Source organism: Ictidomys tridecemlineatus, chromosome 4 (genome assembly GCF_052094955.1).
Source record: "Ictidomys tridecemlineatus isolate mIctTri1 chromosome 4, mIctTri1.hap1, whole genome shotgun sequence".
Classification (NCBI taxonomy): domain Eukaryota; kingdom Metazoa; phylum Chordata; class Mammalia; order Rodentia; family Sciuridae; genus Ictidomys; species Ictidomys tridecemlineatus.
This window is the reverse complement of record NC_135480.1, coordinates 162,656,926-162,709,452: the sequence shown is the minus strand read 5'-3', so window position 1 is coordinate 162,709,452 and position 52,527 is coordinate 162,656,926. Positions and strand designations below refer to the sequence as shown.

General features: G+C 37.2%; 5 protein-coding genes across 5 annotated transcripts; all 5 read right to left on the bottom strand.

The window, feature by feature from the left end:
* Positions 1 to 11,194: 11,194 nt before the first annotated feature.
* LOC144376899 (interferon alpha-2-like) lies at positions 11,195 to 11,767 on the bottom strand. Its single transcript, XM_078045155.1, has one exon. The coding sequence runs from the start codon at positions 11,765 to 11,767 to the stop codon at positions 11,195 to 11,197; it is 573 nt and encodes a 190-aa protein (XP_077901281.1).
* Positions 11,768 to 18,271: 6,504 nt separating this feature from the next.
* On the bottom strand, positions 18,272 to 18,844 carry LOC144376898 (interferon alpha-2-like). Its single transcript, XM_078045154.1, has one exon. The coding sequence runs from the start codon at positions 18,842 to 18,844 to the stop codon at positions 18,272 to 18,274; it is 573 nt and encodes a 190-aa protein (XP_077901280.1).
* An 11,031-nt stretch (positions 18,845 to 29,875) lies between these two features.
* On the bottom strand, positions 29,876 to 30,475 carry LOC144376897 (interferon alpha-5-like). The gene has a single exon (XM_078045153.1). It carries the CDS (start codon positions 30,473 to 30,475, stop codon positions 29,876 to 29,878), a length of 600 nt encoding a protein of 199 aa, XP_077901279.1.
* Positions 30,476 to 35,480: 5,005 nt separating this feature from the next.
* LOC144376896 (interferon alpha-5-like) lies at positions 35,481 to 36,053 on the bottom strand. Its single transcript, XM_078045152.1, has one exon. It carries the CDS (start codon positions 36,051 to 36,053, stop codon positions 35,481 to 35,483), a length of 573 nt encoding a protein of 190 aa, XP_077901278.1.
* A 6,053-nt stretch (positions 36,054 to 42,106) lies between these two features.
* LOC101975434 (interferon beta) lies at positions 42,107 to 42,478 on the bottom strand. Its single transcript, XM_021733695.2, has one exon. It carries the CDS (start codon positions 42,476 to 42,478, stop codon positions 42,107 to 42,109), a length of 372 nt encoding a protein of 123 aa, XP_021589370.2.
* Positions 42,479 to 52,527: the final 10,049 nt, after the last annotated feature.

The window sequence follows — 52,527 nt, the reverse complement described above, 5'->3', positions numbered from 1 at the left end:
CCTTTAGCCAGACTGCTTCTTCAGTTTCAGTCCTACTCACCACCAGATCCAGATGTCAATAGGCCACTGTGCTGGGGGTTGTGCCCAACTCTTGCTAAAGTTAGGATTTGGAATATGATACCCCCATAAGTGACTCCTTGGAAACTAAGAAAACTACAGAAGTAAGAAAGTCATTCTCTTTTTTGTGTTTGCTCTGGCCATAAAGTATTCTCTGAAATTCCTCCCCTAAAGTGGGCCATAGGATATGCAATGAGCATCCTGCCCTATGCCCAGAGAACAGGCATGAAACCCAAGACTCCCAGAAGAAACTGAGAAAATAGACCTTGCAGAGTCCCCAGTTTGCATCAGAATCCCTTTTGTACTATCATCTAGCCACAAGGCTGTGCTCTCTTCATCTTTCCTAAGCATGAAAGACAGTTTCCCTGGGTCTTTTCATCCTCATTTATGAAGTCTAAATAAATTTGTCTTGCTTTTTTCTTGTTGCTCTGTCTTTTATTACAGGGATCTTAGCCCTGAACACCACAACTGCTGAAGAAAAGACTTATTTTTCTTCTCCCTTTCTATATACAGAGATTATCAGAAGACCCTCCAGTGTGCACCCCTGCTACATTGGAAGATTTCCATCAATGGTCAATAGCCCCAGGACAGACAAGATCTGCCCACCCAACATCTCCAACATGTGCCATCAGGGCCCTGCTTCTGGAAACTCCCAAGGAGCCCTCTCAGAATCAGATATTGTTTGCCCTGAGCATGGATTTACTTTTCCTTTGAGATTCTAGGCAGTTCTCTGTGCCATATTTAATTCTCATAATTTATCTTAGGCCTTATGTTGGTTGAATTTATGTGTTGCTTTGACTAGACAACTGGTAAAGCATTATTTGTGTGTCTATCTGTGAAATTGTGAATGGGAAAATTAGCACATTAACTCTGTGAAGTGAGTGGGAACATCAATGGAGTCAAGTGCCTTCTAAACAGCTGGAAGCCCAAAAAGACCAGAAGGAAAAGAAAGGGAAATTACATCCCTCCTCTCTCTCTTTCCCAATCCTAAAACTAGGACACTCATCTAGTCCTGCTTTTGGACATCATAACTCCATGCTTCTGGACCTAGGAACTACAGTATTTACACCAGCAGCCTCTCTGGCTTCTTGGGTCTTTGGCCTCAGAGAGAATTACATCATCAGCTTCCCTGAGGCTGCCAGAATTGGGCAGAATCACGCTACTGGCATCCCAGTGTCTCCAGTTGCAGATCGCCTGTCCTGTGATTTCTTAGCTACCATAATCATGTGAGCTAATTCCTTTAATAAATTCCATTGTTATTTGTCTATCTGTCTGACTGTCTATCTACCTAACTACCTACCTACCTACCTGTCTATTCCAAATGTCTTCATTATGTTCAGATACTTCCTGGGGCTGACAGCATCCAGTGATTGCTTGACAAGGTAGGGGAGATGCCAGGCCCCCTATTTCCACCACTGCAAGTTCACACCCATCCATGCCTGTGGAGGCAAACTCACCAACTGTGGTCTGACTGTGGATCCTGAAATAGCCCTATGACTTGGATCTACCATCTCTCAGCTATAGTACAGAAGAAGTTTTATCTACCCAGAGAACTGGTGGGAGACAGGCTCTTACATGCCTCTGAAATCAAGTCCACCAACTTCATTCAAGGTGCAGATCCTGAAATACACTGCTGTCTATATTCTGGGGCCAGTGCTGCCCATGCAAGAACCTGCCTAGGAACTAGGAAAAGTCTTTCCAAAGAACTGTTGGGAAGCATATCCACCTATTTAACTGATAACAGGCCTACCTTTTGCACACCTAACTGTGGATCCTAAAGCAAGGCTTGTCTCAATGCCAGCTCTACTGACCAATATCCTGGTCTTATCCATCAAGTGACCAGGCAAGGTCACTGCCTATCCCCTACAAACCAGCCTCCCAACTTCCTTCTGTACTACAGATTCAGCAGCTGCCACATGATCTGACTTCAGTTCCACCCGACTGTGGTCCCAGTAGCAATTCCATCATCCTGGAGAGGATAATGGAGATATTTACCTGCTGAAGCCAGTCTGTAAAGATGAAGCAGCTGCTTGCTCCTTCAAATGCACAGATATCAATACAATGTACATGAATCATGACATAATAGTCAAACACATCAATAAAAGAATAAAATAGATTATGAGTAACTGCTCCTATGGAAATAGAGATATAAGAATAACTGGATGGGCTGGGGATGTGGCTCAAGTGGTAGTGCTACTTTAGATTGAAAAGCACTGGATTTTGAGTCCTTAGTTCAAGGTTTTTCCTGCCAAGATTCTCATTCTTCTTTTTGTATGACTATATTCTCTCTTCTTGCTACCAGGGATGGAGCCTTTAATGACTTTGCATCTTGCTCTTCAGGGGATTAATCTCCAGAATATATAATGAAGTAAAAAGATGAATACCAAAAATACAGATAACCCAATTAATAAATGGGCAAAATAACTAAAGAGAAACTACTCAAAAGAAGAAACACAATGGGCTGGGGATGTGACTCAGGTGGTAGCTCGATGGCCTGACATGCGCGAGGCCCGGGTTCGATCCTCAGCACCACATACAAAACAAAAGATGTTGTGTCTGCCGAAAACTAAAAAATAAACATTAAAAATTCTCTCTCTCTCTCTCTCTCTCTCTCTAAAAAAAAAAAAGAATAACTGGGCAACACATTTAAAATTAAATACCTTAAAGAAGCTTAATGAAGTGAAGGAGAAGACAGCTAAATGAAATCAAGAGAACAATTTATGAACCATACAAGACATTTCTTAAAGAAATAGATGACGTGTAAAAGAATCAAATAGATTCTGGAACAGAAAAATGTACTGACAAAACTAAAAACCTTAATAGAGAGTTTCAACAGTAGACTCAATAATGCTGAAAACAGGATCAGTAAACTCAAAGTCACACTGTTTGAAATCAGTCAATTAGAGAAACAAAGAGAGAATTAAAACAAAGGGCAAAAGCAAAAGGAAACTATGGTACATACAGCATCAAACATATGAATGTATTACTTAAAGGAATGTGAGAGGAACAACAGAGAGAACTAGAAAGCTTATTCAAGTAAAAGTTGTCTGACACCTTCTCAAATCTTGAGGAAAACATTGAGATTCACTAACTGAAAAAACTTCTGGCAAAAAATCAGTTCAAGAACACAATTTGTACCATACAATAATATTTTGGTTAACAATAAACCACATAAAATGATGGTGGTCCCACAAGATTATAATGGAGCTGAGAAATTCCTATTATCTCTGAAGAAGAAAATGAAGAATTTCCAGGGAAATTCAGAGTGAAGTTTTAGCAGAAGATTCTCTGGTTTCAATATGGCTTGAAAATTATACTCAGGTCCTTGAATCACTGTTGGGAGAGGGCCAGCCAAGGAGGGGTCATCTGACAATAATTCCTACACAGAGCTCTTATGAAAGAAAGATAAATGTGTGTTAAGATACAGTTACTTACGTTTTTTGTTATCTGTTCAGAAACAGGCATCAATTTAACTGGAAATTGTCATTCAAAAAAACACCTTTGATGAATATTTTCTATGAGAAAATTAAATTTCAAACTTCTGGAAACTGCAAATTACCTCCAAGAATTTTATTGGAAAAAAATTAAAATCATAAATAATAACATTATCTCTTTAAAAAATAAACCATGGTGTGTATATATATATATATATACATATATATATATATATTTTTTTTTCAATTTAAAATGCATGACTTATGACATCTATTTAATATACTCTTATGATTTAGGTTTGAGATATTTTTATGTTGGTGCAACTCTTAGGTGAGTTTATGTTTGGAGGTTCAGGAAATAAATCATGTAATGATTTTCCTTTTTTTGCTGAATAATCTTTGATGATTGCTAATGTTGAAAAAGGACAATTGAAATTCCCCTCTGGCAACCTCCCAGGCACAGGAGTTATACTGCTTTTCCTTCAAATAGCAGATGATTGTCCGATAATACTTCCAAGAAGCAAATCCAAATATAGACAGAGTTTTTCTATGTGTGTTGGCTTCAGTTGATCCAGACTGAGATGAAGCCTAGAAAGTAGTTGATCAAGGAGGAACTCATTGCCGTAAGCATGGTTGTCCACCATGCTGAAGAAATTGAACATCTGGCTGGATCATCAGATGGTAGAGATAGTGGCTTCTGTCCTCTGGATTTGGTTTGTCTTCCCTATTTTCCAAAGAAAATGTAAGTCAGCTCTGTTGTTCAAGCATTCCTGAGACCATCTGAAGATAGTCAAAGAAGATGACATCAACCTATTTTATTGATTTTACACTAAAAGCTAGTTTTGCAAATAAATTCCAGAGGTGCCCATCCAATTGGATACTTATCAAATAGGAAGTGTCATTGATTTAAAGAAAGTACTATATATGTACAACCAGAAGCTGATAGCAAATATTTTTTCTCTCTGTGTAGCTAGAGGCTCATAACAGTCATTTTAACTTCATGCAACATAATTTTAAGTTTAGCAAATACTCTCTTATTTTCAACTAATCTGCTTAAACATCTGAATTTTTTCTGTTAAATTTATGAGCTGGGCACAGGGAATTCACCAATGACATTGTTCTCCAATAGAACCCAATTTTACAAAAACTAGTTACTTCCAGTTGCCCTACAGAACTATAATTCCAATACCTCTCTCTCTCTCTCTCTCTCTCTCTCTTTCTCTCTCTCTCTCTCTCTCTCTCACACACACACACACACACACACACACTCATATACACACTTTATTTTCATCTATAAATATTACTTTTCTCTGTTCTAGAAACAAACTTTGAGCCCTAATCCTAACATTCATTTTCCTTTCATTTTTTAACATAGAAAATCTGCTCCTCAACCTATGAATCTCTGTATTTGTTCCATGATTTACCAGATCATCTCTGGCAATAAAGTTCTTCCTGAATAGAATTGTTCTTTGATTTATTCAAAGCAGAAGCTGCTGATTACTGGTGAAAGAGCTTCTTTCTCGCTTTTCCTCTCCTTTTAGAATATATTCCAGCAGTTCTGTGTGGTTATGTTTCACTGAGCCACAGGATCCTAGTTAATGTAGCCATTGTCTTTTCCGTCCACCATTTTCTTACTGAGGTCTACACTGCTCCTCCGTCTGCCAATAATAATGGGAGAAATCCAGGTACTTTTCAGTTGCTTATGAGTATGAAGATTCTAATTTCAGGAAAACAATATTTCTCTACCACAAACTGCCTCTCAAGGTGTTTATCACAACTAGTAACACTCTCTGCTCACAAATGACAAAGTGTCCTCAGTCCACACTCGTCAGACTCATCCAGAGAGCAGGTGCACCACCTCTTCTTGATGTGAGGACTCTGTTACTGACACTTGTTTCTTTGTTGACAAAATAATAAACCCTCCATGATTCTTGTCCCTGTCCCTAGAGTTCTTGTCACAAAGTTGCTAGTGCTCAGTAATGACTTCTCTCCTGATACATGTATCCAGGTATCAAAAGTATCAATAGTCAGGGCTGGGGATGTGGCTCAAGCGGTATCCTACTTGCCTGGCATGCGTGCAGCCCAGGTTCGATCCTCAGCACCACATACAAAAAAAGATGTTGTGTCCACCGAAAACTAAAAAGTAAATATTAAAAAATTCTCTTTCTCTCTTTAAAAAAAGTATCAATAGTCTTCTGATCCTGAGATTAAAGGTTTGTACTGAGTAGGTAGCTAGAGGACTTATCTAATAAGAATCATTTTACCTTCAATCAAGTAAGATTTATTTTTCTAATTACACTTTATTGTTCAGTTCTTCCCCTTTTTAGAATTCTTGCCTTTCTCAGATTTTCTTAGTTGGGCACAGGGCACTCACCTGATAACTCTGTCCCTCCTGTGAAGTTAATCTTACAGAAACACATGATCTTCAGTTGGTCACAGTCAGTGTGATTCTATTGGAGATAATTGCTCCTTAGTTTCTGTCTTGCTCTGAGAGTGCAGGGTGGTAAGACCTAGGCAGTTATGTCACGGAGAAAAGCCTTTTCTCATCTCCTACTCTTTGTGATTTTGTCACTTTAATTTTTGTACATTCTTTTAAATAGCAGTTTATCAGGAAATCTTTGTGTTGCTGCTCATGCATTAGGCTTTTATCATGAAGTCAGACAAATAATGGAAATTAGAAGAAAGGTGAAAGGCTGCACTGCTTTTCTCTATCAGATTTTGTTTCTCATTTCAGCTTTCCTAGAAAGCAAAATTAGACAGTTTGTGGGTAAAATGGGGGGAGGGGTAATGTCATAATTTCATGAATGTGAAAGAAGGAAATGACTTCACCTTGACTATTAGCAGAGTGTAAATTAGCCACATGCAATGCAGCCAAATTGAGCCCCAGGGCCATGGCAGGGGGGAAGACTGAGGGCCAATGCTCATGTGCCCAAGGCAGGGAAATGCCTGCTTCTGATAGAGGCTCAAAGACCACTCAATGGACTGCCTGACTGTTCTCTCATTTAATCCAGATGTGATCAGCCCTTAGGAGAAGAGAGGAGAGTCACCCAATCAACAGCAGCTTGGCCACAGGCTCCAGTACTAACACACTCACCGAGTCTGGTAGGACTGTGGATGTTGACCTTGGCTGTGCATTCCAACTTGGTCATAATCTACTAAGACAATGAAAAGTCTGCCCTAAGAAACCTAGAATTGAAAAAAGGAAGCTCTCAGGTCTCAAAACTTTTAGTTCTAGTCTTCAATCTTACCATCAAAATTTATTGTAGCCTGACTATAGACTAAGATCTCTGAAAGTATTGACTCATACTTCCCATTAACACTATTTGTGTTAGGTCATCTAGAGAGCTCCTTGGAGACAAAAATAAATCTGGAGAGATGAACTATTCCAAACTCACCAATGATCCAAGGTTAGCACCTCAGGGGTAGTTGAGGTAATGGCTTGTCTGGAAGGTCCTATTAAGGACTGAAAGAATAGAAATGGACTTGATTTCTGAACCAAGTCAAGTGTGACATCAACTCCATACAGCAGAGACATTGAGATGCCAAAGGATCTGGCATCTGGTTTTTGCTGTGGACTATTTTTCTGGGCTCAGAAGGCCCACTTTGCCCTGTGCAGTGTGAGGCTTGGCAGGCAGGGAGGGTTGGGGTACAGCCATCTTCTCCCTCTTACTTCTTATACACACAAACTTTCTCCAGCTCATGCTTTACCATGACCTGCCACTGCTCAAGGCACCCAGGGTAGGACCAAGCAGTCTCCCTGTGTCCTTCTCTAGTCTTGTTTCCCAGGCTGAGATAGAGCCCCTGGCTGCCAGCTTCATCACTTTCTTATCTGGTTTCCAACACTTTCCAGTATGTAATAAATTGACATCTGGATATGTCAGAAAGACGGTTCTGGAGATTTTTCAGTGTAAGTTGAGAATACAGAGACGAATTGTGCAATTTTCTGCATGGGAGCATGACATGTGAAAGTATTAGAAGTAAAATGACATTAAAGAAGTAAACAACATTAAAAATTAATCAAAGGATGGACAGGGAAATAATGTTGAAAGTTGTTGAGCAATGAGAGACAGAGAAGAGGGGGGAGAAAGAGAGAAAGAGAGAGAGAGAGAGAGAGAGAGAGAGAGAGAGAGAGAGAGAGAGATTTTGTCACAAGCCCTCTGTGGGCTGTGTATGGACTGTTGAGCATAGTAGCCTCCTGAGGCTAAGTCTGGCACTGGGAACTCCCTGGGGCACTCCCCACAGGGATTGACTGCCTGAAGCAGGTGAACTTCCCCCTCAAACTCGCCTAAGATCCCACACAGCACCTGAGAAGGGTGTGATCTGCCAAGATGTCAATCAACCTGCTGGATGCAAGACATCACAAAGCAAGACTCTGCCCTTGAAACCTTACCCCTACCTTTGATGTACCCCCATAAATAAACTATGGGAGTCATTTTGTCTTTGTCTAGTTCAAGAACCCACGTGGACGAGATCTATCAGAGGCTTCACTTTTGTAAATATATTTCTGAGTGTGTTTTATTTTTTGTTAATTATTTGAGATATTAAGATTAAGGGTGGCTTAATTATTTGAGATGGTGAGACTTAGGGTGGCTATTTAGGGTGGCTTGGATTCCTCTGGGCAGAAAAACCCTCCAATGAAACGCTGGCAGTCTTCTCCATGGCAGGGAAGGGGTGCTGGGGAGGGAGGGGACGGGCAGGGAGAAAGGAAGCCCACAAGATGAATATAACTTTGAGTATCCCAGCCTCCCTCCTCTCATCTGGAAAGAAGAACTCTAAAGTTTGGGTCTGTGATCTGAGCTAAGGTTTGAGTGATCCCTCCCTCCCGCCAAGCCCTTTTCTGCTAGCTCAGCAATTTACAGGAAATTTCTGATCATCCTCTTAAGCAACAACATTATTCAGACTTCTTCAAACTTCCCAGAGTCTTTCCCAATGGATTCTTCCACAGGCTGTCACCTGGCTATTTCTGCATTCCCTAAAAACTCTTTAATTTGCCCTCGCTGTGTCTTAGTCCTGAATCAAGGTGGAGTAAGACTTCCAAGTCATTATTCAAAGGGACAGAATTTTATCTGGCATTAATGCACACTGAAATACCCCTAGTTCAGGAAATTAAGGAAGGAGGAAATGGCAAGTTCAAGGCCAGCTTCTGCAACTTAATGAAGCCCTAAGCAACTTGGCAAGTTTTACATTGTTTCAAAATAAAAAGGGATGTGTTTGTGGCTCAATGGTAAAGTGTCCTGATTTCAATCCCTCCTTCCAAAAAAAAAAAAAAAAAGAATTTTCTCTGTACTATAAAGTCATACTGGGTAATATACTAGGAGTAAAATTGTAAAACTAGACACTTAGATTTTTCCTGATTTCCCTTCAGGTGTGCTGTCCTGCCTCCTATATACAATAGGCATGCACTCCTGGCTCCTAGCGTCACATAGGATACAGAGGAACTGAAGGGCCAGGAGACTCTGGAAGGCTGATCAGGCTGGACAGAAGTGAAACATTCTGACCCTTTCTCCCACACACCTGTCCTTTGCCCAAAGAGGACACTACCTGCCTAGGGCTAGGAGTCTTTTCCTTCTTTGAGATGAAAAGTTAAGGAAATGGACTCTTCCAATATTGGGTCACTTCCTCCCAGGAGAACAGCCTATTTTAGCTCTATGTAAAAAGGCTCTTGCCAGTACGCAGAATTATGCATACAACAGAAACTTAATTGCCAGACTTGGACTCTTTCTCTGCCCATCTTGGCCTGTAGGCTTCTGTCTTCTTCTGTCAATATTTTAATTGCTTCCAGAGTAAAACAAATCATGCTTTCTCTTTGTTTATTTTGGAAACAGGCTTTTGTTTCCAAAAATATTAACTAGGAGGAACTAAAACTTCTCTTGGAGGTTTCTGGAAAACCTAGAACTTTCATTCAACCATTGCTTTCAGTTGGTGGCTGCATACAATTTCAGAGAAAGTTTATAGCTGGAAACCCTAATAGAAAGATGTCTACACAGGCAGGTTAATGAGAAATGAAAGAGGACATCACAGTCGTTTTTTTTTTTTTGTTTGTTTGTTTGTATGTTTCATTCTGGTTTGTTTGTTTGTTTGTTTGTTTTGGTACCCGAGATTGAACCCAGGGCTACTTAAACACTGAGTCACATTCAGGATCTTTTTATTTTTTATTTTGAGGCAATGTTTCCCTATGTTGGTTAAGGCCTAGCTAGGTCGCTGACGCCAGCTTTTAACTTGCCAACCTCCTGTCTAGCCTGGAGAGCCTCTGGGACTACAGGCACACACCACCACTCAAGGCACAAAGGAGATTTCTGAACCAGAGAGGGAGGAAACTATTGTGGTTTGGGAGTGACATGACAGGATCCATGGAAGTATGGAGCAAGGAGGAGTGCCATAGCAATCACAAATGAAGTGTTTCAAACACATGTATATATATATACATGTATATTATGCTAATATTTTAAATTATATATTACATAGTATATAATATATTATTCATAGACACATATGTGCATGTGCATGCACACACACACACACGCACACACAAGAATGAAAACCTGTGATCTGCAGCATGCATGGAACTGGAAATCATCATGTAAAGTGAAATGAGCTGGACAGGAAGACAAGTGACACAGAATCTCACTCATGTGTAAAATAGAGAGAAGCTTATCTTATAGCAGCTGAGAGTGGAATGGCGCTTACCAGAGGCCACAGAGAGCAGAAGGTGGAAAGATGGGAAAGGCTGATCAATGATTCCTCAATACAGGTGGAAAGAGGCAAGAAGCTGGTGGGCAATTGCAGGCTGTGGTGAATGTTCAGAGCACGAACCCTCCTGTGCATTTGAAAAAGCTGGAGGGAGGGATCTTGAGATGTTCATAACAGAGATATGATAAATATTCAAGGAGATGAGCGTGTTTAACTTGATATAAACTTTGCACCAAACATAATACAGTACCCCACTAATATGCACCACCTTCCAGCTCCATATATGTCAGCTGTTTTGTGTATTGAAAGCATCACTGCAGAGGAAAATAGATGGAATTGGCATAATTAGTGAGGGATGAAGAATATTTAAGTGGGAAGCCCCTGGGAGTTGGAGGAGAGATGAGTAAGAGAAATCCCATTATCTTTCCCTTCATATGGGATGGGGTAAGATTTTATAATATCCAGATTTTCTTGATTTTTTAAAAATCTCAACTTGTCGGAAAGTATCACAACTAAGTTGATGGGAAAATGCAAATATAATGATGTGCATGAAAGGAGCACAACATAGAAATCAGCATTTAGAACTAAAATTTCTATTTTGCTACTTAACACAAAAATGGGAGGGAATGAAAAGAAATATTTACCTAACCTCCCATTCTCCTGCAAGATTGAAAGAATTTAAAAAATTGAAGAAGGAATTAATGAAGAACAAAAAAATCAATTGATTAAATATAAAGAAATGATTGGTTTTATTAATCATATTGTAAAGGTATACATAGCATTATATAGATTAAATAAATAAAATTTCATAAATAGTTAAATAAATGATATTTAAATATATAAATAGATAACATCTACAAGTATGTAAGGGTCTAGTGCCTCTAGATTTGACAAATTGGTTGAATTCTTCTCTGAATTACTGCAACAAATAACAGTCTTTGAAATGGCAGAACTTGTGGAAGTGTGGTAAGGTGTGTTCATCAGTGAGAAGCATTTCCCTGCTGGACTAGGTCTCATTCCATGCTCCTTAGTCTTGCATACAAGTTGGCTGATGAAGAGAAGGATTTCATGATTTCTGCTCTGACCACCTCCCAGGCACAAGGCAGGTATTTCTTCTCCTTCAGGTAGACAGTGATCCTGTGGAAGTATTTCCTCACAGCCCTCAGGGGAGCCTCTTCCACCCCCACCTGCTGGGTCCCACAGTCTTTCAGGTCATTCAGATGCTGATGGAGGCCACTGAGGAAGGTGTCCAGGAGGGTCTTGTTCCAAGCAGCAAAGGCCTCCTGGGTGCTGAAGAGGTTGAAGACCTGCTGGGTCATCTCATGGAGGACAGCAACATCTTGAGCCTTCTGCACCTGCTCACCCTCCAACTGCTGCTGGGGGAAGGAAAAGTCTTTCCTGTAGTTCAGGCAGGAGAAAATGGGAATTCTCCTCATATTTTTCAGGAGTGTCAGGGCTCCCTCCTCATCTTCTTCAGAAGTTTCAAGAGCCAGATTGTGTGTCTGAGGCAGGTCACAGCGCAGAGAGCAAGTGTTCTTGCAGCTGAGCACCACCAGGGCCAGCAGGAAAGCCAAGGGCAAGGCCATTGGGGATCTTGCAGATGCTGCTGTGCTGCTTGAGATGGGTGGTCTTGCACCTTGCCTCTAGGTTCTCTGAAGCCCTTGACTTGTTCCTATGTCTTAAATAGGAACCAATAAGATTTCCGTTTTCTGAATGTCATCCCCAGAACTTTCTACTTCTGTTTTTGCTTTCCTTTATGCTTTTGCAACACGTGTTTAGAGGAGTGTTTCCAATCCTTTTTTCATTATTGGTTACCCATCCACTGCTCTCAGACCACATTTTAGTATTATATTCTGACTTGAATTTTCTATTAATTTTTTAATTTTGGTGTGGAGAGTTACTGGGGATATAACCCAAAGGAGCTTTACCAGTTAGCCATACCCCTAGCTCTTTTATTTAATTTTGATAGAAGGTCTCATTAGGTTACTTAGAGCCTCCCTTATTTCCTGAGGCTGAACTGGAACTTGTGATCCTTCTATCTCAGCATTCAGAGTCACTGGAATTAAAGGTGTGCACATCCACACTCAGCCTTTCCTGTAGTTCAGGCAGGAGAAAATGGGAATTCTAATAAATTTTAATTTTAATAACAGATATACTACTTACGTATTTATATACCCACTGGATATAACTAGTTTTTAAGTTAAGTTTAAATGTTGAATTTAAACTTTATATTCAATACAGAGTTTCAAATGTCTTTTCAAAATTCAGCTAAAAGTTAAGCTGAAAAGCTATTGTCATTGAACTTAATTTTCCAAATAAATTTACTCATTGACTTTAATAAAACTAACTTACTTACAGAAATTGTATGTATCAAGTTCATGTGCAAATAAACATTTTATAAAAATATAATAATACCAACATAATAAAATACTTAAAAATCAGTTAAGTGCTACAAGCTATAAAAATTGTTTTCTAAACATTTATTTCTGATGTACTTTGCTTTACCTTCAATGAGAAAATTATTGAATTTGCACTTTGCAAGATATAATTGAGACAATTTTTATTGCCTATTCTTCAGTTCACTACATAATTATTTATTTGTTGATTAACACTAATTGAATTAAATGATAAGTTATAAAAATTTTGTATTTAATTCTCAAAGCCCACAACACATTGGTAAGAATTGAGTTTCAAACATAAAAAGCATATATCTGGAAGACAATGACAGCCCATCCCTACAGGAAGGCCACCTCTCAGGATGTAACTTGGAGATCAAGCTGCCCAGAATATCCTCCAATCCCAGTCATCTATTTGCCACAGGACTGGAGCACTAATCTTGCACACACTTTTCCTATCTCCATGATCTCAGCATGCATGCTTTCCATATCATATAAAGGAAAGCCTAGTGACTTCTTTTCCCTTTGCTGGGGATCAAATCCAGAGCCCTACTGAGGCTAGGAAAGTACTCTACCAGGTAGCAACATCTTCAGTCTAGAAAACCCAATGAGAAAGATACTAAGATATAAGCTTTGTCAAATAGGGCAGAGCTTTGTGCACCACAAACCTTTATAATAACTAAGATTTATTCATACCTTAAAGGAGTAATTTTAACATTTTGGGGACCTATATCATGACAATGAGAAAACAAATTTGAGAAAAAGTCATCAATTTTATTTATTTTTTCATTTAATTAACAAATTTTTCAAGAATTTGCAGAAGTCCAATCCTAATAGAGTCTTATAAAACTGAAGGAAATCAATTTTTTCTAAATGCCAATACTGGAATCTAAAGATATACTGGTCAATGGCCTTTGTAATTGTTCTATATAGCACACAAGGTACAAGGTATTTTTCTTTCATGCAAGGCACAAGGTATTTTTCTTTGTCATTTTTTTTTTAACAGAAAACCAAAGTTCTCACGTTTTGTGTCCCATTGATTGGGAACAGAAAATAAATATAAATGTGTGTCTGAATGTGATAAAAATATAAGGAATGCTATAACTCCCTGGGGTAAAAAATACCAAAAATAACCACTACATTCATCTTATCAGAGATTGAAATTATGGGATGGGATAGAGGAGAGGTGAGATAGATAAAAGATTATAAACTATCAAGCAGGTGTGGGCCAAAAGAAGAGTAACTAATCCCTGATCCAGGGCTTGTTTTAAGCTTTGATGAATCCAGGCTTCAAAGAGTCAGGATGCACAAAACAACTAAATCATAAGTTCATATGCAATAAACTTGTGAAATCTGTTTTCCTCTGGATAATGGATAAGTGTTAGATGCACCATGTTCTCCCCTAGGGAAGAAAAGACTCAAAGATAATATTCTACCTGTCATTTTTTTGACAAAATGCAAAAATTGATGCTTTCAAAATTTATTTCCCCCAAGATAATGGAGTTAAATAATATAGATTATGTTAATGAAAAGAAATATCTAAGTTGTGTAAAGTGTTTGTTGTCAGTCAGACACTAAGAATTTGCAAAATTGATCCTTATCTTATTAATAGCAATAATTTTGCTTTTCATACGTGTCAAACATGTACCATATGCTCAGCCCAAGGAATTACTAGAGACAGCAGTGACCAAAGCAGTGAGAGCTTCTACTGTTGTTACCATTTACAAAAGAAAACTGAAAGCACAGGTGGTTCATGAATAGGTGGAGCCCATGTTGGAACCCAGTGTACCCTTTTCTGAGAGGGGGTGCTTTTCACCTGTCTTTAAAAAAAAATTACTCCTTGATGTATCAGATAAAGCATGGACTTAGTATTACTAGGCCTGAGAACAATAAAAATCTGTTGTATATCTCCATCAGAACACTTAGGGGCCCAGGTTTGTCAATGAGTAGTAATATTTAGAATGAAATCTTTTCTGAGCAGCAAATATTAACAGTAAATTAAAACATTTGGCAAACTATCATATATATGAATAGAATCTCTTTGATGCTTTTTCTGTTTGTTTTATAGAATAAAGGCTGAATAAATTAGGAATTACTCATTTTTAAGGACCCTAGGATTTTCAGAATGGCAAATGACAATGGCTTCATCTTAAATCACTAACTGTTATTCAGTAATGCAGAGAAAGTCAGTCTGTCATTTGCAGCTTTGAAGCCAGCCATTAACTTCTCTTGAGTCCTAGGTGGCATCTTCCTCCAATTTAAGAGTGTTTTGTCCATATTGAAAGTCTGTTGTTTGGGATAGCCAACTTCATCAAGTGTGTTGGGATTTCTGGGTAACTTGCTGAGGCTTCTACCTCAGCCCCTGCTCCTACACCTGGCACTTTTATGTCATGGACATTGCTGCTTTCCTTAAAACTCATGAACCAACCTCTGCTGGCTTCATACCTTTCCTCTGCATCTTCCTCATCTCTCAGCCTTCACAGAACTGAAGAGAGTTAGGTGCTTTCTCTGGAAAAGACTTTGGTTGAAGGCAACATTATAACTAGTTTGTTCTTCTATGGAGACCAGTAAAACTTGCCCCATATTAGCAATAAAGCTATTTTCCATACTTATCCTCCAAGCATTAACTGGAATAGCCTTTTGAATTTCTTTGGGAAACTTTCCCTTTGCATTTACACAGGTTGACTATTTGTTTATATTTCCATTTTTGATAGAACTTGCTCACAAATTAAATTAAGTCTCAAGTCTACCTTTTGATTTAAAGTAAGAGAGCTACAACTTCTCCTTTAACTTGAACTCCTAAAGTTCATTGTAGGCTTATTCCTTGGTCTAATTTCAAATTTGTTTGGTCTCAGGGAATAGTAGAAGTACAAACAAAGGGATAGAAATGGGGGAACTGGAGATAAGTGGAACAATCATAATGACACAACATTTACCAAAGAAGCTGGCTGTTATATATGGATGTGGATACATCGAGTATACAACAGTATTAAGAAAATAATTAATACTAATACTCCTCAAATTAAAAATAGTGCACCATGATCAGGTGGGGTTCTAGAGATACAAGTTTTGTTCAACATAAGAATCATATGATTCAGTTTTTAGAGGGAATGCTCTTCCAATTTGTCTCCCTTTAGAATAATGTTGACCTTGGTTTTAGCATAGATAGCTTTTACAATGTTGAGGTATGTTCTTACTATTCCTAGTTTTTATATTGTTTTGAACATGATACATTTTGTCAAATGCTTTCTTTTCATCAATTGATACAATCATATGATTCTTATCTGTAAGTCAATTGATATGATGAATTATATTTATTAATTTCCATATGTTGAACCAAACTTGCATCCCGGAACCCCATCTGACTATGGTGAACTATTTTTTAATGTTTTTATATGTGATTAGCCAGAATTTTATCAAGAATTTTTGCATCGTATTCATCAGGGACATTGGTTTAAAATTTTATTTCTTTGATGTGTCTCTGCATGGTTTTGATATAAGGATGATACTAGCTTCATAGAATGAGTTTGGAAGGGTTCCCTCCTTTCCTATTTCATGGAATAATGTGAGGAGTAGTGGTATTATTTCTTCCTTGTAGGTCTTGTAGAACTCAGCTGTGAATCCATCTGGTCCCAGGCTTTTCTTGGTTGGTAGGCTCTTGATGGGCTCTTCTATTCTCTTGCTTGGAATTGATCTGTTTAAATTGTGTATCTTTTTTTGACTCAGTTTGGGTTAATATAGACCTCCAGAAATTTGTCGGTGTCTTTGAGGTTTTCTATTTTACTGGAGTATAAATTTTAAAAATAATTTCTAATTTTCTTCTGTATTTCAATAGTGTCTATCATGATATTTCCTTTTTCATCATGAATTTTAGTAATTTGAGTTTTCTCTCTCCTTATTTTCATTCAGGTGGCTAAGGATTTGTCAATTGTATTTATTTTTTGAAAGAACTCGATTTTGTTTCATCAATTTTTTGAATCCTTTGTCTCAATTTTATTGATTTCTGCCCTGATTTTAATTATTTCCTGTCTTCTACTACTTCTAGTGTTGGTTTGTTCTTCTTTTTCTAGGACTTTGAGATATCAGGTGGTTTTTTTGGTTGGCTTTTTCTTCTTTTAATGAATAAACTTAATACATGAACTTTCCTATTAGCACTGCCTTCATGGTGTTCCATACATATTGATAAGTTATATCAGAGTTCTCATTTACCTCTAAGAATTTTTTTTATCTCCTCCTGACGTCTTCTGTTATCCATGTGTCATTCAATTACCTATTGCTTAGTCTCCATATGTGGAGTAACTTCTATTATGTATCTCTTCATTGATTTCTAATTTCAATCCATTATGGTCAGATAGAATTAAGGGTAGTATCTCTATTTTTTGAATTTGCTAAGACTTGCTTTGTGGCATAACATATGGTCTATTTTGGAGAAGGATCCAGTGCTGCTGAGAAGAAAGTTTTTTTGCTTCATTATTTGATGTTCTGTCTTCCAAGTGATCTAGTCTGTTGGTGATGCTTTCTATTGAGTTTTTTATTTCATTTATTATTTCCTTCATTTGAAGGATTTCTCATTTTTTCGTTCAATTTTTTGTCTCCTGAAGTAATCTTTTGCTTCCTGTATTTGCTCCCTTATCTCTTTGTTGCTGTGATTGATGGTTGCTCTTATTTCTTTTTATCTCTTTGTTGGAGTATTCATTTTTTTTGCCTGTATTTTCTCACTTAGGTCATCCTTTAATTCAGAGATCATTTTAATTGCCTACATTCTGAACACTTTCGCTGACATTTTATCAACTGTGCTGTCCATGGATTCTATTATTATAATTTGTTGGTTTGTTTGGGACACTTTCTTCCCCTCCCACCTTTTTTTCATGTTGTCTATGCATCCTCCTTTCTTGCAGTGAAGATATAAGTTATTACAGTTTCTAACCTACAATATTATAATGTTGCTGCAGATTACCTATACCTCACCTTGAGGTTGGGCTTCTAGACCCAGAGTTAGTTTCCTACGATAAATGCTACTGCAACTAAATAGTGACAATAGCCAAGTAATGCAACATAGCAACCATGGGAGTTGGAGGAGAGATGAGTAAGAGAAATTCCATTATCTTTCCCTTCATATGGGGTGAGATTTTATAATATCCAGATTTTGTTGATTTTTTAAAATCTCAACTTGTTGGAAAGTATCACAAATAAGTTGATAGGAAAAATGCAAATATAATGATGTGCATGAAAGGAGTGAGCATAACATAGATATCAGCATTTAGAACTAAAATTTCAATTTTACTGCTTAATATAAAAATGGGAGAGAATGAAAAGAAATATTTACCTAACATCTCATTCTCCTGCAAGATTAAAAGAATTTTAAAAATTGAAGAAGGAATTAATGAAGAACAAAAAATCTATTGATTAAATATAAAGAAATGATTGGTTTTATTAATCATATTGTAAAGGTATACATAGTATTATATAGATTAAATAAATAAAATTTCATAAATAGTTAAATAAATGATATTTAAATATATAAATAGATAACATCTGCAAGTATGTAAGGGTCTAGTGCCTCTAGATTTGACAAATTGGTTGAATTCTTCTCTGAATTACTGCAACAAATAACAGTCTTTGAAATGGCAGAACTTGTGAGAGTGTGGTAAGGTGAGTTCATCAGTGAGAGGCATTTCCCTGCTGGACCAGGTCTCATTCCATGCTCCTTAGTCTTGCATACAAGTTGGCTGATGAAGAGAAGGATTTCATAACTTCTGCTCTGACCACCTCCCAGGCACAAGGCAGGTATTTCTTCTCCTTCAGGTAGACAGTGATCCTGTGGAAGTATTTCCTCACAGCCCTCAGGGGAGCCTCTTCCACTCGCACCTGCTGGGTCCCACAGGCTTTCAGGTCATCCAGATGCTGATAGAGGCCACTGAGGAAGGTGTCCAGGAGGGTCTTGTTCCAAGCAGCAAAGGCCTCCTGGGTGCTAAAGATGTTGAAGACTTGCTGAGTCATCTCATGGAGGACAGCAACATCTTGAGCCTTCTGCACCTGCTCATCCTCCAACTGCTTCTTGGGGAAGGCAAAGTCCTTTCTGTAGTTCAGGCAGGAGAAAGTGGGAATTCTCCTCATATTTTTCAGGAGTGTCAAGGCTCCCCCTTCATTTTCCTCAGAAGTTTCAAGATCCAGGTTGTGAATCTGAGGCAGGTCACAGCCCAGAGAGCAGGTGGACTTACAGCTGAGCACCACCAGGGCCAGCAGGAAAGCCAAGGGCAAGGCCATTGGAAATCTTGCAGATGCTGCTGGGCTGCTTGAGATGGGTGGTCTTGCACCTTGCCTCTAGGTTCTCTGAAGCCCTTGACTTGTTCCTATGTCTTAAATAGGAACCAATATGATTTCCGTTTTCTGAATGTCATCCCCAGAACTTTCTACTTCTGTTTTTGCTTTCCTTTATGCTTTTGCAACATGTGTTTAGAGGAGTGTTTCCAATCCTTTTTTTCATTATTGGTTACCCGTCCACTGCTCTCACACTACATTTTAGTATTATATTCTGAACTGAAATTTCTATTAATTTCTTAATTTTGGGGTGGGGAGTTACTGGGGATATAACCCAAAGGAGCTTTACCACTTAGCCACACCCCTAGCTCTTTTATTTAATTTTTATAGAAGGTCTCATTAGGTTACTTAGAGCTTCACTTATTTCCTGAGGCTGACCTGGAACTTGTGACCCTCCTATCTCAGCATCCAGAGTCACTGGAATTAAAGGTGTGCACAACCACACTCAGCTCATTCAATTTTAATAACAGATATACTACTTATGTATTATTTATATACCCACTAGATATGACTAATTTTAAGTTGAGTTTAAATGTTGAATTTAAACTTTATATTCAATACAGAGTTTCAAATGTCTTTTAAAATTTCAGCTAAAAGTTAAGCTGAAAAGCTATTGGCATTGAACTTAATTTTCCAGATAAATTTACTCAGTGACTTTAATAAAACTAACTTACAGAAATTGAATGTATCAAGTTCATGTGCAAATAAACATTTTATAAAAATATAATAATAGAAACATAATGAAATACTTAAAAATCAGTTAAGTGCTACAAGCTATAAAAATTGTTTTCTTAACATTTATTTCTGATGTACTTTGTTTTATCTTCAATGAGAAAATTATTGAATTTGCTCTTTGCTAGATATAATTTAGACAATTTTTATTGCCCACTCTTCAGTTCACTACATAATTATTTATTTGTTGATTAACACTAATTGAATTAAATAATACGTTATAAAACTTTGTATTTAATTCTCAAAGTCCACAACATGTTAGTAAGAATTGAGTTTCAAACATAAAAAGCATATATCTGGAAGACAATGACAGCCCATCCCTACAGGGAGGCCACCTCTCAGGATGTAACTTGGAGATCAAGCCACCCAGAATGTCCTCCAGTCCCAGTCATCTATTTGCCACAGGACTGGAGCACTAATCTTGCACACACTTTTCCTATCTCCATGATCTCAGCATGCATGCTTTCCATATCATATAAAGGAAAGCCTAGTGACTTCTTTTCCCAGTGCTGGGGATCATATCCAGAGCCCTACTGAGGCTAGGAAAGTACTCTATGAGGTATCGACATCTCCAGTCTAGAAAACCCAATGAGAAAGATACTAAGATATATAAGCTTTGTCAAATAGGGTAGAGCTTTGTGCACCATAAACCTGTATAATAACTAAGATTTATTCATACCTTGAATGAGTAATTTTAAGAACTTTGGGGACCATTATCATGACAATGAGAAAACAAATTTGAGAAAAAGTTATCAATTTTATTTATTTTTTCATTTAATTAACAAAGTTTTCAAGCAGAGGTCCAATCCTAATAGAGTCTTATAAAACTGAAGGAAATCAATTTTTCCTAAATGCCAATAAAGGAATCTAAAGATATACAGGTCAATGGCCTGGGTAATTGTTCTATACAGGACACAAGGCACAAGGTATTTTTCTTTCATGCAAGGCACAAGGTATTTTTTCTTTCTCATTTTCTTTTAACAGAAAACCAAAGTTCTCACTTTTTGTGTCCCATTGATTGGGGACAGAAAATGAATACAAATGTGTGTCTGAATGTGGTAAAAATATAAGGAATGCTATACCCTACTGTGGCGAAAAATACCAAAAATAACCACTACATTCATCTTATCAGAGATTGAAATTATGGGATGGGATAGAGGAGAAGTGAGATAGATAAAAGACTACAAAGTATCAAGCAGGTGTGGGCCAAAAGAAGAGTCACTAATCCCTGATCCAGGGCTTGTTTAAAGCTTTGATGAATCCAGGCTTCAAAGGGTCAGGATGCACAAAACAACTAAATCACAAGTTCATATGCAATAAACTTGTGAAATCTGTTTTCCTCTGGATAATGGATAAGTGTTAGATGCACCATGTTCTCCCCTAGGGAAGAAAAAATTCGAAGATATTATTCTACCTGTCATTTTTTTGACAAAAAGCAAAAATTGATGCTTTCAAAATTTATTTCCCCCAAGATAATGGAGTTAAATAATATAGATTATGTTAATGAAAAGAAATATCTAAGTTGTGTAAAGTGTTTGTTGTCAGTCAGACACTAAGAATTTGCAAAATTGATCCTTATCTTATTAATAGCAATAATTTTGCTTTTCATACATGTCAAACATGTACCATATGCTCAGCCCAAGGAATTACTAGAGACAGCAGTGACCAAAGCAGTGAGAGCTTCTACTGTTGTTACCATTTACAAAAGAAAAATGAAAGCACAGGTGGTTCATGAATAGGTGGAGCCCATGTTGGAACCCAGTGTACCCTTTTCTGAGAGGGGGGTGCTTTTCACCTGTCTTTAAAAAAAATTACTCCTTGATGTATCAGAGAAAGCATGGACTTAGTATTACTAGGCCTGAGAACAATAATAATCTGTTGTACATCTCCATCAGAACACTTAGGGGCCCAGGTTTGTCAATGAGTAGTAATATTTAGAATGAAATCTTTTCTGAGCAGCAAATATTAACAGTAAATTAAAACATTTAGCAAACTATCATATGTATGAAGAGGATCTCTTTGATGCTTTTTCTGTTTGTTTTATAAAACAAAGGCTGAACAAAGGAGGGGGCAGGGGATTAGCAAGGATGGTGGTGGAATGTGATAGACATCATTATCAAAAGTACACATATGAAGACACAAATTGGTGTCAACATACTTTATATACAACCAGAGATATAAAAATTTTTGCTGTATATGTGTAATAAGAATTGTAATGCATTCTGCTGCCATTTATTTTTAAAAAATCAATTAAAAAGGAAAAAAGAAAGAAAGAGAAAGGAAGTGTGGAGATTTTACTTTGCATACTCCCAGAGACAATATGGAAATCACTGAGGACAGAAAGGTGGTCAGTCAGTGTCCATTATGGTTGGGTTATTGTTAAAGTGAAAAATTTTAAGTTGTTTTGTTTTGTGTGATGGATTGAACTCAGAGCCTGGAACACATTAGGCACCTGTTCTCCCACACAACTATACCTCCTTCATGCTTTTTTTCTTTTTGATTATTCTTAAACTCAACAAAATTCAAGAGTCGTAAATAAATAGGGTTCTGAGAATCTGCGGTTGATGGGGTACTCTAGTTACTTTGATGTCTTCAAAGAAGAAATCACTCATTAATTTTAGACTCTTTTTCAATGGGCAGAAAAACCTATTCCTCTAGAAGTATTTGAAAGATGTGCTATCTATTTTGACTTTAGAACTTATAGCCAGTTAGTTGCATTCACCCACAGTATACCTCTTCTACAAAACAACACACAGCAATATCTCGGCATTTGAAGAGTAATACAGACTCCTCTGTCATCTCTATCTCTTTGCTCTACTGATTTCATGCAGGATTCTTCTTGGTTCATAAATCCCATGTCCATATCTATTCTAAATGTACTTTATAAAGAACTTTCAGGCAATTCATTATCTGACCTTAGGTCATTGATGCGTTTGGAATAATTTATTCCTCTAGATTTATTTTTGTATCCAAAGAACTGCATAAATGAGCTAACCCAAATAGTGCTATTGAGAAAAATGAGTTAACACTTTCAAAAATCTTAGAAAAGTGGTTGGTCTATAGTCATCTGGCTGTAAATTTTGGTGATATTATTTAAAATTTTAAAAAATTTTTATCTTTAGATATACATGACAGTAGAGTATCTTTTGACATATTATACATACATGGGGTATAACTTCCCATTCTTGTGGTTGTACATGATATGGAGTTACACTAGTCATGTATTCATATATGAATACAGGAAAGTTATATCCAATTTATTTTATTATCTTTCCTATTCCCATCCTCCTCTCTTCCATTCAGTCAGTAGGCTGCGTTTTCTTCTGTCAATATGTTAATAGTGTCCAGAGTGAAATGAATCATGCTTTCTCTTTCTTTTATGGTCACAGCTACTCTTATATCACTATCATGATTGTATTTTTTTTTCTAAAAATATTAACCAGGAGGAACTAAAACTTCTCTTGGAGGTTTCTGGCAAACCTAGAACTTTCATTCAACTATTGTGTTCAGTTGGGGACTGCATACAAATCCAGAGAAAATTTACATCGGAAAGCATAATAGAACAGGAAGCAGATGTGCACAAGCACAGGTCAGGTTAATGAGAAATAACGGAGGTGATCACTCTTGGGTTTTGTGGAGTTTTTTTTTTTTCTCTGTTTTTTTTTTTTCTTTCTTTCTTTGCTACCAGGGATCAAGCCCAGGGGCACTTAAACACTGAGCCACATCCAGTATCTTTTTACTTTTTGATTTTGAGGCAATGTCTCCCTAAGTTGCTTATGGCCTCACTAGGTTGCTGAGGCTGGCTTTGAAATTGCCGTCCTCCTGCCTCAGCCTGAAGAGCCTCTGGGATGACAGGCATGCACCACCACACCAAGCACACTGGAGATTTTAGAATCAGAATGGGAGGAAACTACTGTGATATGAGAGTAACATGATTCCAGAGGCCGGCTGCAGCAGAATAACCGGGGGGTGACGAATAACTTGTGTACGTTGATACAGCAGGAGTAGGAGCCGTTTATTGTAGGACAACAGAGCTATTTATACATTTTGCACAGCTTATCTTAATTAGCATAAACTAGATACATCAGTCAACCAATAAGGAATCTCCACACTTAATGGCTCACTTTTGTTACTTCTCAAACCACTCCCTCTGGCATTTTGCAAGGCACCATCCAGACTTGTTTACGAACTCTAACATTTCTCTGGCAAAATACCAGGTGTTATTTTGACTTGTTTACAGACCTTAACAACATGATAGGATACATGGAAGTAGGGAGCAAGGAAGAGTGTCGCAGATATCCCAATCGACAAATGAAAATGTATACACATGTACATAAACATATGTATATACGTGTATATTATGATAATATTTCTTAAAAAATCGTATATTATATACTATATGATACATTATTTATAGACACAGACACACACACGCACACACATAAGAATGAAAAGCTGTGATCTGCAGCGTGGAAGGAACTGGAAATGACCATATAAAGTGCAATGACTCAGGACAGGAAGACAAGTGCCACAGGATATTACTCACATGTGAAATAGAGAGAAGCTGATGTCATAGGAGCTGAGAGTGGAATCCTGCTTACCTGAGGCCTGAGAGAGTGGAAGGTGGGGGAAGATGGGAAAGGCTGGTCAATGGTTCACCATACAGCTGGAAGGGGGCAAGAAGCTGGTGGGCGACTGCAGGATATGGTGACTATACAGGGCATTAACGTCCTCTGCATTTGAAAAAACTAGAGGGAGGTATGTTGAGATGTTCACAACAGAGACATGATAAATGTTCAAGAAGATGAACATGTTTAACCTGATTTAAACTTTGCACCAAACATAATATGATATCCCACTAATATGCACCACTTTTGTGTTTTTATGTACTACCTGTTGTGAGTATGAAAACATCACTACAGGGGAAAACAGCTGGAACTGGCATCATTAGTGAGAGATGAATATCTAAACAGGAACCCCATTGTGTAGGTGGAGAGATGAGTAAGAGAAATCCTGTTATCTTTTCTCTCATCTGGGGTGTGATTTCCATACTTCTCTTTTATAATATCAAGAGTTTGTTGATTTTGTTGTTAATCTCAACTTGTTTAAAAGTATCATGGCTAAGTTGACAGGGAAATGCAAAACTACTCATGTACATGAATGGAACTGAACATAGAAATCAGCAATTAGAATTAAAATTTTAATTGCTATTTAAAATAAAATAGAAGAAAATTAAGAGAAATATTTACCCCAAACCTCATCTTCCTGCAAGAATGTAAAGGGTTTAAATTGAAGAAGTCATAAATGAAGACTCGATATAAGTTGATTTAATATGAAGAAAGTGAGCAATGTCTTCATCTGCAGTGGCCAAGAGGTGGCAATGGTCCCCTGGAAATCTTGAAACAGTCCCATGGTGAATGGGATCTTGCTTTGCTTTTTCTTTTCATTAGAGCTATGTTGACGTTTTTCACAGGGAAATCCCCTCGTTTCCAAAAATATTCATAAGAATAGAAAAAAAAGATACACTGATACAGGAGTTTCTGACAAACCAAAAACTCACTCAACTTTTGCTTTCACTTGGTGGGTTAATACTTTTGAGGAAAGTCTATGACCACAAACAATAGGGGGGGGGGAACAGCTGTATGAATATGCAGGGCAGGTTATAAAACAGTGAATGAAGGCAGCACATTGGGGAATTCTAGAGGAAGGGAAGATGATTATTGTGATTTCATAATGAAAGAATGTGGTCCAGAAGAATAAGGAGGAAGTGCCAGGCATCAGAATCAACGGGGGGTGGGGGTACCACACATATTTCACTGTTGTTTAGGAGATGAACTTTGCATCCACAAATTTTTATAAACTTCCATTTCCTGACTGAGTCTAAAGTTTAGAGGATCACGTAAAGGTGACTGTTCTTCAGTTTTCTCTAGGACTCTTCCCAGAATCCTTTTATTTAAAAAAAAAAAAATTACACATTTTTTTCAGGAAGCTACAGAGAGAGGGGAGAGAAGGTTCACTATTCTGATAAAATCTTCTATTCTTCCCCCTCCTTTTATTGTGTGTTAGCATTTGAATATCAGACAGAACATTTGGCCTTTGGTTTTTGGAAGTGGATTATTTCACGTAGGATGATAGTTTCCACTCCACCCTTTTACCAGCAAATACCATAATTTCATTCTTCTTTATGGATGAATAATATTCCATTGTGTATATGTACTACATTTTCTTTATCCATTCATCTGCTGAAGGGCATCTAGGTTGATTTCATAGTTTAGCTATTGTGAGTTGAGCTGCTATAAACATTAATGTGGCTATGTCACTTAGTATGCTGATTTTATGTCCTTTGAGTATTTGCTGAAGAGTGAGAATACTGAGTAAAATGGTGGTTTCATTCCAGGAATCTCCATCCTGCTTTCCAGAGTGATTCCACAAATTTGCAGTCCCACTAATGATATATGAGTGAACCTTTTTTCCCACATCCTTACCAACATTTACTGTTAATTTATTCCTGATAAGTGCTATTCTGACTGGAGTGAGATGGAATCACATTGTGGTTTTAATTTACATTTCTCCAGCTGCTAAAGATGTTGAACAATTTTTCATGTATTTGTTGACCAATCATATTTCTTTTGTGAAGTGCCTGTTCAGTTCCTTTGCCCCTTTATTGTTTGGTTTATTTTGGTGTTGTTTTTGTTTTTGTTTTGTTTTTTTGGTTTTAAGTTATTTGAGTTCTTTATATATGCTGGAGATAAATGCCCTAGGTGAGGTGTAGTTGGTAAAGATTTCTCCTGTTCTTTGGGCTTTCTCTTCAGGTTCTTCATGGTTTCCTTTGCTGTAAAGAAGGTTTTTAGATTGATTCCAACTCGTTTGTTGACTCTTGAATTTACTTCTTGACCTTTAGGTGTCTTGTTAAGGAAGTCAGTTTCTAAGCTAAAATGATAGAGAGTTGGGCCTAAATTTTATTCAAGTAGGCGCATGGTCTTTCATCTAATGCCTAGGTCCAGGATCCACTTTGATTTGAGTGTTGTGCAGGGTGAGAGACAGAGGTTCAATTTCATTCTGCTACAGATGGATTCCAGTTCTCCCAGTACCACTTATTGAGGAGGCTACATTTTCTGCAATGTATGTTTATGGTGCTTATTTCTAGTAAAAAATAAGTGTATTTGTGTGGATTTGTCTTCTGTTCCACTAGTCTTTCTGTCTGTTTTGGTGCCAATACCCTGATGTTCTGTACAAAAATGATTTTTACAAAATTATGTCCCTTAGCTTAAAGTCCTTAAGGTTTGACCATATTGAAGCATATGTCTGATATTACGTGATAAATGCTATAAATCTGTACTCTTTCATTCTGAAAGCTACATTGTTACTCTTTGATTGTGTACTTCCCGCCCCCGCCCCCATACCAGGAATTGAATCCAGTTGCACATTGAACCCTCGAGCTATATCCTAGTCCTTTTAGTTTTTTTCTTTTTTAATTTTGAGACAGGGTGTAACTAAGTGACCTAAGGCCTCACTAAGTTTCTGAGGTTGGCTTGAATTACTTATCCTCCTTTCTCAGCCTCCCTAGCCAATAGATTTATAGGTATGCACCACCATCCCAGGAACACTGGGATTTTCTGCAGCAGAGAGAGAGAGGAAACTATTGTGATATGGGAATGACATGATACGATTCAGAAAAGTAGGGAGCAAGGGGGAGTGTCACAAGTATCACAATATATCTGAGTGTGCAGGTGTGTTTCTGTATACAGATATATATACATATAGTGAAAAACATGCCACCAACAATTCTATATTATATACTATATGATAATATTCTTCACACATACACACACACACACACACACACACACACACTCACACACTTCCAACATCAGTTTTAGACGCTAATCCCATAGAAGATATTTACAAGCCACCAACTCAGTTTAAATATTGATCACAGTTACACTCAATGTCAAGGTGTATCTATATCAAGTTTTTTCAGGGATAATTCTCATTTCAAGTTTTTAAATGATGCCATTTTTGTCACCAGAAACAGCAATTTAGGAGAGTTTGTTTTTCTTACATAAAGCTCCGTGAATAAATGAGAAATTTGTTCTCACTGCTAAGCTCTAATTTGGTAGAAGGTACTCTGCTAAGTGTTTCTGAATGTTTTAGTGTTTTTCATACCTGCAACTATAGAAATATTTGCATCCTACTTCCTGTTCATGAAGACTGAGTCCCAGAGAGGTATAATGAATTGTCCAGGATCAAACATGTCTTCAGCTAGGACCTAGACTGAGTGCAGAATCCTATATCATATGGAATAGTTAAATTTCATATTTAAAATTCTGATGTTTTTAATCCCCAAATACTCAAACTATTGCTCACTTTTAGTGATAGATACAGTGGAGTTATCTTTGTTGTAAGATTGGTTTTCTCTCAAATTTACTTTACAGTTTAGACATTGATGATGAGGATATTTTGATCCAGTTTCACTTTTCTATATTTGAAGGAAATGCCCATGACTATTACATTAATTGCAAATGGATTTGTTGTTTTTCCCTAAGAGTATAAGATTCATGAAATCATTGTCCTATATGGAGAAGAAATCTTAATTGAATGAATAGAAAAGTAAATAATAAAGAATTCCTGATACAGGTATCTCTACTGGAAAATGAGCAAGATTTTAAAATCATAAAAGCATATGTTAAAGTAGAAAAAAGAGTTAACTGTATTGTTAAAACATGTATTTCCTAAAATTGTTATAGTGTAAGGATAAATAGCTTTAGGATTATGGATTTATCTGTTGTTAAATGGTGTGCATAATTATTAACATAGTGATTGCCATTGGATCTGCATAAAAATCAATAAAAGTTTTTTTTCATATGACAGATGAAAACGAGATCCTGACAGTTTAAAGAATTGATGAGAGATTAGATGATTTCAGAGATTTCAGTTGGTCTTAGAGTAGACTTAAACATGTGAAACTGCTAATTCAAATCAGAGAACTAGCACAAATGGGGCATCAGGGGCATATCCTGGGTGGCAGGAGTTCTGCCCAATGCAGTATTATTCAGCCACAGAAGAGAATGAAAAGCTGTGATCTGCAGCATGGATGGAACCGAAGATCACGTGTAAAGTGAAATGAACCAGCACAAGAAGACAAGTGCCACCGCATCTCACTCACATGGGAACTAGAGAGAAGTTCATCTCCTAGGAGCAGAGAGTGGAATGGTGCTTGTCAGAGACCACAGAGAGCAGAAGGTGAGCAAAGATGGGAAAGGCTGATCAATGGTTCCCCAATACAGCTGGGAAAGAGTAAGGAGTTCCTAGGCAATTGCAGGATGTGGTGACTGTACAGGGCACTAATCCCCTGTGCATTAGAAAAAGCTGGAGGGAGGGATCTTGAGAGGTTCACAACAGAGACATGATAAATGTTCAAAGAGATGAATGTGTTGATCTGATTTAAACATTACCTCCAACATGGCATCGCACGAATGTGCACCACTTTTGTGTTTTTACGTATGTTAAAAAAAATTAAAAATTAAATGAGAATATCAGAAAGCAATTGTGTGCATTGAAACCATCACTACAGAGGGAAAATAGATGAAATTGAGATAATTAGTGAGACATGAAGAGTATCTAAGCACAAACCCCAATGGAGTAAGCTGAAAGATGAGTCAGAGAAGTCCTGTTATCTTTTTCTTCCTCTGGTGGTTGGGGGGTGGATTTTATGATTTTCCTTCATCACATCCAGAGTTTACTGATTTTCTGTTAATCTCAATTGTCTATAGGAAAAAATAATGATGTAACAGATTCCATGAAATAAATTAAACATAGAAATCAACATTTGGAACTAAAATTTGGGTTGCTATTTAAATAAAATGGAAAAGAATTAAAAGAAAAATTAATCCAATCCCTCATTCTCCAACAAGAATGTAAAGAGTTAAAAAAAACTTTAAAAATAATAAAGAACAAAAATATCAACTGCTTAAATATAAAGAAAATGTTCAGCTTTATTAATCATATTGCAAAGTATACATAATATCATGAGATAAAATAAATAAAATTATATAAATAGTTAAATATTTAAATAAATAAATAGACACATCTGCAGGGATGTAAGGGTCTAGTGCCTATAGATTTGAAAGCAATGTTGGATAAAGGCTTGAATACATCTGAAAAAATGAATTCAGGTCAAAATTCAAGTAGGAATGAGAGTCTTTGAAATGGCAGAACTTGTGGGAGTGTGGTAAGGTGTGTTCATCAGTGAGAAGCATTTCCCTGCTGGACCAGGTCCCATTCCATGCTCCTTAGTCTTGCAAACAAGTTGGCTGATGAAGAGAAGGATTTCATGATTTCTGCTCTGACCACCTCCCAGGCACAAGGCAGGTATTTCTTCTCCTTCAGGTAGACAGTGATCCTGTGGAAGTATTTCCTCACAGCCCTCAGGGGTTCCATCTCTACCTGCTTGGACCCACAGTCTTTCAGGTCACCCAGATGCTGATAGAGGCCACTGAGGAAGGTGTCCAGGAGGGTCTTGTTCCAAGCAGCAAAGGCCTCCTGGGTGCTGAAGAGGTTGAAGACCTGCTGGGTCATCTCATGGAGGACAGCAACAGCTTGAGCCTTCTGCACCTGTTCACCCTCCATCTGCTCCTGGGGGAAGGCAAAGTCCTTTCTGTAGTTCAGACAGGAGAAAGTGGGAGTTCTCCTCATTTTTTCCAGGAGAGTCCAGGTCCCCTCCTCATTCGTGTCAGGAGTTGCAAGATCCAGATTGTGAATCTGAGGCAGGTCACAGCCCAGAGAGCAGGTGGACTTACAGCTGAGCACCACCAGGGCCAGCAGGAAAGCCAAGGGCAAGGCCATTGGGGATCTTGCAGATGCTACTGGGCTGCTTGAGATGGGTGATCTTGCACCTTTGCCTCTAGGTTCTCTGAAGCCTTTGACTTGTTCCTATGTCTTAAATAGGAACCAATATGCTCTCAATTTTCTGAATGTCACCAGTACTTTCTACTTCTGTTTTTGCTTTCCTTTATGCTTTCACTACATGAGTTTAGAGTAGTGTTTCCAAACCATGTTCTTATTATATATTTCCCCTTCCCTACCCCCAGACCCTCTTTTAGAATTATTGACCCAACTGAAACCCCTACTAATTTTGTATGGTGGTAGGGGAGCTTACTAGGTATTGAACCCAGAAGTGTTTTATGACTGAGCCACGTCCGGAGCCCTTTTAATTTTTATTTTGAGACAGGGCCTTGCTAAGTTACCATGTCCTCCCTTAGTTCCTCAGGCTGACTTCAAATGTCTGATCCTCTGTCTCAGCCTCTGGAATCACTGGAATTAAAGGTGCACACAACCATGTCCAACCTATTAAGTTTTAATACACGTGTGTATGTATTTATATACCCAATGAGTATGCCTATGTTATAAGTAAAATATTATATGTAAATATATAAACAAGTAAAATTGTTAAATTTAATCTTTGTATTCAATACGGAATTAAAAATGTCTAAATTTAAAAAAATTCAGTCAAAAGTATATCTGGAAAGCTATTAATATAACTTTCTAAATAAATTTACTCAATGACTCTAACTTGTATAAAACATAATGTATCATATTCCTCAAAATCTCTCTTCAAAATGATCTTATCTATTAATGAAGCTTTCTGCTGAAAACTTAATTTGGTTTATTGAGTTTCATTTCTAATATTTCTGTTTTGTATTTTTCAGATTCTACATCTTTATTGAAATTATCTTTTACTTCTTCTGTTTTCTAAGTTCATTTCTTATCTTCTTTTAGCTTGTTGAAGATTTTCACTATGAACTTTCTAAATTCTTTTTATGTCATTTCTTCCAATATGGTAGATATGAGATCAATTTTTCTGGTTTCTTTGGTGTGGTTTGTTCCCCTCCTTTTTTATACCGCTAGCATATATCCAATCACCTATTAGGATGATTATTGTTTTATTTATTTAAGGGACTATTTAGAGAGCTTCTTTCTTAGAGCCCCAGGCTGGGTAAATACACATCTGTTTATACTTTCACGGAATGTACGTCTAATGCAGTTCATTATCACTTTAATATGAATACTATAATCATTTTGAGAGAAGCTATTGATCTCTATTTAGTAATATCACTTTAGAGCAAAGCCAAATACTATTCAACCTTAGGAAAAACCAAAAACATATTGAAAGTTTTCTCCACAACTTTTCTAATCCAAGTATAAACTTGTAGTACAGTTCTGGAATAGACTGAAAAATATTATTATCATTATTATCAATTAAATATACCAATATTGCTATAACATTATATAGATACAGAAAAGGAGAGGAAAGAAAATTTAGATAAAAGGAGAGAGAAAATAATAATGAAAGAAGATAACAAAGAAAATTAAATGCACATCAAGGCAAGGAGAAGAAAAAATGTACGAGGGCAATTGACAGCAGGTAATCTAAGAGGGAAAAGAGGGAGCAAGGAAAGAAAATATAAATCTGAGCTCAAAAAAAGAGAATAGTTTTAATAAGTGCTTTAAAACATTAGAAGAAATACAGTGAAACCTGCTTGAGGCACAAGATCAAATACTATGGTCACAAATATAAAATAAAAGTGAAGAGTGATACATACATAATCAGAACTATTCATAATTAAACATGCCAAGATAAAGAAAATTCTTGTTGAATGCTTTTTGGATTTTGTCAGGATTTGGAACCTATTGAAAATATCCACCTTTTTCAGCTTTGGATCACCCCAAGAGGTGCTGGGGCCCAAAAGCCAATGCTTGAGTTGCTGTGGGCCTCCCCACCAGCATGTTCTCATTCATCAGTCAATGGCCTAAAGCTGGATGCTCCAAGGGTGTGGCACGCTGTCTGTTGGCTATTTATCTTGTGTGCAGGAACTCAGGATGCCTAGATCTGGGCAGTCACTCTGACTGTCCTGGGTCACCAGCCCTCCCACTCTCCTTCCTAGGGTCCTTTTCAAAGTGACACAGAGCCTGGTGTCTCTCTGCAACCATTGGGCCTGTCATTGTGGGTTCTCCATGGGTGGTGAGTGGTGCAAAAGTGTCCCCCCGACCTACTCAGATCGCTGGGACACTTTTACTGGTACTGAGAAAGAGGCTTAGCAAGTTTGCTTGGCTTCCAGATCCCACTGCCCATAGTCACAAACCACTAGAGCTGCTCCCCTCCACTGACTGGGACAGACACAGACATGGTCCAAGCTCCTGCTGACTGCAGCCAGGAATCATGGGGGCTGTCCCCCTCTGCTGCCTAGGAGTGAGACAGCCATCCCACCCATGTCCAATCTCCAACCTGCTGCAGCTCTAACTTCCAGAGACTATCCCCATCTGCTGCTGGGACACAGACTGCTCTCCTGCCTGGTTCTGCACTTTCATTTCCTGCCACTGGGGGCTTCTGTGCCTTCTCTATCTAGCCTGCCACAAAGGCCATGTGGAGGTAGGCTAGCACTTCCAGGGCATTCTGCTCCCCTACACCTCTGGTGACTGCTGAGGGGTAGGGGGTTTCAGCAACTTTTGGCTAGGAGGGACTCATGTACAAGGTCCTTCTGCACAGATTATAGTGACATCCCTCTGCAGGGACAGTCTCTCTGGTTTTATCTGTTGCTACCTGGAGGTGAGGAGATGCCATGTTGATTTAATTTATTCTAGGGCAACAGGCCAGCTGTGGACTCCACAAAATGAAGGCGACTCTCAGCAGGACTTTGAGCCCACAATTTGGGTTAAACTGCTTGATCTCCTTCACTGACTTTGTTGTTCCTCCTGCATTTTAATTTGGTCTTCTTTTTTTCCCAGCTGTGGGTAAAGGAGTGAGCTTACATGATCTTCCTGTCCCTCTTTCTCTCTCTATTCCCCTGCCTGCTCACACCACCCTGGTCTGGCTTCAGGTTAGGGAACTCTGCTTTGGTAATAGGACTGAAGTCCCTCCAGATCTCAGACTGTCAAATATTCAGTCTTACAACATTTACTGGGTCAGCTCTGCAGTCAGCTGTTCCCTCACTGCCTCTTTCTGTGTTGATGGGGGTCGCTGCCTAGTTGTACCTACACATTCTTATTCATTCAATGTTTTCCTGAGCAAAGAGTTGTCCTGATGTTTTTGAATTACTTTCATTATCATCTTGAGGTTAGAAGTCAAACAGAAAAATAAAAATGCAACAACATTGAGCCAGTATTTCCAAAAATTTTCAACACACCATTTTTACTTCTGTGGTGATATTCCTAGAAAGCTATGATTGCACCAGAAGCCAAAGGAAGACCGAAGTAAGTCTGAATTGGAGGGAAATTCAAATGACTGTGCTCCTCAGGTGACATGCTGCAGGGGAGTTCTTCTCTACTCTTACTCACCTGCCACCTTCTCCAGTGTCATTTCCACTCACTAATTCTAAGATCCACCTCTCACAAGGTCATTAGTTCTATCTAATTTCCCACTGTGGTGACGGTTTCAACCCACAAAGCAGCTTACTGACATTTAACATAGTACTTACTAATACAGGAAAAACGACCATTGTAATTAAAGATATCATGATTTAACATTAATACAATAGAAAAGTTACTAATATGACTTGCCAATATATGAAATCCATTTGAACATAAATATATTTCAGAGGTTAAAAACTGTGTAGATAAAAAAATCCCTACACTATTTTTCAGATCATAACCCACTTTTCTCCTCTGCCTAAGATTACAACCTCTCATTCTTTTTTTTTAATATGTCAACCCTAATTACTCTTCTCTTATTTGTCACTACGTTGGTTAACATGGTTTCTACTGATGGATTCTTCTAGATCACTAAGATTTTCCCTGCCCTCCACTTTCCCAATATGTTCCAATCCATATCTACCATAAATATTATCATTCCTCTTCTTCTAAGCAAGTTTATTTCCTAAAGACACTGTTTTACTGCCATTCCCTCCTCTTCTCCTTCTAAAGTCAGCATCTTTCAACTCTGTCTCCTTCCTCACTTTTCTCTCTCACACTTTTAAATGTTGAAGGTCCTCAGTGTTAAGCTTTAATCCTTTTCCTCCTCTACACTCTCTCTCCATAAGACCACCTCCATTGCTGGACTTCCAGTTGACAGTTATGACCCATCAGACATTTATTTCTTGTAAATTGCAAACTCATATATTCAATGGGCATTTGAACTTGGTTGTCTAGCAGTCAATTATAGAAGGCGTGCCTGCTTTCACCTTTCTCTCCTAACATGCTGCAATTACCTTCTTTTCAGAGAATTTCATTGGTTTTTCATACTCCTCTTTATACCTTTTAACATAATTGATATTAAGTGGGATATTTCAGTTTAGGTTTTCTTTCCTCTAAACATGGGACCGAAGAGAGCAATAAGTGTGCTTCTCTTGTTTACTTCATCATCCTGAGGAAAAAACAAAACCTGGCTTAGATAAAGTGAATTATTATGGACAGTGTAAATTTAGCATTAGTGGTGAGTCAATTCTACCATTCATTTTTTAATAAAAATTGCAAAGTCAGGATTCATTTGTCTTTTCAAGAATAAGCACAGAAAAGTTATCACTACTTCAAATTTAATATACATAGCAAAATAAGAAATATATGTATGTAAAGTATATTTTGTTTTATTAGCTACAATGTAAAGGTATATCTGATGTTATATGAACAAAAATAGATCTAATAAATAGTATAAAAATAAATATTTTAATAAACAGATACATCATCATGGTCATGTGTAGAAAAGTGATATTGCCTAATATTCCTGTAATCATCAGATAAACTGATGGAATTCATTTCACAAATCCAGCAGGAATGAGAGTCTTGGAAATGGCAGTAATAGTGGGAGTGTGGTAAGGTGTGTTCATCAGTGAGAAGCATTTCCCTGCTGGACCAGGTCTCATTCCATGCTCCTTAGTCTTCCATACAAGTTGGCTGATGAAGAGAAGGATTTCATGATTTCTGCTCTGACCACCTCCCAGGCACAAGGCAGGTATTTCTTCTCCTTCAGGTAGACAGTGATCCTGTGGAAGTATTTCCTCACAGCCCTCAGGGGAGCCTCTTCCACCCCCACCTGCTGGGTCCCACAGTCTTTCAGGTCATCCAGATGCTGATGGAGGCCACTGAGGAAGGTGTCCAGGAGGGTCTTGTTCCAAGCAGCAAAGGCCTCCTGGGTGCTGAAGAGGTTGAAGACCTGCTGGGTCATCTCATGGAGGACAGCAACAGCTTGAGCCTTCTGCACCTGCTCACCCTCCAACTGCTCCTGGGGGAAGGCAAAGTCCTTCCTATAATTCAAGCAGGAGAAAGTGGGAATTCTCCTCATTTTTGGTATGAGTGTCAGGGCCCCATCCTCATTTTTCTCAGGAGTTTCAAGAGCCAGGATGTGAATCTGAGGCAGGTCACAGCCCAGAGTGCAGGTGTTCTTGCAGCTGAGCACCACTTGGGCCAGCAGGAAAGCCAAGGGCAAGGCCATTGGGGATCCTGCAGATGCTGCTGGGCTTCTTGAGATGGGTGGTCTTGAATCTTTGCCTCTAGGTTCTCTGAAGCTCTTGACTTGTTTCTATGTCTTAAATAGGAACCAATATGCTTTCAATTTTCTGAACATTACCCCAGTATTTTCTACTTCTCTTTTTACTTTCCTTTACATATTCACTACATGTGTTAAGAAAAGTATTTTCCAACCATTTTTTTTCATTATTAATTCCCCTATCCTGCCCCTAGGCCCCCTTTTAGAATTATTTTCCCTAATTAAACTCCTGTTAAATTTTTTTTCTTGATGATATTCCTGGGATTGAACCCAGAGAAACTTTAGCAGTAAACCACATCCACAGAACTTTTTTTTTTTATTTTTATTTTAAATCCGTTATCACTACATTGCTTCAGACCTTGCTTAGTTGCTGAGGCTGGCCTCCTCTGGAGTCAGTGTGATTGCAAGTTGCATCATCTCTTGTAGAAGCTGCTGTCCTGATTAGGGTGAAGGAACATAAATTTTACCTGCAACTTCTCTGAAGACCTTGCTCTGTATATATGTCTTTATTAGGGAAGACACTGAATATTTGCCTTAATAAGGGCATTTCCTTCCTTTACCATCACCACCAAAAAGTTAGGAAATATGGCCACGTCCCTTTAAAAATCTTGCTGTGTCCCTCTGTAAACTCTCACAATCTCATTTCTAAGTTCTCTGTCTCCTGGAACACTAGTCTCCTTTCTGTCATTATAGATTAGTTTTCCTTTCTAGAATTTTTTAAAAATGGGATATTACAGAATTCACTCCTTTTTTGTCTGTCTTCTTATCCTCAGCATAATTATTTGGAGATTCATCCTTACGCTTGTGTACAATGATTCATAGCTTTCAATTACTGATTAGTATTCTATCATGTGAATATGGCATGATTTCTTTAATCCTTCACTCATGATGGACATTGAATTGTTTTCAATGTCAGACTCTTCCCAATAAAGCTCCTAGAACATTCATATGCAAGTCTGTGCATAGACACATGCTTCCTTTTCTCTTGAGAATGGACTTGTTGACTCATATGGTAGGTATAGGTTTTGCCTTCCTAAGAAAGCGTAAAATGATTGTCCAAACTAGTAGGATGATTTTCTTTTTATTTTCAGCAGCAGGTTATGAGCATTCAATTGCTCCACAATCATGCCAAAGTTTCATGACAAGGACGTTTACCCTTAGCCATTCTAGTAAATATGTTGTTGTGTCAATTTTGGTTTATTTGCATTGCTCTAATGCTTCATAATGATAATTTTTTTCCTGTCCTACTCACTATATGTCTCCCTCTTTGGGTGAAATTTTTTTATATATATTTTCTCAGTCTTTGGGGTTACCTGCTCTCTTCTGAGTTTTGAGAGTTCTTTTTTTATACATACGTAAGCTCTTTATCAGTTCTGTGACTTGTAAAAGTGGGATCCAATTTCTAAAACGTCCTAATTGTTGAGGGATATCATATAATGATGCATTTTTGGTTTTCTAAGAGCCTGCAAAACAGAGTTATAAAGATAAACAGGATTTTCAGACCAAATTTCAGTTGAAGCAAAGTTTCTGATTTGGTAATAAATATTTGACATGACCAAGTTTCTGGAGTACTCATCATCAAATCAATGAATAAGTTATGTAATTAACTTGATCCTACTAAATTAAAATAATACTCTACTGGCACTTTCAGTCTAATGTTGCAGTTTGTTTTAAACAAACTATTCTAGGAGATTAGAGACAAATAAACAAATGTTTACAATCAACAATTAATATTGAGAACAAAATGATTCGCAAAATAATTCTTTATTTTCAGTTTAACAAACATCATTGTGACCGATTTAGAGAAAATGCCACAATTGTTGAGATTTGGGATATGAGCGCCAGGAACCTTCTAACCTGTCACCATGCTCTTTGCATGTCTCACAACCACAACAGCCAAGACAGAAATCCAGATGGATGAGGATCCTGTCATCTCTGCTGGGCCACCTCCCATGCTTCATCATAGACTCAGCCACCATGCTGGTGAGCTTTCCTAAGAAAGGGTGGTGGATACACAAGGTCCCCCCACTGGCATGGGCTCCTCTATAATCAAGTCATTTTATATGCATTATCTGTCCTAAACTACCGTGATTTCTGACGAAGGTTCTACCATATCCACATATATAATTTTTAGTCATGTTTCTAGTTTGATGGCATGTCCATCTAAATATTTTACCTATTTTGGTGTTGTTTTTTAAAAATTGTGTTTTCAAAGCATTTAAAACATATATCAATAGATACAAGAACTTTATCAAATATGTGACTTGCAAATGTTTTCTCCTACTCTGTGGCATACTGTTCATTTCCTTCAGAGTGAAAGTGTCTAATGTTCCCTAAAGTGCCTCCACATCAGCATTATTAACTGCAAAAAAGATGATAGACATCCATGCTGCTATTGCACTTCATCTGCATCTCCATATATTTAGGCAACATGTATATATTTGTATGTGGTCCATTTGTTTTCCAGGGTCTTCTTATCACTTAAAGGCTGGATAAGGTAGCTCAACCACCTAATCTTTGTTCATAGAAGTCCAGCATCCTCTGTATGAAAAACCAGAAAGTGTAAGGTAGCTCTGTTGTCATTGCTCTGCTGTCTAGTCCTGCAAATTTGGCTCATCATAAAGGTCTGACCACCATAGACTTTATTCCACATACTCTTTGAGTCATGGACCAGGACATTTGCTCTGATTCATGCACAGAACTTCTACAGACATGAGTACTTAACTGTCAGGAGTGTGGTGCACACCTGTAATCCCAGCCACTGAGGAAGGGGAATCACATGTTCTGCAACTCAGTGAGACCTTAAGTAAAACACTGTCTCAAAATAAAATTTGAAAATGGGATGTAACTCAGGGCAAAGCAATCCTGGGTTCAATCCCAAGTACAAACAAACAAACAAACAATAACAACAACAAAAAACCTTTGTTTCATCACTGAAGTTTTGAGAAGATGGAAGAAATTTCATCACCTCCATGCACACAATTTCAAGTTGTGCAAGAGTCAACCTGTTCTGAAAAGACCTTGTTCATCCCCACCAGGGAGTCACCACTGCCTTAATCTGAGGAGTATTGCAGTTCCAGATCATCCAGGGACTTTCTGTTTTTCTCTTTCTCCTCAGAACAAGCCAACACTCAAAACCATGCTCTCTTGGTCTATTTTCTCTAGCTATAACAATGTACAACAATTAATACAGAAAAGGATCTTACATTGGCTCATAGTTCTGGAGGATGGAATGTGGCAAATCAGAAAGCTGCACCTTCTCAGATGCTGGTGATGATGCCCACCAGGTTGGCACTTTTTTTGGACAGCTGATGTCTAAACATCTTGAGTAGGAAGGGGGGTCCCTGAGCTCCATGTCACCTTAATAGTAACTACTCTGGCCTTCTCTCAGACTTCTTCTCCTGGAGTATTACTCTTTTCAAGAATCTGACTTTCCATTCCCAGATTTCCAAGGAATCTCCATATTGCTTTTCATATTGGCTGCACCAATTTGCAGTCCCACCAGCAATGTATGAGTGTACCTTTTTCCCACATCCTCGCCAACACTTATTGTTGTTTGTCTTCATAATAGCTGCCATTATGACTGGAGTGAGATGATATCTTAGAGTAGTTTTGATTTGCATTTCTCTAATTGCTAGAGATTATGGACATTTTTTCATATATTTTTTGATTGATTGTATGTCCTCTTCTGAGAAGTGTCTGTTCAGATCCTTGGCCCATTTGTTGACTGGGTCATTTGTTTTTTTAGTGCTTAGCTTTTTGAGTTCTTTATATACCCTAGACCCAAAAAACTTAAAAACAGCATACCATAGGGACACAGCCACATCAATGTTTATAGCAGCACATTTCACAATAGCTAAACTTCGGAGCCAACCTAGATGCCCTTCAGTGGATGAATGGATAAAAAAGTGTGGCATATATACACAATGGAATCTTACTCAGCAATAAAAGAGAATAAAATTATGGCATTTGCAGGTAAATGGATGGCGTTGGAGAAGATAATGCTAATTGAAGTTAGCCAATTCAAAAAAAAAAAAAACAAATGTCAAATGTTTTCTCTAATATTAGGAGGCTGACTCATAGTGGGGTAGGGAGGGGGAGCATGGGAGGAATAGATGAATTCTAGATAGGGCAGAGGGGTGGGAGAGAAAAAGAGGGAGCAGGGTATGATTAGCAAGGATGATGAAATGTGATATACAAAGTACAAGTATGAAGATGTGAACTGGTGTCAATATACTTTATATACAACCAGAGATATGTTGTGCTGTATATTTGTAATAAAAATTGTAATGCATTCTGCTGTCACTTATTTTTTAAAAAATGAATAAAAAAGAATCTGATTTTCATGCTGCTCTCTGAACAAATGCATAGTTTCAAATAAAACATTTACAAACTTCCATTCAAAAGTTTTGTGAAATTTGGTGGTTACTAAGCCTCTTTGATATTTAGTTTCCTGTCCTATAAAATGGAAAAATGTAGAATAAGTATCCACTATGTAGGCAAACTGCTTATGTAAGGATGCATATGAAGAGGATCAAATTGAAATATGTACATACGTGCTCAGCCCAGTACCTTTTCATTAGAATCTCTGAGAAAACGGCAGCTGCAAATGACAGTAATGGCCAAAATATCCCAAGTACCAAGAAGTGAGTCTGAAGACCAAAACCTTGCCAGTGGGCATATGCTGGTCAGGTAACCCGGAATTCCTTGGAAAGTTTCATTATCCCAGGGCAAGCACTGGAAAACTGGTGCCTTCTGTTCCTTTGAATTTCCTTTCACCTATGATTCCTGCCTTTTAGCCTGGCTTAACAATTGGATTTAATCTTGTGCACCTGTCTTGGATTGTTGCTTTGAGGAGTGTGTGGCTTCAAAGATACAGACAACCAGGAAAACTACATAAGATATTCCCAGAATTCTGTCTGACCAAGCTGGGAGGCCAGGAGCAGACTTGGTTTTTGAGAAACATGGAAACAAAACTAGACAGATGGGTAGAGTAGAAACAAGTTCCTCTGCCCTCTATTCCCTTTCTCTTAAAACTGACATACATACTCAAAAGTCCATAAATCTTGACTGTAGTATGAGGACCAAAATCAAGTTATGTCATAAATGTCAGAAAAGTAACTCACCCTCAATCTTAAGGGCACACAGATATCTAAACTCCTCTCATGGGCAGAGCATTCCCCAGACAGGAAGGGCTTAGGCTCACTACAAGAGCTAGTATGTTCCTTTGTTTCACCTGAGAGCTAAATTCTAACTTCACAACCATAGAGCCTGGAGCACAGAACAGAAGCAATGGGCACCCCAGGTTTCCACTCCCAAGTCATTTGCTCACCTACTCCTCCCGAAACCCACAGCATACAACCCACACTTATTGCCCAATAAGGTTCAGATCCCCTTATTATGAAATACCTTGTATATTACATGTGGCTTCTTTGGAATTTAAATTCCTCAGGGGAATTTAAATGTCAGGATTTTAAATTCTAGCATGGGCTGGAAATTCTACTATTTTGCAGGCACATTTTACAAAGAGCATCTAAGAGGTGTACTCAATGTTAACAGAGGTTTTATAAGTCAAGTTGAAATTGAAACTACCACATGGATTTTTGCATCATAAATAATTTATTTTCCAATGTAAATATTTAAATAAATAATAAAAATAACATAATTTATAAATTAATTAAAAAGTTAAAAACCTCTATTGTCTTTTCAAGGCACCCCATTTGCTGTCTGTCACTGAATGAGCCTCTGCTGGTTGAAGAATGCCTGATCTCATTGTCTGGTCCAGACGTGGTGCCTACTGGGCCATCTTCAGTTTTGGAATTTGTCTGTAAGTCTGTTAATGAAGGAGAAGTTCCAGAAGAGTTCCTCTCTGATGACTGTCCAGGCACAGCTGCTGTACTCCTTGGCCCCCAGGTACATCCGGATCCTCAAATAGTAGCTCTTCAGGGGCAGGATGGTCCCGGAGTATACCTGGCTTTTGTTTTCCTCCCCCAGTTTCTCTACCACCATGTGTTCAGGAGGTCCGTCTGCTGATGGAATTCACGAAGGAGGTCTGTGACAATGGTGTTATTCCAGTCAGGATTAGAGTAGCCTTTTTTGAAAACATGAAAGATGTCCTTGAGCATCTCATAGATGACAAAGGCAGCGTGCTCCTTCTGGAACTGCTGTGGATGTTTGATCTCCTTGGGGATCTTGAAGTCCATCCTGTCACTGAGGCAGTCTGCAGGCCTTACATTCAACTGCTCTAGGAGCTTCTGACATTCCACACTGCTGTTGAACTGTTGGAGTCGAAGCAGGTTGTAACTTAGGGAAAGAGCTGTGGTGGAGAAGCACAACAGGAGAGCCAGTTGAAGGATGCACCTGTTGTTCATGATGACAACCAGAACAGCACTGCCTACAATCTATGCAAGGTTACACAGACTGCACAGGTCTGCAATGTGAATGTCCTGGCTCCATGGGGATGGGCTACTTATATGGGATGGTCCTCTCTCTTTCAGAGAAATTTCCCACTTTCAGTTCTCCCTTTAATTTTTACTATGTCATTTTCTTCTTATTGCATTCTTAAGAGTTTCTAAAACCTTTCTTATTTAAACTCCTGATTACTCTATATAAGGTATATTAGGGAAAATATACACAAACTGTGAGAATTCCTAATATTGTATAAAGTTTCAGTAATTTCTAAAGCAAAAAGGGAGAAAGGGACTTTAGAGGAAACAAGAGAAGCCCCAAATAGCTAAGAGTCATTAACTGAAAAGCCACTCACAGAACAGCAGCTGGATTGGGGGTTTTGCCTATTGCAATGGTAGGTTCATGTGAGAGGGTCTGGGGGAGTTCAGAGAGACCTTGGAATAGTGCAGAGAAGAGAAAGTTTCAAACCAACTGTGTCTGAAATAGTGACATGTCTTCCATTTTGTTGGCTTACATCCTTGCTCTTGAAGTTGTTAGCCACCATGTGAGGGGTCTGACTGCCCTGAGACCACTGTACTCTAGGGAAGCCCAAGCTAGCTCAGGGGAGGCCAGGTGGAACTTTGCAAGATAATTTAAATGTTTCAGCAATTAAATCCCTTTAACTTGCAATATTATGACTAGAAATCTACCTATGGCTGTCCCTGCAGACGTGTGTGTGAGTGTATAACACACACACACACACACACACACACACACACACAATATCTACAAATGTCCATCAGGAGAAAAGTGATTAAGTAATACCATAGTACAGACAAAATGGAATATTATTGCATCATTAAAATGGAAATAGCTGATATAAACCTATGTCACAAATATGTACAATGAAATGAACATAATATATGAAATATATAATACTATACTAATTAATATATAATATAAAATAAACAAATATATTAAATATATAATTATAATGTCATATAATACCTGTAAAGCATAATATATATCATATAGTATAATATATCATAATTATTATATTATAACAGATTATCTATAAAATAATGGAAATGGTAATATTGTTTGTTTTATAAATTAACTGAAAGTCACACACAAACACAAGTTTACATGAATACATATGCTGACACATGCATATTATCTTTTTCAACAGGTACATTCACTCAAATGTTAATAGTAGTCACTTGCAGCGAAATGGTGACAAGGGTGAGAATGTGGCTTGAAAGAAAAATTTTTCCATTTTCACAGTGTAACTTTAAAAATATTGATAATTTTTTAGTGTACAATTTCTTATTGGTGCATTATAATTATGTATAGTAGTGGGATTCATTAAGCCATATTTATACATGCACACAAAATAACTGGATGCAACTCACTCACTTCCCTCCTGCCTCCCCTGACCACAATCACATATAAGAAGAGCCATGCGGCATCCTAATCATTCAGTATACTTTGTTTGAGGAAAGTTAAAAAGCCTTATTGTATTTAATATATCCCTTTTTTAAATCACATTTAATTTTTTTCTATACCAAAAATACGTTATTGGTATCATTAAAAAATATAGTTATAAAGGAGGAGTAAGTCTTAGTGTCTACAGCACATACAGGAGGCGACTCTGGTTCATAATAACTTATTAGATATTTTAAAAGAACTGGAAGAGAAGAGTTTGATGATTCCCAACTCAAAAACATGACACTGTTTCAGGAGATGGTGGCATAGTCTGGCTGTTAAATGTCCCCTCCAGGCCATGTGTTAAAGCTTAATCCCCAGGGAGCTGCCAAAGGGAGGTGGTGGAGTCTTTTGGAGTTGTCCTCTAGTGGGAGGTTTGAAGGTCACTGCTGGTGGGTCCCTGAAGGGCATTTTGGGAACCTGGCCCACTCCTCACTCCCTTTTACTCCCTGGAAATCAGGTGGTAGTGTTTGTCCTCCTATGGTGAATCCCTGCACTTGTCAGGCACCCAAAGCAAAGGGCCAATTAATCAGAGACTGCAACCACCAAAATGTCAAAAGTTAATTATGTACATTTTAAAGTTAATTATCTAGGGTATTTGTTATGGTAAAAGAAAACTGACTAATCATGGTGAAAATGCTAGTTACCCTGTTTAAATCATTACACATTATAAACATGTATAATGATTACCCCACTGTACAATATAAATGCTTATAATTATCATGTCTATGTCAATAAAAAGCCCAAATATTTGTTCATATCATAAAGGATATAAGATGCTATGAGAAACAGGTATATAATAATAAAGAGACAAATTTATAAAAAGAAGTATAGCAACATCATAATACTCATTTATTTTGTTTGATTTAACACAAAAGACTGATTTTCCCCTTTTTTCTTTGTGTGATTTTCCAGTTTTCCACTGCCAAACATGTGTTCTCTTGTAATAGACCAATCTGCACAAAAGAGGAACAATCAACCACCAAGTGTCAAGGCAATTCTGCCTCTTCTGTGGGTTTTATTCTCACATTTTGGAGTTTGCATGTGAGCTCATGAAAGTTGCATAGCTATTTCCAAAGTTCTAAGAAAAAGTAGATTCTAAGATAATGAAATTTTGAAAAAAATAAAATGATCTTGCAGCTGTTTCACTTATGCATGTCTTGTTATGTCAGTGACTGAGTAATTCTTTGGGGAAACTCCATTTTGAAAACAATCTTAGGATAAATCTGGAATTATCCATGACTCACAACACAAAGACCAATGCAAGGTGTTTCAGAGCTCAATCCTTTCTACTAAGAGGAGAACAATCCAGGGAGTCTGGTGATTAGGACCTGCCCTTTCAGGACAACTTGTGAGCTCATTTAGAGTTGATCTCTCCTGGTGCAGCCTTGGGCCTCCTCCTTGGGCCACATCTAGTGGTTTCTGATCCTCCCATGCTGAAATGATCATCAGAGTTCATTCTATGATAAGAGAAAAGCCACAGAAGTGGAAGCTGTAGTAGTAGTTGTTGTAGTATTGTTACTAATTCTTGAACACTTACTATACAATGTTTTCTGAATAATCCTCATAATAAACATTTGAGTGATATGTTAGTCCATTTTTTATTACTGTCAAAAAAATTCTTGTTTTTGAGAGTGAGAGAGAGAGAATTTTTTTAATATTTATTTTTTAGTTATTGGCAAATACAACATCTTTGTTTGTATATGGTGCTGAGGATTGAACCTGGGCTGCACGCATGCCAGGCGAGCGCGCTACCACTTGAACTGCATCCCCAGCCCTCAAAAAAATTCTTGAAGTAGGCTACTTTTTAAAGAAAATAGGTGTACTTAGCTGGCAGTTCTAGAGATTTAAACTCCAAGATTGGGCGGCTCCATTGATTTGACCAACTCACTCTAAAGGTCAGATGCAGTGTAATTCAGGATAACCTAATAATATCACTGTGTGTGTAAGTCACTTGTAACTCTGGTATAAAGGGGAAAATTTTAGTAACTTTAAGTAACTACAGCTACAAATATTTGTTTATGGATACCCAATATAAAACGTATAACATCGAAAACATACACTGTAACAGGAGGATTAAACATATACTGCTTCTATATGCAATTGAATAAAGTTGTCAGTTTCTAATAGACTGCTGCAATTATAAGATATTCTATGTAAGTTTTATGATTACTACAAAGCAAACCATTGTTTTGTGTATAAAAAATATCAAGAGAAAGGAATGAAAGCACACCACTTCAAAATTATCAAATCACTAAAGGACATAATGATACAGGAAGAAAGGAATGAAGAAACTAATAAACAATCAGAAAGAAATTAACAGAATGGCAATAGCGAGCCCCTACCTACCAATCATTAGTGTAAATGCCAATGGACTAAACATTCCAATCAAAAGTAGAGAGTGTCTGAACAGATTCTTTTAAAATGCCCCAAGAATATGCTGTCTGCAAGAGACTTCAGCTTTAAGGACACATATGCAATGAAGGCAAAGATATGGAAAAAGCTATTCCACACTGACACTGACCAAAAGAGAACATAGGTAGTTGTACTTACATCAGAAACCGTATCATAACACAAGGATGGTCCTTACACAATGTTAAAGGGGTAAATTCATTAAGAGTATTTAACAATTGCAAAAACATATATATGCAACATCAGAACACCAAAATATACAAAGAAAGTGTGAATGAATCTGAAGAGAAAAACAGGTTGTAATGAAATATTAATAGCAATTTCTGTACCACTTTGGACAGTGGATAAATCATAAAAAATGAGGCAATATTGGAGTGGAGCTACACTTCAGTCCAAATGATCTTAACTAACATACATTAAAAGAACTTTCCATCCTACAGCAGAAACCCATTCTTCCCAACTGAATATACAACTTATTCTACAATAGATATGGTAGGCTACAAAATAAATCTGAACAAATTTAAGATTACAATCATATCATATCAGTATTATTTCCAAAATCAATGATATACAACCAGAAAAAAATTTTTGGAAATTAAATTACTCCCTCCTGAATAAGTATCGAGTCAAAAATAAATCAAAGGGGAAATTAGAAAGTACCTGAAAGCAAACAAAAATTGGAATGTAATATACCAAAACATGGAATGCAGCAAAACCAGTTCTAAGAGTGATGCTGATGGGATCAATACCTATAGAAGGGAAAAAAGAAAGCTCTCAAATGATCAAACCACCTTTTAACCTCAATAAACTACTAACAGAAAGGCAAAGGAAGCCCCCACAGTGAGTAGAGGAAGAGAGACAATGAAGATAAGAGCAGAAATAAATTAGAAAGAAACTACAAAAACAATAGGAAAGATCAGCACAAAGTGGAGAAACCTTTGATTACAGTAACTAAGAAGATTCAAAATAAATAAAATCTGGAATAAATGAGGATAGGTTACAATGATACAACAGAAATGCAAAGGAACATTAGAAACTACTATGAACAAGAGCATAATAAATTGATACTCAAAAAGAAATGGATACATGACTATTAGTACATAAACTGTGAACAATAAATTATGAACAATAGAAAATTTGAATGGACAAATAATGAAAAAGGGGATTCTGATCAATAATCAATAATCACAGAACAACAAAAAGTCCAGTACTTGAGGAATTCACTTGTAAATGCTACCAACCTTTAACAAGAATGACAGAAGAAGAAATACAACCTGATAACAAACCTATGAAAAAATATTTAACATCTCTAGCAAGTAGGGAAATGGAAATTAAAACTGAGATTCCATCTCACTCTAATAAGAATGGCAGTTATCAAGAATGAAATTAACACTGCCTGCCAACTAGCAGACCCGTGCTCAAGGCCAGGCCTGGCTCAACTCCATCATGCAACATTGTTGCCACCACCATAGCCTTCCCTACATAGGTAGCTTCAACCTTGGGCCAATAGATAGGGCCTGGTGGCAGCTGAATCTCTGAATAGGAAACTCTCCTTTTCATCCCCATCTCTGAAAGTGATTGCAGCCATCTTAGGACACCACTATGGCTACCTTGAGTTACCTCCACTATTTCAAGCACCACATTTAGTTTCAGTAGCTTTTATCAAGGGACACTAGCTGTACTTCACCAAAGTGAGGTACAGGTAATATTCAGGGACGCTACAAGATTACAGGGTAGAAACTCTAATACCACAAATTTGAACTGCAAGAAAAGATGACACAAAGACAGCATGAAAAAAAAGGGGGGGGAATGCCTGAAACAAACCAAGAAACTAAAATAATAGAGTCCATCAACAGTGCAGATGATGAAATGTCAGAGAAGGAGTTCAGAATGTACACAATTAAAATGATATCTGAATTAAAGAATGACCTACATGAGCAAATACAGGCAAACATTGAATACTCCAACAAAGAGATTAGAGAGAAAATACAGACAATCATCAATCACAGCAAAAAAGAGATAAGAAAGAAAATACAGAGAGCAGAAATTTACTTCAAGAAAGAGATAGAGATTCTGAAAAAAAATCAGAAATCCTTAAAATGAAGAAAACAATTGATGAAATTAAAAAATCAACAGGAAGAATCAACAACAGACTTGATCACTTGGAATAAAGAACATCAGATAATGAAGACAAAGTATACAGTCTTGAAAAGAAAGTTGACCACACACTGCACATGGTAAGAAATCATGAACAAAATATCCAAAAATTGTGGGATAGCATCAAAAGATCAAATATAAGATTTATGGGGATAGAGGAAGGCACAGAGATTCAAACCAAAGTAATATACAATCTCTTCAATGAAATGATGTCAGAAAATTTCCTAAACATGAAGAACTTATTGGAAAATTAAATACAACAGGCTTACAGGACACCAAATGTAAAAAATTACAACAGATGTCTACCAAGGCACATTATAATGAAAATGCCTGGCATACACAATAAGGATGGAATCTTAAAGGATGAAAGGGAGAAGAATCAGCTCACATATAGGAGGAGAACAATTCATATTTGCAGATTTTTCAACCCAGACCCTCAAAGCCAAGAGATCCTGGAATGTTATATACCAAGCTCTGAAAGAAAATAAATGCCAATCAAGAATCTTAGATCCAGCAAAATTAAGCTTCAGATTTGATGGCAAAGTAAAAACCTTTCATGATAAACAAAAGTCAAAAGAATTTACAACGAGATAGCTTGCACTACAGCCTGCAAAATATTAAAAAAGGAGGAAATGAAAAACAATAATGAAAATCAGCAAAGGGTGGAACTATACTAAAGGAAAGGCCAATCAGAGGAGAAAAAAGTCAAGCTAAAAACCAAAATGACTGGGAATACAAATCATATTTCAATAATAAACCTAAATGTGAATGGCCTAAACTCATCAATTTAAAAACATAAATTGGATTAAAAATAAAGACCTAAATATACGTTGCCTTAAGAGATTCATCCCACATAAAAATGCATCCACAGACTGAAGGTGAAATGGTAGGAAAAAATGTACAACTCACAGGGACCATATAAACAAGCAGGGTTTCCATCCTCATATCTGATAAAGTGGATTTCAAACCAAAGTTACTGAAAAAGGTTAAAGAAGGACATTTCATACTGTTTAAGGGTTTCTTACATGAACAAGACATAACAATCATAAATATCTATGTTCTAAACAATGGGGCATACAAAACGAACAAACAAACCCTTCTAAAATACAAGAACCAAATAGACCACAACACAATAATACTGAGAAACTTTAATACACCTCTCTCAACACTGGATATATGTTTCAAACAAAAACTAAACAAAGAAACTATAGAACCCAATAATGCAAACAATAATTTAGACTTAACAGACATATATAGAATATGCCATCCATCAACAAATGAATATACTTTCTTTTCAGCCACACATGTATCATTCTCCAAAATAGACCATATGTTATGTCACAAAGCATACCTTATCAAATACAAAAAAATCCAAATACTACACTGCATTCCATCTTACCATAATAGAATGGAATTATAAATCAATGATAAAATAAAAAATAGAAGCTACTCCAACACCCGGAGACTAAATAATATGCTATTAAATGACGCATGGATAGCAGAAGATTCAGGGAGATGATAAAAAAAAATTCTTAGAGGTAAATGAGAAATCTGATACAACTTATCAAATTTATGGAACACTATGAAAAAGAAAGTTTATTGTATTAAGTTCATTCATTAAAAAAAGAAAAATTCAACAAATAAATCACCTGACATTACAGCTCAAAGCCCTAGAAAAAGAGGAATAAACCAACACCAAAAGTAGTAGAAGGCAGGAAATAATTAAAATCAGGGAAGAAATCAATGAAATTGAAACCAAAGAAACAAATCAAAAAATTGACAAAAAAAGCAGGTTCTTTGAAAAAATAAATAAAACTGTCAAACCCTTGGCCACTGGAATGAAAAGGAGAAGAAAACTCAAATTACAAAAATTTGTGATGAAAAAGGATATTTGACAGGCACTGTTGAAATACAGAAGACAATTAGAAACTATTTTCAAAATTTATACTCTAGTAAAATAGAAAACCTTGAAGACACTGACAAAATTTTAGAGGCATATAATCAACCCAAACTGAGTCAAGAGGACATACACAGTTTAAACAGATCAATTTCAAGGAAGGAAATAGAAGACACCATCAAAAGTCTTCCAACCCAGAAAAGCCTGGACCAGAGGGATTCACATCTTAATTCTGCAAAGAATAATTAATACCAATACTCCTCAAATGATTCCATGAAATAGAAAAGGAGGGAATCCTTCCAAACTCATTCTGTGAAGCTAGTATCATCCTGATACCAAAACCAGGCAAAGAAACTTCAAGAAAAGAAAACTTTGAGGTACAGAAATCTGTGCGGGAAATAAAGAATATAGAGAAGAAACTGTAATATCTCAGATACGCACTGCAAGAAAGGAAGACTCATAGACAACATGAAAAAACAAGGAAAGAAAATGGCCCAACGAAACCAGAACACCATAATAACAGAACCTATGGACAGAAAAATTGATGAAATGTCAGAGAAGGAGTTCAGAGGTTTCATAATTAAAATGATCTGTTAATTAAAGAATGACCTAAATGAGCAAATGCAAGCAAAAATTGATCACTCCAACAGTGAGATAAGAGAAAAAATGTAGGTAGCAAAAGATTACTCCAAGAGAGAGATAGAGACCCTGAAAAAAAAATGGTCAGAAATCCTTGAAATGAAGGATACAATCAATCAAATAAAAACTCAGTAGAAAGCATAACCAACAGACTAGATCACTTGGAAGAAAGAACATCAGATAATGAAGACAAAATTTACAATCTGGAAAATAAAGTTGATCACACAGTGAAAAAAGTTAGAAACCATGAAAATAACATCCAAGAATTCTGGGACAGCATGAAAAGACCAAATCTAAGAGAAATTGGGATAGAGGAAGGCATAGAGTTTCCAACCAAAGGAATGCACAATCTCTTTAATGAGATAATTTCAGAAAATTTCCCAACCATGAATAATGAATTGGAAAACCAAATACTTGAGGCTTACAGGACACTAAATTACAACAGATCTACACAAAGTCACATTGTAATAAAAATGTTGAACATACAGAGTAAGGATAGAATCCTAAAAGCCACAAGAGAGAGGAATCAGATCACATACAGAGGGAGACCAATTTGTATCTCAGCAGATTTTTCAAAAACTCCCTCAAAGCCAGAATATTATGGAACAATATATACCAAGCTCTGAAAGAAAAAGGATGCCAACCAAGAATCTTATATCCAGCAAAACTAAGTTTTAGATTTGATGAAGAAATAAAAAACTTTCATGATAAACAAAAGTTCAAAGAATTTACAACTAGAAAGCCTGCATTATAGAACATCCTTAGCAAAGTATTCCAAGAAGAGGAAATAAAAAACAATGATGAAAATCAGCAGAGGGATGAATTACACTAAAAGAAAAATCTAACCACAAGAGAAACCAAGTCACATTAAATATAAAAAAAATGGTTGGGAATACAAATCATGTCTCAGTAATAATGCTGAATGTTAATGGCCTAAACTGACCAATAAGAAGACATAGACTAACAGACTGGATAAAAAAAGACCCAATAATATTCTGCCTCCAAGAGACTCATCTCATAAAAAAAGACATTCAGAGACTGAAGGTGAAGAGTTGGGAAAAATCATACTACTCACATGGACTGTGGAAGCAAGCAGGGGTTTTCAATCTCATATCAAATAAAGAAGACTTCAAACTGAAGTTAATCAAAAAGGATAAAGAAGGACACTACATACTGCTCAAGGGAACCATACAAAAACAAGACATAATAATTATAAATATATATCTCCCAAACAATGAAGCGACAATGTTCATCAAAGAAAACCTTCTCAAGTTCAAGAGTCAAATAGACCACAACACAATAATTTTGGGTGATTTTTAACACACCACTTTCATCACTAGATAGATCTTCCAAACAAAAGCTGAACAAAGAAACTATAGAACTTAATAATACAATCAATAACTTAGACTTAATTGACATATATAGAATATTCCAAACTTCAAT

What these genes read in the sequence shown, in the direction of transcription:
- LOC144376899 (XM_078045155.1), bottom strand. Translation starts at nt 11,767, where the DNA reads ATGGCCTTGCCCTTGGCTTTCCTGCTGGCCCTGGTGGTGCTCAGCTGC.
- LOC144376898 (XM_078045154.1), bottom strand. Translation starts at nt 18,844, where the DNA reads ATGGCCTTGCCCTTGGCTTTCCTGCTGGCCCTGGTGGTGCTCAGCTGT.
- LOC144376897 (XM_078045153.1), bottom strand. Translation starts at nt 30,475, where the DNA reads ATGGCCTTGCCCTTGGCTTTCCTGCTGGCCCTGGTGGTGCTCAGCTGT.
- LOC144376896 (XM_078045152.1), bottom strand. Translation starts at nt 36,053, where the DNA reads ATGGCCTTGCCCTTGGCTTTCCTGCTGGCCCAAGTGGTGCTCAGCTGC.
- LOC101975434 (XM_021733695.2), bottom strand. Translation starts at nt 42,478, where the DNA reads ATGAACAACAGGTGCATCCTTCAACTGGCTCTCCTGTTGTGCTTCTCC.